This window comes from Mus caroli, unplaced genomic scaffold (genome assembly GCF_978045245.1).
Source record: "Mus caroli unplaced genomic scaffold, Mus_caroli_1 scaffold_8, whole genome shotgun sequence".
Lineage (NCBI taxonomy): Eukaryota > Metazoa > Chordata > Mammalia > Rodentia > Muridae > Mus > Mus caroli.
The window spans coordinates 2,582,103-2,643,050 of NW_028227263.1; the positions used below are offsets into that span (position 1 = coordinate 2,582,103).

The window sequence follows — 60,948 nt, forward strand, 5'->3', positions numbered from 1 at the left end:
GATTTTAGTAGGATTGCTTCCAGCTTCTCACCATTTACTTTGATGTTGGCTACTGGTTTACTGTAGATTGCTTTTATCATGTTTAGGTATGTGCCTTAAATTCCTGATCTTTCCAAGACTTTTATCATGAATGGGTGTTGGATTTTGTCAAATGCTTTTTCCGCATCTAACGAGATGATCATGTGTTTTTTGTCTTTGAGTTTGTTTATATAATGGATTACCTTGATGGATTTCCATATATTGAACCATCCCTGCATCCCTGGGATGAAACCTACTTGGTCAGGATGGATGTTTGTTTTGATGTGTTCTTGGATTTGGTTAGTGAGAACTTTATTGAGTATTTTTGCATCGATGTTCATAAGGGAAATTGGACTGAAGTTCTCTATCTTTTTTGGGTATTTTTGTGGTTTAGGTATCAGAGTAATTGTGGCTTCATAGAATGAGTTAGGTAGAGTACCTTCTACTTCTATTTTGTGGAATAGTTTGTGAAGAACTGGAATTAGATCTTCTTTGAAGATCTGATAGAACTCTGCACTAAACCCATCTGGTCCTGGGCTTTTTTTGGTTGGGAGACTATTAATGACTGCTTCTATTTCTTTAGGGGATATAGGACTGTTTAGATCATTAACCTGATCCTGATTTAACTTTGGTACCTGGTATCTGTCTAGAAATTTGTCCATTTCATCCAGGTTCTCCGGGTTTGTTGAGTATGGCCTTTTGTAGAAGGATCTGATGGTGCTTTGGATTTCTTCAGGATCTGTTGTTATGTCTCCCTTTTCATTTCTGATTTTGTTAATTAGGATGCTGGCCCTGTGCCCTTTAATGAGTCTGGCTAAGGGTTTATCTATCTTGTTGATTTTCTCAAAGAATCAGCTCCTTGTTTGATTGATTCTTTGAATAGTCCTTCTTGTTTCCACTTGGTTGATTTCGCCCCTGAGTTTGATTATTTCCTGCTGTCTACTCCTCTTGAGTGAATTTACTTCCTTTTGTTCTAGAGCTTTTAGGTGTGTTGTCAAGCTGCTAGTGTGTGCTCTCTCTAGTTTCTTTTTGGGGGCACTCAGAGCTATGAGTTTTCCTCTTAGAAATGCTTTCATTGTGTCACATAGATTTGGGTATGTTGTGGCGTCATTTTCATTAAACTCTAAAAAGTCCTTAATTTCTTTCTTTATTCCTTCCTTGACCAAGGTATCATTGAGAAGAGTGTTGTTCAGTTTCCACGTGAATGTTGGTTTTCTATTATTTATGTTGTTATTGAAGATCAGCCTTAGTCCATGGTGATCTGATAGGATGCATGGGACAATTTCAATATTTTTGTACCTATTGAGGACTGTTTTGTGACCAATTATATGGTCAATTTTGGAGAAGGTACCATAAAGTGCTGAGAAGAAGGTATATCCTTTTGTTTTAAGATAAAATGTTCTGTAGATATCTCTTAGATCCATTTGTTTCATAACTTCTGTTAGTTTCACTGTGTCCCTGTTTAGTTTCTGTTTCCATGATCTGTCCATTGATGAAAGTGGTGTGTTGAAGTCTCCCACTATTAGTGTAGGAGGTGCAATGTGTGCTTTGAGCTTTACTAAAGTTTCTTTAATGAATGTGGCTGCCCTTGTATTTGGATCATAGATATTCAGAATTGAGAGTTCCTCTTGGAAGATTTTGCCTTTGATGAGTATGTAGTGCCCCTCCTTGTCTTTTTGATGACTTTGGGTGGGAAGTCGATTTTATTATATATTAGAATGGCTACTCCAGCTTGTTTCTTCAGACCACTTGCTTGGAAAATTGTTTTCTAGCCTTTCATTCTGAGGTAGTGTCTGTCTTTTTCCCTGAGATGGGTTTCCTGTAAACAGCAGAATGTTGGGTCCTGTTTGTGTGGCCAGTCTTTTAGTCTATGTCTTTTTATTGGGGAGTTGAATCCACTGATATTAAGAGATATTAAGGAAAAGTAATTGTTGCTTCCTATTATTTTTGTTGTTACAGTTGGCATTCTGTTCTTGTGGCTGTCTTTTTTTAGGTTTGTTGAAGGATTACTTTCTTGCTTTTTCTAGGATGTGGTTTCCGTCCTTGTATTGGTTTTTTCCTGTTATTATCCTTTGAAGGGCTGTATTTGTGGAAAGATAATGTGTGAATTTGGTTTTGTCGTGGAATACTTTGGTTTCTCCTTCTATGGTAATTGAAAGTTTGGCTGGGTATAGTAGCCTGGGATGGCATTTGTATTCTCTTAGTGTCTGTATAACATCTGTCCAGGATCTTCTGGCTTTCATAGTCTCTGATGAAAAATCTGGTGTAATTCTGATAGGCCTGCCTTTATATGTTACTTGACCTTTTTCCCTTACTGCTTTTAATATTCTATCTTCATTTAGTGCATTTGTTGTTCTGATTATTATGTGTTGGGAGGAATTTCTTTTCTGGTCCAGTCTATTTGGACTTCTGTAGGCCTCTTGTATGTTCATGTGCATCTCTTTCTTTAAAGAAGTTTTCTTCTATAATTTTGTTGAAGATATTTGCTGGCCCCTTAAGTTGAAAATCTTCATTCTCATCTACTCCTATTATCCGTAGGTTTGGTCTTCTCATTGTGTCCTGGATTTCCTGGATGTTTTGAGTTAGGATCTTTTTGCATTTTGCATTTTCTTTGATTGTTGTGCCAATGTTCTCTATGAAATCTTCTGCAGCTGAGATTCTCTCTTCCATCTCTTGTATTCTGTTGCTGATGCTTGCATCTATGGTTCCAGATTTCTTTCCTAGGTTTTCTATCTCCAGCGTTGCCTCACTTTGGGTTTTCTTTATTGTATCTACTTCCCTTTTTAGGTCTAGTATGGTTTTTCTTCATTTCCATCACCTGTTTGGATGTGTTTTCCTGTTTTTCTTTAAGGACCTGTATTTCTTTAAGTGAGTTATTAAAGTCCTTCTTGATGTCCTCTGCCATCATCATGAGATATGCCTTTAAATCCAGGTCTAGCTTTTCGGGTGTGTTGGGGTGCCAAGGACTGGCTGAGGTGGGAGTGCTGGGTTCTGATGATAGTGAGTGATCTTGGTTTCTGTTAGTAAGATTCTTACGTCTGCCTTTTGCCATCTGGTAATCTCTGGAGTCAGTTGTTATAGTTGTCTCTGGTTAAAGCTTGTTCCTTTCATGATTCTGTTAGCCTCTATCAGCAGACCTGGGAGACTAGCTCTCTCCTCGTTTCAGAGGTTAGAGCACTCTCTGCAGGCAAGCTCTCCTCTTGCAGAGAAGGTGCACAGATATCTGTTGTTCAGACTTGCCTCCTTTCAGAAGATCAAAGCCTGAAACAGGGCCTGTCCCAGAAGCTGTTAGCTTCTGTAGTCCATACTATCACCTGTGCAGACTAATCTTGGCAGGATCCAGGAACGAAGATGGCTCCCACAGATGCTCCAGCAAAACCCTCCCAGGCGTGGTGGACACCTCTCCTCTGGCAGGGAAGGTGCCCAGATGTTTGGAGCCCGAAATGGGGTCTGCCACAGAAGCTCTGTGACTCATGCCTGTCCCAGAAGGTGTTAGCTTCTGTAGTCCATACTCTCACCTGTGCAGACTAGTCTTGGCAGGATCCGGGAACAAAGATGGCTCCCGCAGATGCTCTGGCAAAGCCCTCACCTATTTCCTTCTGCAAACTACCCTTACCTTCATTGTTGGGAATTAAAAGACTGTACTAATGGCATGTTTCTGTTTCACTCAGATTGTACTGGAATCCAGGGCCTGTCTGCATTCCAGCCAGATCATATAGATCCAGGTTTTTAGTTGTTATCCATCTCCAGAGCAACCATGTTGCTGGATTAAAATTCCTCTACACACTTGAGAAAGATATTAGGCAACAGTGAGACCCAGAGTAATGCCTTAGTCTCCAATAAGAACCCTGTCAAGACTTTAAGACCCAGAGGGAAAAAAAAAACAAAGAAGGCCTTAGACCCCAGTGAGAACATGGGAAGGTCATAGGACTCAATGAGTAACTGTAGGTGGTTTAATGCCCTGATGAGAACCTTAGGAAATGTAGGCACAAGTTTTTTGTAACCTACTTTTAATAGGTATTCAACCTCTCCTCTAGCCCATCACTCTGCAGAGGTAATAGAAAAGAAAAGTTATTAGGATAGGGGGAAGTGGACCTGTTCAGCAATAGTCTTTTGGGAGTGAGCTCCATCTTCTTTGGCAGCAGTTCACTCCCATATCAAACACCAAATATGACTTAGCAGCTGCAGACCAGCCTTCTAGGCAAGCAGACAACAGACACAAGCCAGCAGCTACAGTCCAGTCCTTTCAGCAAGCAGACACCAGACGGTGTAGTTCAATCCTGGAGAAATTGCCAGGCTCACCAACTGACCTAATGTATGCCCTCAGAAGCAAAAAGCTGTCACAGGAACCTCATGAGCAGTCTTGGGGGAGTTTCTCTCATTGGCAGCGTCACTACAGTTGAGTTCAACAAAAATATGTAAGGCAAATCAATACATGTGTGTCTTTAGTAAAGAATAGTGAGGCAGAGTAAACCAAACCAAAGATCAATGGTCATCTTCCACTGTCTGTGGGGTCATATTTATACTCCTTCATCAAGCATCCTTTTACATGTTTGCTATGTCCAAACATTCTTTCACCTGTGTCTGCTTCAGGAAAACAGTCTTTCATGTGATTGCTTGAGCAAGACATCTTTTCACCTGCGTGCCCCAGTAAACTATCATTTGACATAACTAACTTTCCAAAGAACTAGAAGTTTCCACTTTGCTTATATCTCCATGAGAATTGGAGAAGACCACAGTCACAGTTTGGAAGAGGCTTGGAATCCCAGTAAGAATCTGTAGAAGGTTGTAGGCTCCGTGGAGAATCTAGGGAACCAGACCTTGCAGAAGGCCTTAGATCAAAGTGAGAATCCAAAGAAGGTTTTTTAGCCCTAGAAATAACAATTAAAAAATTTAGGCCCAAGGAAGAACATGAGGAAAGCCTTCAGACCCTAAAAGCCTCAGACAACCTATGGGAACTTGAGAAAAATTTTAGGCCCAACACGACACTGGGTACTTCTAATAAGTCTCCAATGAAAAGCTGGGCAAGGCTTAAAGATTCCATGAAAACACTGAGAAAGGCCTTATATTGCAGATAGAACATGAAGAAATCCTTAAGGTTAAGTGAGAACATGCAGATGATTTTGAGCTCCAGTGAGAAGTTCTGGAAGTCCTTCAGACCCAGTGAAAACCTGTCGAAGTTCATGTAGATTGTGTGAGAACTAGTGAAAAATTTTAGGCCCCAATGTGACCCTGGGATGGTCTACAGTGAGAGCCTGGACAAGGCTTTAAGGCCAGTGAGAATGCTGGGAAAGCCTTGGACCACAGTGAGAACCTGTGGAAGACCTTAGATACCAGTGAGAAACTGGGAAGGTCTTGGGTTTCAGTGACAAACTGAAAAGGCTGTAAGCCCCAGTGATGACCTGGGAAAGCTCTTGGGCCTCAGAGAAAACTTAGGGAAGACTTATTCCTTAATAGAGCTGTGGGGAAGTCCTTAGACTGCAGTGAGAACCTGGTAAATGCCTTTCACCTCAATGGGAACCTGTAGAAAGATTTAGTCTACAGTGAAAATATTGGCAAATTATTCAGTCACAGCAAAATACTGTTGTAGAATTTATAGATCACATGAGATGTTGGAAAAAATTTGAGGCCTCAGCGAAAATCTGGGTAATGTCCTAGGTTCCAGTGAAAACTTTTTCAAGGCTTTAAAATCCAGTAACAACCAGGGAAAGCCTTATGCCCCAGGTGAGTACTAGCTGAAAGCCTTAGACAACACTAAGTCTGGGAATGACTTAGTCTCTAGCAATAAACTACAGAAAGCCTTCACAGCATCAATGAAACTTTGGGAAAGGTCTTACATCTCAGTCAGAACTTGAAGAAGGCCACAGTTGCAGTAAGAACCTATAGATAGTTTTAGACTCCTGCTTTGTTTGGTTTTTGTTTTTGTTTTTGTTTTTTTCGTTTACAAAATCTCAAGCCTTCAGTTTTACCAATAAAGTTTCAGAAGCCAGAAGCTGGGGTGAAAGACTGCTTTCTCAGAGAGGCAGAGAAAACACCTAGCTGACTTTCCTCCTCAGCTGATGTTTCAAAAGGAAAGGAAGTTCTTCTCCGGGCCATCTCAAAAAAACCCTCCAACTGGGTGTCCTGACCTTCTACTTCCTGTATGTCTTGATCCAGACTTCTGACTTCCTATTACTATCATTTTTTCCCTATGTTCACTTCCTGCCAACAGGTTGCTTGCTTTGCTTCTTAATTTATGGTTGATTTTATTTAATCATTTTTACAGTACACTGAAAGATCTTAGATTAAAGGTGTATGCTGGGGCTGAACCACACCACAATTAGAGAAATGTTTTTTTTCCAGTAAATAACACCACCTCCCAGGTTCACAGAGTGATAAAATATTTTGCAACACTTCTCCATAGTCACATTTATGCCTTAGCCTTCCCCCAATTCTTACTGTGGTCTGAAACATTCTGAAGATTTGCCTCAGAGTCTAAAGCATTACAGAGGTCTAACTGAGGCCTAAAACACTTCACAAGTTCTCAAAGGTTCTAGGAGACCTTTGATATATTTTCACTTGGTCTGAAGCCACCCACCGCCCCCATGTTCTCACTCTAACCTAAAACCTTCTGGAGGTTCTCACTAAGGCATAAGGCCTTTTCCATATTCTAACTGTGAACTAATGCCTTTCTCAAAGTCTTATTGAGGTTTAAGTCTTCCACAGGTTTTCCAGGGGGACTAAATCTTTCTACAAGTGCTAACTGGGTCCTAAACAATCCTAGGCTATCACTGATATCTAAGGCTTTCCCAGGTTCTCAATGGACCTTAAATCCTTTCCACATACAAGTACTTGGTGCAGCCTAATGCATTATTCAAGGTCTCAATGGGGCCTAAAACTTAGTTCTCACAGGTTCTATAAGGTCTTTGTCTGTTTTTTTTTTTTTCAGTATTTGAAGGATTTCCCCATGTTCTCACTGGATCCTATGCCTTCTATAGCTTCTCACTATGCTTGAAGGCCTTCTCCAGGTTCGCACTGGGATATAATACCTTCTAAAAAGTATCATAGAGGACTTGGGCTTTCCCCAGGTTCTCACCATGGCCTAAAATGTTCTACAGGTTTTCAAAGGAGACTCAGGCCATATCCAATGTCTCACTGGGGCCTCAAATTTTCTCAACTTCTCACATATTCTGTAAGATCTTCCATAGTTTTTCACGAAGTCTGACAGCTTTCTCCATGTTATCACTGGAATCTAATACCTTTTACAACAGCAGTTCTCGATCTGTGGGTAGCAACTCACAAAAGACATCTGAAAATATAGATATCTATATTATGATTCATAACAGTAGCAAAATTATAGTTATGAAGTAACAATGAAAATAATTTTATGGTTGGGTGTCACTATACCATGAAGAAGTGTATTAAAGGGTAGCAGCATTAGGAAGGTTGAGAACCACAGTTCTAGAGATACTCAGACTGAAGGCCTCCTCCACATTCACACTGGATCAAATGCCTCCTTCAAAATCTCAATGGAGCCTTAGGACTTCCCCACATTCTCACTGTGGCCTAAATCTTTCTACAGGTTCACACAGGAACTTAAGGTATTCCTCAGTGTCTCGGTAAAGGCTATGTCTTTTCCTAATTCCTTTGTGAGCCTTAAGGCTTCCTCAGTTTCTCAGTAGGACTTAAAGCCTTTCCCAGGTTATTATTGGGCAATAAGGTCTTCCCATGTTGTTAATGAGGCCTAAGTCATTGCAAAAGGTCTCACTGTTGCCTACATTTTTTCCAAAGTTTTATAAGTCTTCCAACATGTTTTCTCTGGGTCTGAAGGCCTTCCCCATACTCTCCCTTGTGTTTAATATATTTAAAAGTCTTCACCTGGACTTGTTGGCTTCCCCAGGTTCACATTGTAACATAAGACCTTTTCCAATGTCAAATCCAGGTTCCCACTGGATGTTAAGGCATTCCTTAGTGTCTCAGTGGATCCTAAGGACTTTTCCATTTCTCATTGGGTCTTAAGGACTCCTCAGTTTCCCACTGTATCATAGGACTCTTCCCAAGATATCACAGAAGCCTATGTCCATCCCAGGTTCACAGTGTGGCCTAAAACCTTCTACAGGTACTCACTGGCACCCAAGGCTATCCCAGGTTACCACTGGGTTAAAAGGCCTCCCTGATGTTTTCACTGGTTCTTAAATTCTTGTCCAGTTGCTCACTGGATCCTATGGCATTATCCAGGGTCTCACCAGCACCTAAAACTTTTCCAAAGTTCTCACAGGTTCTATAAGTCCTTTGATTATATTTTACCAGGGCCTGTAGACCTTCATCCATTTTCTCACTATAGCCTAAAACATTCAGGAGGTTCTCACTGTTAAGGCCTTTCCCAAAGTCTCATCATAGCTTAAAGGACTTCCCTGGTTCTCACTGTGTCCTAAGACCTTCCCATAATTGGTATGTCAGGCCTTCTGCAGGTTTCTCAGTTTGTCACTAGGTCATAAATCCTTGTCCAGGTGCTAAATGGAGCTTATGGAAATCCTCAGGATCTACACAAACCTTTATGTTTTCACAGGAATTATAAGGCTTTTGCCAAGCTGTTGTTGGCTCTCAGGATTTTCCCTGTGCCTTCACTGTGGCCTAGGCCACAGGTTTCTACAAGGGGCTAAAGGTCTTCTCAAGATTCTTCCTGGAATGTATGGGCTTCTCCAAACTCTCCTTTTCACTGGGTATGAAGGACTTTCCCTATGTTCTTCCTGTGGACCTAAAACGTTCTACAGCTTCACACCATTGCTTAAGATCTTCTGCAGGTTTATGCTTCAGTCAAAGCCCTTCACCCAAATCTTATTGAGGTCTAGGCCTTCCCAGTTTCTCACTTGAGCCACAACTTTCTACAGGGTTTCACTGGGGCTATAGGACTTCTCTAAGTTTTCAATAGAATCTAAGGGCATTTTCAAAGTCCCATGGATTCTTTCGGGATTTCCCAGGTTCTAAGTATGGGGCCCAGGGGTAGTACTAGGCCTCAGAGATAAGGGAAAAGGGCAGGGGGAGAGGGAGGCACTGGGTGGTCCCCATTAAGGCAAGTGTCTTTAGTTCAGTCCATGGCTGGTACACAGGAAGGCCTCTGACAGAAGGTTAGAAGTGACTCGTTAGAAGAAAGCCTATCCCATCATCCAAGCACGGTGGGCCTTGATGAACAGAGACAGTCTATGGTTTTAGTGCTTTATTGTAGAAAGGCAGGGGGAAAGAGAGAAGATAAAGAGAGAGACTGGCCATGGCCAAGAGGAGAGAAGGGGGAAGGAAAAGACAGAAATGGAGCTAGAGAGTAAGAAAGGTGAAGGCTCAGAGAGAGAGAGAGAGAGAGAGAGAGAGAGAGAGGGGTAAAAGCTTAGAGAGAGAGAGAGAGAGAGAGAGAGAGAGAGAGAGAGAGAGAGAGTAAGGAAAGTAAAAGCTTAAGAGAGTGAGGAGGGGCCAAGCAGCCCCTCTTATAGTGGGCTGTGTTATCTTGCTGTTGCTAGGTAACTGTGAGGAGGAGTCTAGCCAGAAGGCCAGAAGCTTGGGACATTGTCCAAGTGACTGCTAGCCACATGCTTCTCTTGTGGGGGCTGTGGGGGTTGTAACTTTGACAGGAGCCAGGGGTCCAGGAGACATGATCAAATGCCTACCATCCCATTTAGGTGGAAATTACCATCCATCAGGTACCACGGGGTTCAAGACCTCAGCTCGACTGGAGACCAGGCTGTCTGTGCATAGCCCATTGCCCCTCATTCTACTGGTTCTCATTGGGACTTAAGGCCTTCTCCAGATTGTAACTGTAATCTAAGGCCTTAACCAAAGACTGATTGAGGCCTACGGCCTTCCCCATTTTATTCCTGGGATCTAAGGTCAGTCCTAGGTTGTCAATGGAGCTTAAAATGCTCCCAGATCCTATCTGGTGTCTAAGTTTGTTTTGTTTTGTTGAGACAGTTTCTCTGTGTATCACTACCCTATCTATTGCTTGGGTTCTTAATGAAGGTAAGATATTACAAAAGTATTCAATTGGGCCTAAATCTTTCCCAGTTTCTCACAAATGTTGTAAGACCTTTGATATATTTTCTCTGGGTAACAAAGGCTTCCATATGTTTTTAATGTGGCCTGAATCTTTCTGCATGTTGTCCTTGGACTTTAAGACCTTCTACAGGTCCTTATTTCAATCTAAGGCCTTATCTAACTCTTCTTTAGAACTTGAGAGTTCCACAGTTTGTCACAGGGATCTGTTGCAGGATATTTGATCATATTGTGAACCCCAAGATTATTTTATTTACTGGAAAAACCTGGTTCTAGTTTTTGTGTGGCTCAGCTCTAGCACATACCTTTAATCAAAAAACTTTCTGCTTATTGTAAACAAGATTAAATAAAATCAACCAGAGGTCAAAAGGAGGAGCAAGCAACCAGTTTATAGGGGAATGAACACAGAAAAAAATTATAGAGAATAAGGGGAAGTCAGGAGGATGGATAGAGATATGCATAGGAGGTAGAAGTGAGTAATATTCAGTCTAAGTTGAGTTCTGAGTTGGAGTGGAGACAGAACTTCCTTTTCCTTTTGGGATGTTGGTCAAGGAAGGAAGTCAGCTGTGTATTTTCCTTGGCTCTCTAAGACAGCAGGCTTTCACCCAGCATCTGACCTCCAAGTCTATTGGTAATATTGAATGTTCAATATTTTGTTAAAAAAAACAGCAGAGAAGGCCTTAGATACAAGTAAGAGCCTGTGGAAAGTTTTAACCACAATGAGAACATAGGGAATATGTTAGGACTCACTGAGACTGTGGGGGAGAGCTTTAGCATGCTGTGAGAACGTGGAGAAGGTACAAGTCTCCAGTGAGAACCTGGGAAAAGCAAAAGGCCTCAGTGAGACTTGAAGTTCTTAGATCACAGTGAGAATGTGGAGATTGTCTTTACTCCAATGAGGACCTGTGATATTTTATAGGCCACAGTGAGAACATGAGGAAGCTTTTCAGACCCAGTGAAAATCTGCCGAAGGCATTATAAGCTTCATAGAAATTTGGGAGAACTTCAAGGCACTGTGAAATACTGGGAATGCCACAGATTATAGAAAGTACATGGGCAGGTGTGAGAGACCAAACCGTGGGAAACTAAGTCCCACAGTTACTCTCACCCTAAAGATCCAGCTGACCCTTTGAAGGCAATTATGTCACCCCCTCCTTCATTGTCTCTACCTGGTGCCTGAGACTGCCAGCTTCACTCCCTCCTTCACTTGGTGCCTAGAACTGCTTAGATTAAGGCAGCTTCGCCTCCTCCTCCATGTCTCTGTTTGGTGCCCGGGACTGTTTCAGGGCCAACATTCCAAGATAAGCTACAAGAAGCCTGTAATCAGCATTCTCCCCAGATGTCCATCCCTTTCTCTGTATTTTATTATGCCCCCTCGACCCCTCCCTATTTTCTCTCACTGTGTGCTTATAATCAGGCTCCTAGCCTTCATTAAACAGACCTTGACAACTCTTTGCTTGGTCTCGCTTCCCTTTCTCTGCTCATTTCTCTTTCAGGCCCTGATCCTTCTCGACCCATGGAATAACTAAGTCCTGCTGGACGGGACAGGCAAGGCTTTAAGATTGAGAGACAACCTGGGAAGGCCCACAAGTGGTAGGGGAAAAGTGTTGGGAGCCAACTCTTAGCAGAAAGTGGCTATCATCTCTGCAGCCATCTCAGGCTATTTACTTACAGGTGGTACTTTTCCACCCTGATAAGAGACTTGTTTTCCTAGCACGATGTTTTTGCAAGAAGCCCACCACAGCTGAACACACTCTGCTAACATCTTATTTTTCTCCTACAGATCCTGGACCTGTGGTTAAGTGTCTCTAGCTGCACTCCCCAGTGAGTGCATATATACCCATAGTTGCCTTCCAAATAAATGAGACTCGAAACTTGAGCAGACAGACTGTTTTGTCTCCATTCTTCAAGTCTCTTGCCCCTCAGTCCCCACATTCTCTCTTGCAGACCCCATTGACTGACCCGAGAACCAGGTCAGAAAAGAAAGGTTAATAGGAATGGGGGTTGCAAACCTGTTTAGAAATAGTTCATTGGGGGCTATTCCGATCTTTGTTGTCAGCAGTCTACTGCACTAACAAATACCAAGCATTATTCAGCAGTGGCAGTACTATCCTGAAAAATGTCTGAGAGACTTGGTGCCTAGAACTGCTTAGATTAAGGAGAACTTAATCCTCCATTCAGCCGGAGTCCTCAGAGTATTATAAAAAGTTCTCTGGGGAATTACTCTCTATACAGTCAAGACAAGGAAAGATCAGCGACATGGTACAAGGCAAACCAATTCAAGAGCTTTATAACACTGTCCATGGGTTAAATTTATATTGTTTCTATTCATCCTATCACATGTCTGCTTCAACAAAACATCCTTTCACCTGTGTTTGCTTCAGCAAAACATCACATGACATAACCGAGTCCCTATAGAAACCAGAAATTTCCACTTCAACACTGAGACATGGGGGCCTAAACCCAGTGAAAACTTATGGAACTACTTATGGAACTCTTGAGAACTTGGGAAATGTTTAGGCCTCAGTGAGAACCTGGGTCATGATTTACATTCCTGTGAAAATCTATAGGAAGTTTTAGTCCACATTCAAAACCTGGGCAATGCATGAAAACTTCACAAGACTTGAGAGAAGGCCTTTAATCACAGTGAGAATTCACTAAGATCTTAAGCCCCAGTAAGAACCTGTTGAAAGTTTTATGCTCCATTGAGGATCTGAGGAAGGCCTAAGGCCTCAATAAGACTTTGGAGAAGGGCTTAGATCTCATGAAAAACTAGAGAAAGCCTTAAGACCCATTGAGAACCTGCTGAAAGTTCTATGTCACAATAAGAACATTGCTTTAGATCTAAAGCAACCTGCCAAAAGATTTATAGAACTTGTGAGAGTTTGGCAAAATTTTCAGGCCCTTGTAGCCAGCAATGCCCTTTGTAACACCTTAGACTTCAGTGAGAACCTATTTTGGCTCAAAGACCCAGAGAAAACATGGGCAAAGCCTAAGGTCTCAGTGAGTATCTGCGGAAGGCCTTATACACCAGTGAGAATCTGGGGATTCCTTAGACCCCAGTGACAACCACAGAAGCCCTTAGACCCTAGGGATTACATGGATGAGGCCATTGGCCCCAGTGAGAACCTGGTAAAGCATTAAGACCCAGTGAGAATATGGGAAAGACCTTAGGCCACATTAAGGATCTAAGCAATGCCTTTAGCTCTACTGAAAAACTGTAAAAGGTTTTAGGCCACAGTGAGAACACAAAGAAGCTCAACAGACACACTAAAATCTGCCCATGCCTTCATAGACTCTGAGAACTTGGTTATCCTTTCAGGTCACAGACACTGGTTAATGTCTAAGGACACTGAGAACCTGAGCAAGGCTTTATGACTCAGTGAGATTATGAAGAAGGCTTAGGTCACAGGCACAATGTGGACAGGCTTTAAGACACATTGAGAAACTGTTGAAGTTTTTGTACCCTACTGAGAAACTAAGGAAGGCCTTAATCCTCAAGGAGACGTTACAGAATTCCCCTGATCTCACGGAAAAGCTAGAGAAAGCCTTATGCTTCAAACAAGACTTCAGAAATGGCCTTTGAGAAACTTTGAAAAGATTAAGCCCCAGTCAGAAACTGGAGAAAGTTACAAGATTCCATTTGTACCTGAGGAAGGCCTAAGGTCTCAACGAGTCTATGGAGAAGGCCTTAGATTCCAGTTAGAACCTGGAGAAGACTTTAGGCTCAGGTGAGCATCTCCTGAAATGTTTAAGCCACAATGAGAACATATGTAATGCCTTCAGACAGGTGGAAAACCTGTTGAATTACTCTTAGAACCTTGAGCACGTCAGAAGTTTATTGGACACCAGTGAGATTCTAGGTGATACCTTAGCCTCCATTGAGAATCTGGACAAGGCTTTAAGACCCAGCAATAATACAGGGAAAGCCTGAGGCCCCAGTGACAACCTGTGTGGACCTTATTCCTCGTAGAGGACTGTGGAAGGCCTTCCTTAAACACTAGTGAGAATCTGGAAAGGCCTTAGACCCCAGTGAAAACCTAAGTCTTTAGGGCTCAGTGAATACCTGGTGTCTTAATTAGGGTTTCTATGTTGGAATGTAATATCATGACCAAAAGCAAGTTGTTGATTAAAGTGTTTGTTTGTTTGTTTGTTTTTTAGCTTACACTTCTATATTGTTCTTCATCATCAAAGGAAGTCAGGAGAGGAACTCAAAACAGAACAGGAACTTGGAAGCAGGAGCTGAAGCAGAGGCTATAGTGAGGTTTTGTTTTCAAAACCAATTCACAATTGGTGGATTTGTACCAAATGAAGACTTAGGAGCCAGCCCTCATCCCTCCCCCAACTCCCTCACCCCCTGGTGAAAACCTCCTAGCTCAGAGAAGCAGAGCAAGCAGCCAGTTGACCTTCCCTGTCAACAGAGGTCCCAATAGGAAAAAACCCATTCATTTCTCTACACTGTCTTTTAAATCCATCCAACTGAATATATCTCCTTTCTACTTCCTCTGTGTCTCTCTATCCAGCCTCCAGACTTCCTCTCACTCTATGGTTTTGTCCTATGTTTACCCCCTGTCAACTGGTTGCTTCCTTTGCCTCTTCATCTATGGTTCATATTATTCAATCTTGTTTACAATAAACAGAAAACTCTTGGACTAAAAGCATGTGAAAGGACTGGTCCATACAACTATTAACTGAGTTTTCCAGTATACAATCTCACAGTGTGGTTAAATATCCTTCAACAGGCTGGGTTTAAAGATGTGTGCTAGGGATGAGCCACACAACAACTAGGGACGGGTTTTTTCCAGTATACAATCTCAGTGTGATCAAATATTCTAGAACAGAAGGAGCTGCTCTTTGGCTTGCTTACCTTGCATTGGTATGGAACCCATAGCACAACCTACAGTGGGCTATGCCCTCCACAGTCAATCACTAGTTAAGAAAATGCTGTATACACTTTGTCACACCCCAATCTTACGGAGATATTTTGTAAATTGAGGTTCCTTCCACCCAGATAACTTTAGCTTGTATCATGTTTACACCAAACGATCCAGCACACTTGGGTTAAATCTTCAGTTAGAACCTAGTGAAACCTTATGTCCCAGTGATAACAAAAGAAAGAACTTATTCCCCATTGAGACCATGAAAAAAAACCTTAAAGATTCAATGAGAACCTGTAGGAGGTTTTAGGCCACAGTGAGAAATGGAGAAAGTCTTCAGACCTAGGGAAAATCTGTCCCAGCCCTTATATACCCCATGAACATTCATAAAAATGTTAAGGCCCCAGTGACAACCTAGTTAATGCCTGAAGCTCCAATGTGACCTGGGACAAAGCTTGAAGACCCAGTGAGAACCTGGATCAGGCCAAAGGAATTGATCAGATTTTGGAAAAGGCCTTTGTAGGACTGTGAAAGGCAGTCTGGTTCCTATTTGAGTTAAGGCTAGAAATCCTGGTGACCCTAAAGAGATGGTAGGTGTTTCACCTGATTCCTGGAGATCCAGGCTCCTGCTACAAGGCCACAACGCTCCATACATTTGTGGCCATAGGTCACATAAGGGCAATACCCCAAACCCCTCTACAGGTAGAGGATGTGATCTGTGGTCATGTAGACACAAGACAGATCTCCATTTTAATGAGGTACTTAAAGGCCTAGAGGGCTCAGCCAATAAACTCTCCTTCCCAGACACTCTTCCCTGTAAAAGGTATTTAACCTCAGGCCCTCCCTGAGAAGTGGGGTATGGTTTTATTTACCTACTTTCTGCCACAACAATAAATGCCTTAAAACCATGGACTGTCTCTTTTCATAGGGATCTGCTCTGGGAAATCATAGACAAGGTCTTTGTCAATAGAGCCACCATCTAATCTCCTGTAGAAAGAAAGTCTCATCATTGTGGATCGAGCCAGAGCTCTCCCCTCTTTTCCTTCTCAGCTCTGGGCTAGATCCAGCCCACAGGCCTCCACTCTGTTCTCAGTTCTTCCTTGGCTCTCAGTGGTACCTGGGTGTGTCCGGCCTTCTTGCAGGTCCAGGGACCCCCAAGTCAGCTCTGGCAGTCCCCAGGACCTCAGAATGCGCTTCCCCATCCCTATCCTCAGAGCAGTGTCCCGAGGAGGCTTCCCACAGCCCGATACCCACCCAGAGACAGTGTGGGATAAGTATGGTCAAAACTCCTGTGTCCTGTCTCCCTGAGTGACAGTGCCCTGTGGTGGAGCAGACACGGGACCTACAGGCTTTATACCCCAGTGAAAACCTGAGAACTACTTAGGCCCCAGTGTGATCTTGTAGAATATTTTAGGCCCCAGGAAGAAGTTGGGGAAAGCTTTAGTTTTTTTATGAATATTTGGGAGAAGGGCTTAGATCACAGAAACTGGAGAAGACCTTCAGTGACCCGTCGAGCAGGTCCAGTTATTCGAGGGTCTCGAGGGGACCTCCTCCTAAGAACCAAATGGGGGGTAGAGAGGGACGAGGGCCTTGTGTGAATAACGACACGGAAACTGTTTTGGAATGCATCAAAGCCCCAAATGTATTAGTCAGGCCCGAGGTTTAAATGCACAAGCAAAAGGGGAAGTACAGATACTTATCAGTGGGAGGGGTAGGGCAATACAAGCAAAAGGAGAAGTACTTATGGGAGGGGGGCAATAGAAATTCTTTCTTTTGGCAGCTACATGGGGAAACAGGACTTGGTGGTATCAGGGTGTGGTCAGGACATCAGCGATGACTTAGGGCTGGAACATCCCGTGGTTGTTCTCGGAATCCATGTGTCGGTGGCCTGCTTTTGACCCTTTTTCTTCTGGGGGGGGGGAGAGGCCCAATTTAGAGATCAAGAGTTGTCTTAATAGCTCCCAACACTTCAGCTACAGTAAGAACCTGTAGAAAGTTTTAGGCCACATTGTGAGCAAGGAAAGCTTTCAAACAGAGTGAAAACAAGGAAAGATCTTATGGAACTTGAGAGAACTTGAGGAAAGCTTAAGGACCCATTAGAATCCTGGGTAATGCCTTAGGTTCCAGTATGAACCTGGGCAAAGCATAAAACTTAGTGAGGACACAGGGAAGGGTTTAAATCTCAGTGACACCCTGGAATGTCTTTAGGTCTCAGTGAGTTTGTATAGAAGGATTTAGGCCCCTGGAAGAACCTGAGGACTGTCCAGGCTAGTTGACTCTGTTGGTCTTCCTGTGGAATTCCTATCCAGTGGCAACCTGGACAGACCTTAGGCCTCAGGAATAACCAAGGGAAACAATTAAAGCTCACTGCTAACCTGAAGAACTATAGCACCAAGTGTGGATATGGAAAAGATTTTAGGTAGCATTGGAAACCCTGAGATAGGTCTTAAGGACCAGTGAAAACCTGTAGACAAGTTTAGGTACATTGAGAACCCCAAGAAGGCCTAAGGTCTTGCAAAGGCCTCTGATCACAGAACATATAGAAGCCTTAAGCCCAAGTGAGAACCTATAGAGATTTTAGGCCATAATAAGAACACAGGGAAAGCCCTCAGACTCAGTGAAACTAGTTGGAGATTCCAAAAACCTGTAAGAATATGGGAATGTGTTTTAGGACCAAATAAAATCCAAGGTTATGTCTTACATTCCAGTGAGAACTCTGGCAAGGCTTAAGACTCAGTGAGAACCAGGGGAAGGTCTTAGACCTCACTAGCAATGTGTGAAGACTTTAGGCCACATTCTGAACCTTTAGAAGAACCCCTGAGAACTAGGGAATATCTTAGGCACAGTGATTCCTGATATTGCCTTAGGCTCCAGTGAGAACCCGCATAAGAACTTAAGATACAGTGAGACCAGGGAAACTCTTACAGACCTAGGCAGGTCTTAATCCCCAGTGACAACTTGTGGAAGGCTTTAGAGACCAGAAAGAATCTTAGAAGGCCTTTGGCTTAAGTGAAACCCAGGAAGGCCTTATGCCCCAGTTAAACACTGGGAAAGGCCTTAGTCCCCAGTGAAAACCTGGGGAAGCTTTATGACAGACTGAGAACATAGGAATGACCTTAGGCCCCCCCTTCCCCAGGGAATGCCTTAAGCTCTAGTGAGTATCTGTAGAAAATATATAGTAAGAGTCAAAATCTGAGGAAGGCTTAAAGCCTCAATGTACCTTGAGAAGGACTTAGATCTAAGAGAGAATTTGGAGAAGGCCTCTAGCCCCACTGAGAACCTGTAGAATGTTTAGGACCCAGTGATAACCTGGAGAAGGCCTTATTTTCTAGAGGGAACCTGAAGAATATGTTATGCTCAAGCAAGAACATGGTGAGGGCCTGCACAATCAGTGAAAATGAAAACCTGCCAACAGCCTTACAGAATCTGTGAGACTGTGACAGAACTTTTAATGAGTCCTGGCTAATGCCTTAGGCTTCAGGGGAACCTTGTCCCAGATTTAAGACCGAATGAGAACATACATAAGGCTTTAGAACCCAATGACAATCTAGGAAGTCTATAGTCATCTAAGAAAAACTCGGAAAAATTTATGGCCAAGGTACAACCTTGGAAGTCCTTATATTCCAATTAGAACCTAAGGATACATTAAGATCCCATGAGGGGATGGAGGTACAGCTCAGAAGTTAAGAGCGCTTGACCCAGACCGCAGGTCAGTCAACAGGGTCTGCAAGGCAGAGAGTAGGGATGGAGGGGCAAGAGACTCAAAGAATGGATACAAGACAATCTGTCTGATCAAGTCTCACTTATTGAAAGGCAACTATGGGTATATAAGCACAAGCTGGGGAGTGCAGCTGGAGACACTTAACCACAAGTCCAGGATATGTCTGAGAATAACAAGATGTTATCAGAGTATGTTCAGCTGTAGTGGGCTGCTTGCAAAAACATCATGCTGGGAAAATAAGTCATCAGGGTGGAAAGTACCAACCTATAAGTAAATAGCCTGAGATGGCTGCAGAGATGATAGCCACTTTCTTCTAAGAGTCAGTTCCCGACAAGCACTGACTGCTCTTCCAGAGGTCCTGAGTTCAATTTCCAGCAACCACATGGTAGCTTATAACCATCTATAATGGGATCCAGTGCCCTCTTCTGAAATGTCTGAAGACACTGACAGTGCACTCATATAAATAAAATAAATAATTTCTTTTTAAAGTTGGGTTTAAAATGAAAATTCTGTAAGAACAAGGGAAAAATCATAGGCCCCCATTGAGACATATGTGTGCTTGCCTTAAGCTCAAGTAATAGCCTGTAGAAGCGTTTAAACCACAGTGAGAACATGGAGATGGTTTTCAACCCGGTTAAGAGATGTCAAAGGCCTTATAGAATCTTTATAACTTGGGAAAGATTTTAGACAACAGGGAGCCCTTCAGTAATGCTTTAGTCTATAATGATAATCTAGGCAAGGCTTTGAGAATCAGTGAGAACACTGTGAAGCCTTACACTCCAGTGTCACCACAGGAAAAATCTTAGGACATTGGAACCTGCAGGTGGCTTTAGACACCAGTAAGAATTTGAGAATGCTTTAGGGCCCAGGAGAACCCAGAAATGCTTTAAGACCCAGTGAGAATATGGGAAAGACCTTAGGACAAGTTAAGACTCTGAGAAATGTCTTAAGCTCCAATCAGAAGCTGTATAAGACTTTAGACATAGTAAGAATGAAGGGAAGCTCTAAGATCTAAATAAACATCTTGAGAAGGCTATTAGCTTTAAAAAAAACAAAGAACAAAAAACATTGAAAATGCTGCCTGGCCCTCCTGGTCCCCCCTTACAAAATTCCTCTCTTTATTCCCCTGCCGCCCCCACTTTGCCACTGAGTATGTGAAATTCCATGGTATTTCCCCACCCTGGTGCCTCAAGCCTCTGCAAAATTAGGCAAATCCTTTCCCACTTAAGGCAGCCCTCTGCTACATATGTACTGGAGAGACTGGACCAGCCCAGTTTACGCTTTGGTTGGTGGCTCAGTCTCTGTGAGCTCTCATGGGTCCAGGTTAGTTGACACTGTTGGTCTTCCTGGGGGGTTGCCACCCCCTTCTGGGCCTTCAATCCTTCCTCTAACTCTTCCATAAGGGTCCCATTCTATTGTTTAAATGAACTGCATTTTCTGTATCCATTCTTTGGCTGTGGGACATCTGTGGTTAGGCACAGTGAGAACCTTAGAGGTTTTATGCCCCAGTGACTTGGGGAAGACCAGTGGCTCCCTTGAGAACCTGAGGAAGTCTATAGAGCCAGTGAGAAAATGGGAAGGCCTGAGAACCCATTAAAAACATGGGGGAGGGGACCTTAGGTGCCAATGTCTAGTGAGTTGGGTTCCCAAGAGTAGAGCTGCCTTAAGCAGGACACAGTGGGCACACAGCCACAGTCAACCAATGCATACTTTCAGACTCTTTTATACAGAAAGCTGAATAAAGATTTCAAACAGTTTCTCCTTCCCACCAGGTGTTGTTTACCTTATCTTGGCTCAAGGTGACCCAAACCTCACAGACTGAGAAATCTGTCTGTGCTCCAACTCTTTGGTGTGATGTCTAATTAAACTATAAACAAAGTTACTTCTCATGAGAAAAGAAGCTTGATGGTCACTTCCTCAGGTTTGCAGTTTGCAGTATGCTTCCTCAGTCTCAGTCTGCTGGGAATAACAAAGACCCTGGGTTGCCTCACACTTACGCTCCATTGAGACTCTTCGTAAAGCGTGAGGTACCAGTGAGAACATGGGCAATGGTTTAAGACACAGTGAGTACATGGGGAAGATTTAGATTACAGTGATCTGAGAAGGCCTTCAACTCCACTGAGTAGGTTTTAGGCAATAATGAGAAATTGGGGGAGGTCTTAGGCCTCATAAATAATTTGGAAAAGAGTCCAGTAGTCAGAACCTTGACAAGTTCTTATGACCAATGAAACCTGTAAAAAATTTTAAGCTTTACTGAGAAGCAGGAGAAGGCCTAATGCCTCAAAAAGACTTTGGAGAAGACCTTATGATATAGTGAAAACTTAGTAACAGCATGAGTCAGAACTTGTACACATTTTCCTATACTGGAAACTTGTGAAATGTCTTCAGACCTAGTGAATATCCATATAAGGCTTTATAAAACCCTAGAAGTTTGGAGAAATTTTTTAGGCACCAGTAAGATCCTGACAATACCTTAGGCATGAAAGACAATGTGGGCAAGGCTATAAGATACAATGAGAACATAGCAATGTCATAGAACAAACAATGGTGATAGGCTACACTAAAGTCCCAGAAGGCCTTATGCCAACAGTGAGAATTTGAGAAGGCCTTAGATTAAAGTGAGAACTAGAAGGTTTTATTATACAGTGAGAACTTGGAGAAGTCCAAAGGCCTCAGTGAGAATTGGACAAGGCCATAGATGCCAGTGTGAACCAAGAGACAAACTTAAGACCCAGAAATAATGTAAATAGGGTTATTGGACACAGGAAGAATATGGTTTTCCATATTCTTAGACACAGTATAAAACTGAAAAAGAGTTTCTAGAATCTGTGAGGACTTGGAACATTTTTTAGGCCACAGTGAAAAGCTAGGCAATGTTTTAAGATCCAGTGAGAACATGGGGAAAGACTTGGACACTGGTGACAATCTGGTAAGTCCTTAGGACCCACTGAATCCTGTAAAAGGTTTTAGGCCTCAGTGGGAACATGGAGATGCCATAGGACTCAATGAGCGATTGGAGAAGGCGTAGGCCTTAGATTGCAGTCAGAACCTAGAGAAGGCCTAGGCCCCAGGGAGAACCTGAAGAATGTTTTAGGCCACAGTAGGATCATGAGAAAAGGCTTCAGATCCAGTGAGCAACATATAATGACCACATAAAACCTTTGAGAACAAGAGTAAATTTTTAGGCTCCACTCAAACTCTGAGTAGTTCCTGGAGTCTTTAACAATAATGTGGACAAAACTTTAAGATCTAGTGAGAACAAAGGTGTCTTAGTTTGGGTTTCTATTCCTGTGAAGAGACACTATCACCAAGAAAGCTTATCAAGGACAACATTTAATTGGGGCTGGCTTATAGGTTCAGAGGTTCAGTCCATAATCAATGTGAAAAAATGGCAGTGTCTAGGAAGGCATGGAATAGTAGAAGCCAAAAGTTGTGCATATTGATCCAAAGGCCACCAGAAGATTCTTAATCACATTAGCCAGATTTAGGCCTGTATGTGAGATTTTAAAACCCCACCTCCACAGTAACACACCTTCTCTAACAAGGTTACCCCTCAGACAATCAGGCCATGCCTCCTAATAGTGCTAATTCCCGTGGGCCAGGCATATTCAAACTACCACAAAGGGAAATTTCAGTAGTCTCTAGGCCTTTGGTTCCTGTAAGAGTCTGCTGAAGGCATACACCAGTGAAATTCTGTAAAGGTCTCAGGCTCCAGTGGCAACTAGCTTTAGTCCTCACTGAAAATCATGGAAAGACCTTATGTACCAGTAAGAACCTGCAGACTTCTTTAAGTCTCAATGATACTTTGGAGAAGAGATTAGGTCATAGTTAGAACTTGGAGCAGGTCTTAAGTCTCAGCAAGATCCTGGAGAGGGTTTTAGGCAAAGGTTAAAAGCCCAAGTGAAATGCAGGGGAAGGTCTTAGGTCCCAGTGAAATCCTAAGAAGGCCTTAGGACTGAATCAGAATATTAGGAAGGCCTTTGTAGAGCTCTGAGTACTGGGAAAGGTTCTGGGCCCAGTGAAACCCTAAAAAGATCTTAGTGAATAGTGAAAGGGTAAAGGTCTTCTGACATGGTGAGAACCTGGAAAGGCCTTAGGATCTGGTGAGTACTCAAGAAGACATTAGTCTCCAAGGAAATCCTGAGGCAAGGCTTAGACCCTAGTGAGAAACTCAAGAAACTTAGATTCAAGTTAGAATCTTAAGAAGGCCATAAGCCCCAGTGTCATGAGGAAGAAAGTTGCTATTTATACTTTTACCAAAAGGTATGTTTTGTTATACTGAGATTCTTCACCCATGAATCACACTCTTAAGTTCCTAACCACAATCCTAGTCTGCCTCTTCAAGGTTGGTCAGCTTTTGACAGTCCCAAGTTTTCATGAGGGTCTACAGCCACCCAGTGATTCTCACTGAAGCCAAACAACTTCCTAAGTATGACAATAATAATTTTTAAAAAACCTTTTAATCATAAGCTTAGTCTAGAAACTCTCTCTAGACCCAGGCTGCTCCTGATAAGCAAAACCCAGTGTCATCACTTACTAAAGATAATGAGACATGTGACTACATAAACAGACAATGACACCTGCCAACTTGACAGTGTATAAGCAGAGACCAAGAGCAATGCATATCACTTTGCCCCTTTAGGACTGCTAAAGACATGGGAGTAGACACCATGTTGATCTGATCTGTGGCTGAAGAGTCTCCCCTGGGATCCTGACCCTTGAACTTGAACCTACCATGAGAAAATGGACATGAGCTTTGGCTAAGATACCTCATGCAGGTGAGCAGCTTGGAGAGATGGGGTTAGAACCTGTTAGGAACTTGGGGTGTACACCTTATGTGAAGACACCCAGCATAAGAAAATACAACGTTTGTTATAGTAACTGGGCATACCTACCATCTAGATCACAATATGCGGTGAATAACTGGAGAAGGTATTAAGTCTCAGTGAGGTCCAGGGATAGCATGAAGCTCCAGGTAGACACAGGGAAGTTCTTAGAACCTAGTTTGAATCTATGGAAATAATTAGGCCTCAATGAGACTATGAGAGAACATGAGGTGCAAGTTGTATTCTGGGGACAACCTGATACCTCAGTGAAAACCTGAGGAAGGTACTAGACCCTTGTAAATACCCCAGGAAAGCTTAGTGCCCTAGTAAAATTGTGGAAAGGCAACAGGTCCAAGTGACACACTGGAGAAGGATTGAGCCCAAGTGAGAACCAAGGAAATCCTTAAACCTTTAGGAGGTCCTAAGGAAGACTTTAAGGCTTGGTGAGATTCTTCTATAGCCCTTACATCCCAGGGAAAATCTCTGAAAAGCCATAGACATGAGTGAGAATCAGGGGAGTGATTTATTTTTCAGTGAGAATATGGAGAAAGTGTTAGGGCCAGTGAAAAACTGGAGAAGGCCCTAAGCCACAGTGAGAATTTGGGGAAGGCCTTAGGTCTCAGTGAATAACTTTTGAAAGCCTTGGGTGCCAGTAAGAACCCAGAAAGTCTTTAGAACCCAGGGAGGTACTGGAGAAGCCTTTAAGATGCTGGGTGATCCTGGGGAAAGCCTTAGACCTGACTGGGAATGTAGGGAAAACCTTAGGATCAATGAGTACTTGGGAAAGCCCAGGATGCCCAGTGTGATCCTAGCAAATTTTTCTTCACAACTAAGATACTGGAGAAGGCCTTTAGTAAAGGCTTTATGACCAAGTCAGAACATGGGTAAATCCTTAGGTACCACTGAGAACCTGGAGAAAGCTTTGGACCCTAATGAGAACCTAGAAAAACCCTTAGGAGTTGTTGAGATACTGTAGAAAGCCATAGGCCCCTGGAGAAAGCCTTGGGTTCCAGTGAAATATTTGGGAAAGCATGGGCCTCAGTATAACCCTGGAGAAGGCCTCAGGTTACAGTGAAAACCTTAGATAGCCTTTAGACTCTATAAGGACATGAAGAAGGCCTTAGGAAACCCAGTCAGGACCAGGGTAAAATGAAGCCTTAGGACCCAGTAGTAATATGGAGGAAGGCCTTACCATACTTATGAGAATGACCTCAGACACTATTGAGAATCTGGGGAATATCTAGGCCTCATTGAGAATTTGTGGAAGGGCACAGGTCTGCAAAAATCTGAGGCTCCAATGAGATTCAGGGGAAGGGTTAGAATAGTGAGAACCAGACACAGGTCTTAGGGCCCAGTGAACACTGAGAAGGCCTTAAGACCCTGTGGTATTCTGGAGATGGTCAAGGACCCCAGTGATAATTTGGACAAAACCATAGGCCCCACTAGTATCCTGGGAAAGCCTCAGGCCCCTGAGAGAATCTGAGGAAGTCTGAGACATCAGTGAAACACAGGGAAGGCCTTAGATTCTAGTAAGTTTGAGAGGAAAGCTTCGGGTTCCAGGGAAGCCATGAGAAGCCCTTAGGATCCAGTTACATCCTGAAGACAACCTTAGAACCTACTGGGGAAGGCTTTAGGCCACTGTGGAAACCTGACAAGCCATTATGTCCTAGTGATACACTGGGGAAGGCCTTGTGCCCCAGAGAACCTGAATGGCCCCAGGTCTCAGTACAAACCTTTGCAGGCTTTAGGGCCTTTTGAGCACTAATAGCTGGTATATGGTACGAGTAAGAACCTGGAAAAGTCTGTGGCTCAGTGAGGTACTAGTGAAACCCTCAGTTCCTAGAGAACTAGGCCATAACATACAGAGAAAACTAAGGGAAGCCTTAAGACCCCAATGAGAATGTGAAGAAGCCTTAGTCTGCAGTGAGAAACTGGAGTAGGCTTATTACCCAGGTATAACCTGAAATAGCATGAAGACCCAGAAACACCTAGGGAAGGCTGTAGACTCCAGTGATACTTGGGGGATGACTTCAGACCCCAGTGAGAACCTCAGGAAGACTTTAGGTATGAGTGACAACCTTGTAAGTCCTTAGGACCCACAGAGTACAATTCATTTGGAACATGGAGATGCCATAGGACTCAATGAGCAATTAGAGAATGCATAGGCCTCAGATTGCAGTCAGAACCTAGAGGAGATCACAATGAGAACATGCAGAATATTTTCAGCCACAATAAGAACATTGGGAATGGCTTCAGCCCAAGTGAAAAACCTACCAATGACCACATAAAACATGTGAGAACATGAGAAAAATTTAAGGCTTCATTTAACTCTGAGTAGTCCCTTGAGTCTTTAATAATAATGTGGACAATGTTTTAAGACCTAATGAGAACATGGTGTCTTAGTTTGGGTTCCATTGCTTTGAAGAGACACCATGACCAAGGCAACCCTTATCAAGGAAACATTTAATTGGGGCTGGCTTACAAGTTCAGACATTAAGTCCATTATCAATGGGGAAGAATGGCAGTGTCCAAGCAGGCATAGTATGAGAGGAGTCTAATGTTACCAGGAGAATACTCTTGATCACACACATAGGCTGATTCAGGCATCTCTGCCTGAGCAAGCCTTCCTGTACTTGCTTTCCCATATCCCCCACCTGTAAACAGGACATGGGACAGCCATATTCGTGATTGGCCCACATGCTGCTGCCCTCAACCCAAAGACAGAGATGGCTCAGAAGAGCTGTTGCTGCAGATTCTTCTACTATCAGTTCCTCCCTACAAATAAAAGAATTGGAGAGTGCTGTAGTGTCTTGAATCGACCACCAGAGGGAGACAAAGACACAAGAAGTTCCAGATCAGGTAATAAGAATTAGAAATTGAAATGCTAATTTGAATGATTCAAAAGGAATGGATTCAAGTTAGGTATCTTGGTTTGCTATGTCTTCTCACAAGACAGTGCCATAAATAAAACAAATGAGACTTTAAAAGAGATTAGATTTTATACAACAAAAAATTCAGAAAAATGAAGGTTGGAGACAAGCTGAAACAGGTGCTAGAACATAAGATTCATATATCAGACTGCACAACAGAGAGAGAGCAATAAAATTTGGAAGCCTAGAAAATAATTTACTAAAGTTAGTAAATCAAAATAAGGTAGCTTCTAGATTATCAGAATTACAATTCACAGATCAGACTGAGCTACAGAGAGAAAATAATGAGGATTGGAAACAAGGCTCGGAGGAGAATCTTTTAAAATTAACCAATCAAAATAAAATAGACATCAGAATAACAGAATTAGAATAATTAAAATGTGGAAGAAGAATCTTGAACATCGAACACAGGAACTTATGGAAGAAGATATTTATAAAGAAAAAAAACAAAACAAACAAACAAAATTATGGAAACAGAGCCTAAAACAGATGATACAGGAATTTATAGGGCAAAATGAACAACAGAGAGAGAAATTTAAGACTTGGCAACAGAGCCTAGAGGAATCACAAGAACTAAAGGTACAGGAATTTATAGGTCAAGATAAACAACAAAGAGGCAAATGGAGGTTGGAGACAGAAGATGGAGAAGATGCTATAACAAAGGCTGAGACAACTAGGCTGATCTGGAACTTCTTGTGTCTTTGTCTCCCTCTGGTGGTCGATTCAAGGCACTACAGCACTCTCCAATTTTTTTATTTGTAGGGAGGGGCTAACAGTAGAAGGACCTGCATCAACTGCTCTTCTGAGCCATCTCTGTCTTTGGGTTGAGGGCATAAGAGAAAATAATGAGGATTGGAAGCAAGACTCGGAGGAGAATCTTTTAAAACTAACCAATCAAAATAAAATAGATATCAGAATAACAGAATTAGAATAATTAAAGTGTGGAAGAAGAATCGAACACAGGAACTTATGGAAGAAGATGATCAACAAAAGGAGAGAGATGAAACATGGACACAGACCTTAAGGGAAGAACTTAGAATATTGATTAGGGAAAATACTCAGGTAGAGACAGAAGATAAAATTAGAAAAAGATAACCAAAATTTGTTAGGAAACAAACTTTACTTTACCCAGTTAATATACAATGAAGACCAGCAGATGCTGATCATCCATAGAATTATCAGGAATCATAGTGGCAACCTGTGGATGTGTTAGAACTGAGAAAATTTAAGGTAAGTGTCACTAATCTTAGAATGCATTTGCTGTTTGTAAAACAAACGCTGACTTCTTGGGATTTAAAAAATAGAATAATCCCCAGAACTGGAAGGATATGACAAAAGCAATCTAGAACCTGGGTCACATTTAAAGTGGTTCTCGTGGTGGAGAGAAGATATGAAGGAGATAGAATGACGAAATAAAGTCAGAGGTATCACTATTTCTAAAGATCAGCTGTTTGGTGAGGGTGTTTTTGCTGAGGTAGAGGTGCAGGCTGAATAAGATAAAGAAACCTTATTGTGTTCCTTGGCAGCCTTAATGCCTGAAACAAGGTCGCAGAAACAGGGAAAAGACTTGAACCATTTCCTTAGGTCACCCCTTAGCCAAAGGACAATATTAGACCCCAGTGAGATAAAATGGAGAAAGCTTCCATCACAGCCTTCCTGAGAACCTAGGAATGCTTTCTTCTCAGAAATAAACTAGAAAAGGCTTTAGGTGCCAATGAGAACTTGAGAAAGTCCTTGGGCCCAAAGGAGATACAGAGGAAGTATGTAGGTTCCAGTGAGAACCTGAGAAGGCCTCAGACCCAATTACAACCCAAGGAAGGCGTCTGTAGAGCTCTGAGTACCTGGGGAAGGCCCTGGGTCCCACTGAAACCCTAAAATGACTTATGACAAAATGAGAACTTGGGGAAAGCCTTAGGCCCCAGTGTAAATCTAGGGAAAACCTTGGATGCAAGTGAGTACTTAAGAAGACATTAGACCCAAAGGAAATCCTGGGGGAAATGCTTAGACCCATGGGAGAGTCTCTCAAAATCCTTAGATTCAAGTTAAAATCTTAGGAAGGCCATAAGTCCCAGTAAATATCATAAGCAAGAAGGTAGGTACTTATATTTTTAACAAAAGTTATATTTTGTTATGCTGAGGTTCTTCACACAAGGTTCAGACTCTTAAGTTCCTAACCACAGCCCTAGGCCTACCTCTTCAAGCTTTGTGGCAGTCCAAGTTTTCACTGGGGCATACAGGCATGCACTGATTTGCACTGAAGCCAAAGGCCTGCCTTCGTATGACAAGCATAATTTTTTTAAAAAATCCCTTTTAGCAACGCTTATTCAGGAACCCCACTATATCTAAGGCTCCTCTTAATAACCAAAACCAAATGACATCATTTGCTAAAGATAAAAAGACATGTGCCTGCATGAGTAGACAATGCAACCCTCCCCATTTGACAGTGTATAAGCAGAGACCAAGAGCAATGCATATCACTTTGTCCCTTCAGGGCTGCTGAAGACATATGAGAGACAGCATGTTGATCTTCCCTGTGGCTGGAGAGTCTCCCCTGGGATGTTGACCCTTGAACTTGTGTCTACCATGAGAGACTTGACCTGAGCTTTGGCTAAGATACCTCATACAGGTGAGGAGCTTGGGGAGATAGGGCTAAAATGAGAGTTAGAATCTTGAGGTATAACTGTATGTGATGACCCTGAGCATCAGATTAGACAACTTCTGTTGTCCTAGGAATCAGTGAGTTCTTGAAAAAGTCTGAGGCACCAGTTGAGACACAAGGAAGTCCTTAGGAAATACTTTAAACCTATGAAGTTACTAGGCCCCAGCGAGACTATGAGAGGACATTAAGTACCAATTATATCCTGGGACAACCTTACACTTCAATGGGGGCCACCTTAAACCTCAGTGAGAACCTGGGAAAGGTATTAGACCCCTGTAAGTGCCTGGAGAAAACAATGGTCTCTAGTGAAATCATGGGAAGGCAACAAGACCCAGTGAGATAGTGCAGAAGTTCTTGAGCCCAAGGAAAATATTTTACCCCTGGGAGATCCTAAGCAAGAGTTTAAGACTTAGTGAGAACTGATGGAAAGCACTTAGATGCTAGGGAAACCCTCAGGAAAGCCATTGACATATGAGAGAATTTGGGGAAGGCCATAAGCTCTATGAGTATCCTGGGAAAACCTTAGGTCCCAGCAAGAACCTGGGAAGGCCAGAGACATCAGTGAAATACAGGGAAGGCCTTAGATTCCTGGGATGATTGGAAGAAAGCCTTAGGTCCCAGTGAAGCCTTGAGAAGCCCTTAGATACCAGTTACATGCTGGGGATAACCTTAGACCCTACTGAGGAGGGCTTTAGGCCTCAATGAAAACCTAGAAAGGCATTAAATCCCAGTTATGTACAGGGGAAGGCCTTGTGCCCTAGTGAACCTGAAAACGGCCCAGATCACAGTAAAAACCATGGAAGGCCTTAGGGCCATGTAAGTACTTATTGCTGGGATTCAGAAACTGGCAAAAACTTCAGGCCCTGTGAGAGCTTAGGGAAGCTCTTAGACCATAGAAAATTAGGCCTTAAGATACAAAGTGAATGCCGGGAAAAGCTTAAGACCACAGTAAGAATGTGGAGAAACCTTTGTCCCCACTGAGAAACTGGGGTAGTCCTAGAACTGCATAAGAGCCAGGGAAGACATTGGGTCTGAGACCAAAGGGAGGCCTTAGGCTCCAGTGACAAACTAGGTAAGCCCTTAGGTACTGGTGAGAACTTAGCAAAGTCCATAGGCCCAAGGGAGTCATGGGGGGAAGATCTTAGGTCCCAGTGAGAACATGGGAAAAGCATGTGGCCATATTCATGTTCTGGGGATAGCATCAGACCCCAGCGAGAACCTAAGGAAGATGTTACTCCCCAGTGAGTACTTGGGAAAATGTTAATGGTCAGTGAGTTCCTGGTGAAGCCCTTTGACCATAGATTAGATGGAAACCCCACAGTAAGAACATGTAGAAAACCATAGAGGCCAAATAGAATGTGGCAGAATCATAGACTAATGAGTCTTGGAAAGGCTTAAGTCTCGAGTGAGAATCTTGAGAATGCCTTGGGTACCAGTGAGAAGGCCAAGCAAGAAGGTACCAAGCAAAGGCCTCAGGCTCCACTGAGAACCTGAAGCAGACCTCAACTCTACTATGAAATTCAAGAAGACCTTATGCTTTGTGAGTACCTCAGAAAGGTCTTAAGCCCCATTCAGACCCTTAGACCATCGGCCCCAGTGAGACCTAGTGAAGATTTTTGCACTCAGTGTGTAACAGGGCCCCAGAGCTGAATAGTTCCACACAGCTTAGCACAACTATAGAGAGCATGTAAGTGAGGAGATCTGGACTGAGTTGGATGCTACAGCAATGAGCAACCAGCTCATGTGAGCTGTGTGGTGCAGGTAAAAATGAGGTATTAGCCGGGCGTGGTGGTGCACGCCTTTAATCCCAGCACTCGGGAGGCAGAGGCAGGCGGATTTCTGAGTTCGAGGCCAGCCTGGTCTACAAAGTGAGTGCCAGGACAGCCGGGGCTACACAGAGAAACCCTGTCTCGAAGAAAAAAAAAAAAAAAACCAAAAAAAAAAAAAAAAAAAGAATGAGGTATTGACCCATGATGTAACACTAGAGTGTGATTGGCTAGAGTGTGATTGCCCCCTTGTAGCTAATAAAAGCAGAGGCTCACATCAGGAAATGGGGGATTATCAACACTTTGAAGCCAACTGTTATTTAAGCTGCAGGAAGAGCTAAATTGCAGGGAAACCAATGAAAGACTAGTTGAAACTCCTGGCGAGAAAGGCAGATAAGTGATTGGAAAAAAATAATTAAAAAAAAAAACTTTTTAACACAGAATTTTGAAGGGCTGATTACCCTGTCTTGGCAGAGATTATCAGTTGACTGTTGTGTATAGTGTGTCCTTTTTCTGGACAGTATTTTGTCTGTAGATGAATTGAGGCAATTCTTGACTAGTGACTGTCTAGACACAACTGGAGCAACTCCATTGATGCTCAACTTCTTTGAATACAAGAAAGGGGTGCTATCAGTAGCAGACATGACTCTAATCAAATGATCTTTAATAAAGAAATGGCAATAAACATCATATTCTGTGGACTTCTTGCCTTTGAAGGCTATCTATTTACACAAATCTTTTCTGAACTGTTAAGCCTTTACTACTCTCAGCCATTTCTAATGGAAATATCTCAAAAAAAAAACACTCTTTTAATTAACTCAGAACCATGAATTTGCTATCTGACCCATAACTCATATTGCTTAATCATCTTAAAACAGTTTGTAATAGCAATTATAGAAGGACTGGATCTAAGCCTTGTATTCTTAAATGTGTAGTATAGGCACAATACTTATGTGAAAGTAACAATATTAATCCTAATTTTTCTATCAATAAAGAAATTCATTCCAATGAAAATCTTAAATTTGTATCAAATTCTGTACCAATGTAAGAGATTACAACTTCAACTTTGCATCAGTTATAAAGATTTCTACCAATGTAAGATACAGGTATACAATGTTTTGTTTAAGAGTAAATTTGGCAACCAAGCCCTATTTTTCTATTTCTCTAATTGTCAAAATCTCATTTTTCCTTTTTGTATCAATTGAGAGACCTTATTTTATACCCTAGATAATTAATAGATTCCCCTCTTTGTATTTTCTCAGGGGCAATTTGCAATCCCCAGCAAGGCAAGGTTTTGGGGTTTTTTTGTTTTTTTACTTCATCAAACATTCATTCCATGATATTTATGATATTTATATCTAGATCAGCCAATAGAATGTCATACATATACTGATAAATAATGGATTGAAGAAATTGTTTATGATCATCTCCAATGGCTGTTCTACAAAATATTGACACAAGGTAGGGCTATTCCTTGTGGCAGGATTTTCCAATGATATCTATTTATTGGGCGACCTCTATTGAAGGTAAGCACTGAGAAAGCAACCCTTTCCTTATCACTTTTATGTAGAGGAATTGTGAAAAAACAATCTTTTAGATTAATCACTATGATAGGCAACAAGGAAGGCAATGGGATTCCAGGCTCCAAGGAACCCATTAGCTGAATAATCTTATTAATCACTCCGAGATCTGTCAATATCCTCCATTTGCCAGATTTTTTTTTAATGACAAAAACTGGAAAATTCCAAGGGCCGGTAGACTCCTCTATATGATGAGCCTCCATCTGCTCCTGGACTAGCTATTCTAATGCCTGTAGCTTTTCTTTTGTCATAAACCACTGAGCAATTTAAATGGGTTGGTCAGTCAACCACCTTAGTGGTAAGGCTGTTGGTGTCTTATCAGCAGTGGCTCCTTGGGGTAGAGCTAAGTTATCAGCCTATGTTATATCTTGTTTATGGACAGCTTGAACTGTCTGTAACTGCCTTTGATAATGTTCCCTAACTAATTTAAAATGTTTATTAAGAGCCAGACTGGTTTCGTGGCCAGACACTGAAACTGAGGAGATATTAATATGTGTTTTCCTCTATTGTAATAGATCTCTTCCCCATAAGTTAATGGCTATATAAACCACATATGGCCTCGATTTTCCTACCTGACCTTCTAGTCCTGTACACTTAAGCCATCTGGTTGCTTTGCTTTATTTGGGATAAAGTACCAACTCCTTGAAATTGGATGTCTACTTCTTGAAGTGGCTAACTTGCAGGTCATGACTTTGGATAGATAATGGTGACATCTGCTCCACTGTTGACCATTCCTTCAATCTCAATATTGTTTACTAGTATTCTTAGTTTTGGTCTTTGATCCTCTATAGAAGTTTGCCAAAATATTCATCTTTGGCTTCCTTATATGTTTCTTGTATTGTCTATAAAACTTGCCTCAGCTTTGTTATCTGGTATTACAACATCTGTTTTTGAAGCAGTGATGTTTAGTTGTCCTGAGAAAGAGAAGACCCCCTGTCTGGCATTGAGACAGTCAAGAGGCCCCTCTGGGAGTTCTTTGGTAGGGTGTTGCCCCATTTGTCTGTTGTTGCTGTACATTCCCTAGTCAAATGTCAGCCTTTGCCACATCTTTGACATATTCCAGAAGGCATAGGTCCCCTATTAGGATTACTTTGGTTTTTCCTGCAATTATTTCTGAAATGATCCTACTCACCACAATTAAAACATTTGAAATCTTGGGTCCTCTATAGGTGTCTAGTTGCAGCTTCTCCTATTACAGTAATATCAGGTGAACAAGGTTTAACATCAACTGTATGTCTAATCCACTCATCTATTGATGTTGACCTTGCCCTCAGTGGTCTGATTACTTCCTTGCATTCAGCATTCACATTTTCAAAGGCTAAAGACTCGATTATTGCCTTGCTAGCTGCTGAATCTGATATACTCCTTTCCACTACTGAGGTTAGCCTTTGCCAAAAATCAGGGAAGGTTTCTTTTGTTCTGTGCATGACTTGAGTAAATGGTTCAAGTCTTTTCCCTGATACTGTGACTTTGTCAAAAGACTTTAAGGATGACAATCAACACAATGCCAGAGTTTCTTCATATACAGCCTGCACCTCTACCTCGGCAAAGCATCCTTCAACAAGCAGCTGATCTGTGGAAATCTCTCTATCCCTGACTCTATTTTGCTGTACTATCTCCCTTGCCCCATCTCTCCACCATAAGAACCATTGTAAATGTGCAGCAGGTTCTTGTATTGCTTTTTCCATATCCTTCCAGTCTTGGGGACTATTTTTAATAGTCTAAGAAGTCAGGATTTGTTTTACAAATGGCAAATGTATTCCAAAATTAGTGACACTTTCCTTAAATTTTTCAGTTGGAACACATCCACGGGTTGCCATTCGAATTCCTGATAACCCTCATCATCTGGAAGTCTTTGTTGCATATTAACTGGATACACTAAAGATTGTTTTCTGATAACCTTTGGTTGGCTTTCTCTAATTTTATTTTCTGTCTCTACCTGAGTATCTTCCTTAATTGAAAATTTTAATTCCTCCCTTAAGGTCTATATCCATGCTTCATATTTCTCCTTTTGTTGCTCCTCCTCTTCCTTGAGTTTTGGTATTCTCTTTTCAAGGTTCTGCCTCCACATTTTAATTTTTTATATTGCAATTCTGATACTCTGTTGTCCATTTTATTTTGATTGATTAATTTTAAAAGGTTATTCTCCAAGTCTTGCTTCTAATCCTCAATATCTTCTCTTTGCTGCTCAGTATGATCTGTGAGCTGTTGTATCCTTTGTTCTATCATCTTTTGCATCTCCTGTCTCCAACCTCCATTTTCATCTTTTTGTCTCTTATTCTGATGTGTATTTTCCTGTGTCTTCAATTCTAGTGTTTCCTCTAGGCCATGTTACTAAATCTTAAATTTCTCTTTCTGTTGTTCATGCCCCTCTGTAATTTCCTGTATCATCTATTCTAGGCCCTGCTTCCATAATCTTAGCTTCTCTTTATGTTGTAATTCTGATATTTCAGCATCTGCCTTATTTTGATGTACTAGCTTTAATAAATTACACTCTAGACTATGCTTCCAAATTTTAGCTCTACCTCCTTGCCATTCGGTCTGATCTGTGAATTGTTGAATCCTGTTTTATAGCATCTCTTCCAACTCATTTCTCCAATCTTTATTCTCCTCTTTCTGTTGCTTATTTTGACCAATAAAATCCCAAATCCTTAGTTCTAGTGTTCTCGATAGACTTTGTTTCCAAATTTTATCTCTATTTCCTTGCTGTTCAGTCTGATCTATGAATTGTTGAATCATTTTTGCTAGCATATCTTTGAGCTCCTATCTCCAGCCTTTATTCTTCTCTTTCTGTTGCTTATTTTGACCTATAAAATCTTGAACCTTTAGTTCTAGTGTTTTCTCTAGGCTATGTTGCTAAGTCTTAAGCTTATCTCTCTGTTGCTCAGTCTCATCTATGACTTTCTGAAGTTTCTGTTCTAGCATCTCTTCCACCTTCTGTCTCCTGCCTTTATTCTCCTCTTTCTGTGGCTTATTTTGAGTTGTAGAATCCTGTGCCTTCAGTTCTAGTGTTACCTGTAATCTCTTTTCTAAGGCAAGGAATTTTTTTTTTTTTTTATCTAGGGCCCTTACTTTTGAGAAGACATAGTAAATCAAGAAGATAAATATTTCAATACCAGTAAATGACAAGGTGTCTATTACCTTTAAATCTATCCCTATCAAAACATTCAAAATATCATCCCATAAAGCCCAAAAGGTATTTTTGTGTTTCTCATCTTTAAGTATCAAAAAATGCTATATATCTCTCTTTATTATCAATGTATGACCTGATCTGGAGCCCTTTGTACCTTTGTCTCCCTCTGCTGTTTGACTCAGAACACTGCAGTCCTCTCCAATTCTTTTATTCACAGGGAGGATCTGACTGTAGACTCATAGAAGCGGCCTCTGTGCTTCTATTTAGGTTGCAGCTGGCAGCATGTGCTTGTGTGCTGATCTCAGGCAGCCTGCAGCGCAAGCAAGCACTTGAGAGAGCCAGTCTGACTGTCCCTGTCCTGTGTAGACACCGGTGATATGGGGAAGTGAGCACAGAAAGGTCCTGATCAGGTTACCTGTGTCTGCCCGAAAAGTACCTCACAGGCAGTTGTGCTCCAGGGTCCCCGTCCCTCTCTGGGAGTCCTACATAACACTGCCCAAGTCCAGCTGTAGGCTGGGGTGCTGTCCCTGGCCTTAGCTTTCTGCCTGTGACTTGGGGAGGGAGCCTTTCTGCAGTTCTCTGTAGGCCCCTCAGACCCACTCAGCTTTCAATCTACACTGCTGCAGCCTAGATTCCTGCCCCAGCTGTGTATTCAGGAATGGAGGGAGGGGCAGTGAATTTTTATCTCAAGCTAGTTGAGTTCTAATCAATACAATGGGTGCCAATTTGTTGTAGTAAGCTCCAACCCCAATAAGCCCATGCAAGGAAAACACAACTCGATTAATATGACTACTAGCTGTGTGCCTAGATTGGGCAGATCTACCACTATACTACTATATTCCCCATCTATGAAATCCCTTGCAACTTGAAGTTTCTTAAGGCCGTGTGCTTCTGCTCCGTCTTCCTTCTACCTCCTATTCTTCAGTTCCTCTCTCTTTCCTTCCTCTCCTCTTCTCCCTCTTTCCTCTCCCTCCCTTTCTAAAACTTCCAGCTCCACCTTTCCCTTCCATGGCTCAATCACAGGCTTTAGCCATTATTTTACCAGTTAAAAATGGAGAGATGGTTCACATGAAGTCACCTGAGTACATGATTCACTCCTCATCTGAGACAGTCCCTCTGAAGGAAGTGGAATTAGCATCAAAATACAATCAGCACCAAGGCAATCCACAACATAAACCCTCATTTATGTTAAAATACCAAATTCAAGGAGAAAATGGTGAGATATCTGAAACTATTAAACCCTACTGAGGAAGGAGTAATTAAACTAACTCAAAACTTCCATTTCAACAATCAACTTTGGCCAGTTTTAAAACTAAATGGTAAATGGTGAACGATAGTAGCTCATAGGGGAATTAATGAATTGTCCCCTAATCTGTCAGGACAATTACCAGATGTAGAAGATATGTCCATGGGGATTAAGAGAGTATGATCAGGGGCTGGATAGATGGCTCAGTGGTTAAGAGCACCCACTGCTCTTCCGAAGGTCCTGAGTTCAATTCCCAGCAACCACATGGTGGCTCACAACCATCCATAACAAGATCTGACTCCCTCTTCTGGAGTGTCTAAAGACAGCTACAGTGTACTTACATAGAATAAACAAACAAACAAACAAATAAAAAAGAAAACATGATCAAAATGGCTGGCAACTATAGATATGTCAGACATGTTCTTTGGCATGCTACTGTACCCATAAAGCAAAAAACACACCACATTCACTTGGCAAGGAAGACAGTAGCAATTTTTAAGACTAACACAAGGATAAATAAATAGTCCAATCATTGCCCACATACATTCTAAGATGGTCACTGGATAAGGTCACTCCAGCACCTAATTCTGTCATATATCCAGATGTTGATGACCTTTCGATAATAGGACAAGAAAAGGAAAATATACAAAAAATAGACCAAACCATACAAGTACTGACAGATGATGGCTGGACCAACAATAAGGATAAGGCATCAGGACCAGATAGATACAAAGGTCAAGTTCTTGGGTGTAATGTGGTCTACTGCAGGACCAAGTCATAGGTAAGTTAAAACAACTTAAAGCACCAACCAATAAGACAGAGGTACAACATCTTATAGGATTAGTAGGGTTCTATTGTAAATGCTTCCCATGGTCAGAAAACAAATACTCTATCTGAGAAAACAATTTGTACAGGATAAGAGGCCTTTAAAACTTGCCAGAGAATGCTTCAAAACAAGCAAGTAATACTCAGAACCACCATCTCGATCCTAGATTGAATCAAGGCCTGACCAATCCATGGAAGGGAAAGCACTACAATGGAAGTGAAGAGCTCCTTCACTCTGGTACCCTGTCTGCAAAGAGGTCTGTGTCAAATGCATTGGAGTCAATACTTTAGACCAATTGCCCTATGACTCCACAGGGATTATCAATCATCCCAAATGCCACCCCTCCCCAGAAACAGGGACTACTAGGACATTGGGGAACAGGAGAGTACCAGCCTTCCCTGGTTAATGCCTGATTTATGGAAGGCAAGCAGTAAACAGAATATGATCTTGTGAAAAGTGGCAGCCTACAGAACAAGGACTAGAATGGTGATTACAGATCAATCATTATGACAGGCCATTCCTTAGCCAACAAGGAAGGCAATGGGATTCCAGGCTGCAGGGAACCCATTGGCTGAAAAATCTCATTAATTGCTCTGAGAACTGTCAACATCCTCCATCTTGCCAAGACCTTTTTTAAATGACAAGTAATGGGAAATTCCAAGGGCTGGTAGACTCCTCTATAGTAGACTCCTCTGAGTCTCCAGCTGTTTCTGGACTAGCTGTTCTAGTGCCTGTGGTTTTTCTTTTGTCAGAGACCGTTCATCAATCCAAATGGGTTGGTCAATTAACCACCTTAGTGATAAGGCTGTTGGTGTTTTAACAATAGTGGCTTCTTAATGTAAAGTTGAATTGTCAGCCCCTACTGCATCTTATTTATGGACAGCCTGGGCAGTCTATAACTGTCTTTGATAACATTCCTTAACTATTTTTTTTTAATTAGGAGTCTGCCTGGTTTTATGGCCAGCTTCTGAAACTGAAGGGATATTGATTTGTGTTTTACACTGTTGTAACAGATCTCTTCCTCATAAGTTTATGGCTGTACCAACCAAGTACTGTATCTGATCCTCAGGCCCTGTACAATTAAGCCATCTGGTGCTTTGCTTTATTTGGGACAAAGTGCCAGCTCCTTGAAATTAGATGTATACTTCTTGAAATGGCCAAACTGCAGGCCATGATTTTGTAGAGATAATGGTGACATCTGCTCCAGTGTTGAACATTCCTTCAATTTCGTATTGTTTACTAATATTCTAAGCTTGGGATTTTGATAGAAGTTTGCCAAAATATTTGTTTTGGGTCCCTTTTTAGGTTTTTTGAATTGTTTGTAGAATTTGCCTTGACCTTGTTATCTGGTCTCACAATTTCTGTTTTCAGAGTGGTGGTGTTAGTTATCTCGAGGAAGAGAACTCTCCCTGTCTGCCATCAGGATCTGCAAGAGTCTCTCCTGGGAGTTTTTTGATAAAGTGTTGCCCCATTTGTCTGTTGTTGTTCCACATTCACTAGTCCAGTGTCAGCCTTTGCCTTATTTTTTTTTTAACATATTCCAGAAGGCATAGGCTTCCCTTTTGGGATTAATTTAGTTTTCTCTGCAGTTTATTCTGAAATGACCCTGCTCACCACAATTAAGACACTTAAAATTTTTGGTCATCTCAAGGAGTCTAGTGGCAGCTTCTCCTATTAATGTCATATCAGGTGAGTGAGGTCTAACATCAACTGTATATTCAATCCACTCATCTCTTGATGCTGCCCTTGCCCTCAAGGGGCTGATTACTCCCTTGGATTTGGCATTCACATTTTCAAAAACTAAAGACTTAACTAGTGCTTTTCTTGTTAATGGATCTGATATACTCCTTTCTACGGAGGAAGTCAACCTTTGCAAAAAGTCAGAGAATGTTTCATTTGGACTTTGCATGACTTGAGAAGATGATTCAAGTCTTTTTCCTGTTTCTGTAACATTGTCACAGGCATTTAAGGCTGCCAGGTGGCACAAGGTCAAGGTTTCTCCATCATATGTAGCCTGCACTTCTATCTCAGCAAAACAATCTTCACCAAGCAGCTGATCATTAGAAATATCTCTACTCCTGGCTCTATTTTTGTCCTGCTTTCTCCTTCACCTCTATTCTCCACCATGAGAACTATTATAAATGCGACACAGGTTCTGATATTGCTTTTGCTATATCCTTCCAATCTTGGGGGGGGGGGGGTTACTCTATTTTTAATAGACCAAGAAGTCAGGATTTCCTTTACAAACAGTAAATGTATTCCAACATTAGTGGCACTTTACTTAAATTTTCTCAGTTCTAACACATCCATGGGTTGCCATTCAAGTTCCTGATAACCCTGTGGATGATCATCGTCTGGAGGGCTTTGTTGTATACTAACCAGATAAACTAAAGTTTGTTTTCTAACAACCTTTGGTTGGTTTTCTCTAATTTTGTCATCTTTCTCCACTTGAGTATTTTTCCTAATTGATGTTTTAAGTTCCTCCCTTGGGTTCTGTGTTCATATCTCTCCCTTTTGTTGTTCCTCCTGTTCCATAAGTTCCTGTATTCTCTCTTCAAGGTTCTGCTTCCACATTTTAATTTTTCTTTATATTGTAATTCTGATATTCTGCTGTGTATTTTGTTTTGATTGATTGATTAATTTTAAAAGGTTCTCCTCCAGTACCCCTAGAGCTCGTGTCTCTAGCTGCATATGTAGCAGAAGATGGCTTAGTCGGCCATCATTGGGAAGAGAGGCCCCTTGGTCTTGCAAACTTTATATGCCCCAGTACAGGGGAACGCCAGGGCCAAGAAGTGGGAGTGGGTGGGTAGGGGAGGGGGGTATAGGGAACTTTTGGGATAGCATTGGAAATGTAAATAAAGAAAATATCTAATAAAAAAAAGGTTCTCCTCCAAGTCTTGCCTCCCATTCTCATTATTTCTTTCTGCCACTCAGTCTGATCTGTGAGCTACTCCATCCTTTGTTCTACCATCTTTTCCAGCTCCTGTCTCCAACTTTCATTTTCTTCTCTCGATTGCTTATCATGACCTATACATTCTTTTGTGTCTTCAGTTCTAGTATCTCCTCTAGACCATGTTGCCAAGTCTTAAATTTCTCTCTGTTGTTCATGCTGCTCTCTAAGTTCCTGTATCTTCTGTTCTAGGCCCTGCTTCCATAATTTTAATTTCTCTTTTTGTTATTATTCTGATATTATAGCATCTACCTTATTTTTATTTACTAGCTTTAGTAAATTATCCTCTAGACTCTGCTTTCAAATGTTATTGCTATGTCTTTGGTGTTCAGTCTGACCTATGAATTTCTGTATCTTTTATTCTAACATCGTTTCCAGTTCCTGTCTACAACCTTCATTTTCTTTTCTCTGTCACTTATCTTGACCTATAAATTCCTGTACCTTGAGTTGCAGTGTTCCCTCTAATCCCTTCTCTCTCTCTCTCTCTCTCTCTCTCTCTCTTTCTTTTTTTCTTTCTTTTTTTTGGGGGGGGTTGGGTTTTTTGGTATTTTGGAGTTTTGTTTTTTTGGTTTTTTGAGACAGGGTTTCTCTGTATAGCCCTGGCTGTCCTGGAACTCACTTTGTAGATTAGGCTGGCCTCAAACTCAGAAATCCACCTGCCTCTGCCTCCCGAGTGCTGGATCTAAAGGCGTGCACCACAACTCCACCACTCCTGGCTCTAATCCCTTTCTAAGGCTCGTTTAAAAAAGAATCCTAGACCCCTGTCTTTTGAGGAAACATGATAAACCAAGAAAGATAGTAAATATTGTAATGATAACTGGTAACATGTCAATTTCCTTTAAATCTATCCCTGTCAAACCATTCAAAATATCATCCCATAAAACCCAAAATTGTGTTTCCCAGCTTTAAGTATCTTAAAATTATATATATTATCAGTTTATAATTCTTATTACCTGATCCAGATCTTCTTGTATCTCTGTCTCCCTCTGCTGTTCAACTTGGGACACTGCAGTTCGCTTCTGGGCTGTCCTGCCTTTGTTTGGGTCATGGTTGCTGATCTCTGGTTGTAGAGCAGATCTGGCTGTCCTGAGCCTGTTTAAACCTAGTGGGGAAGGGGGAAGCAAGCACAAGAAGGCTCTATGGTGCAGAGATGCCCAGATCAACCCACTGTGTCTGTGAGAAGGCTACCTCACAGGCTGTCACAACCCAGGGTCTCTGGTCCTTCCCAAGGCTCAGGGAATGCAAACCATGTTGGGCACCCATGCTGCCCAAGTCCTGCCTAGGGCTGGGTGCTGCCCTGGCTGCCTTTGGGAGGGAGCCTCTCAGCAGCTCTCTATAGACCTCCTCAGACCCACTCAGTGTTCAATCTACACACTGCTGCAGCCATAGATCATAGCCCCAGCCATATACACTGGGCATAGAGGACTTTTATCTCAGGTTAGTTGGATTCTAAGCCTAACATAGGGGTCTCCAATTTGTTGCAGTAATTTCCAACTCCATAAGCCCTTATAAACACACACACACACACACACACAATCCAGTTATTATATTTATAAGCTATATGCCTACATTGGGCAGATCTAGTTCTGTACTGATTCCCCAGCTATGAGACCTTTTGCTACTTGCAGTTTCTCCTGGCCACATGGTTTTTTACTCCATCTTCCTTCCTCCTCTTCCTCTGTCCTCTCTCCTTCTCTTTTTCCTCCTTTTACCTGCCCCCACTCTCCAAGAAATCTCCTCCCACCTTTTCCTTCCACTGCTCAATCACAGCTTCTAGCCTGGAGAAAGGTTCACATGAGATCACCTGAGTATGTGATTCACTACTCATGGGGGAGGTAGGGCATGTCCCTCTTAAAGAAGCAGAATTAACATCAGAATACAAATGGCATCAAGACAACCTACAACAGACTTCCATTCTCCTGTTGCTTCTCCTCCACCTCCATCAGTCTCTTAAACCTTTCAGGTAAGCTTCCCTTCTCCTACCCATCTTCCCTGCTGGCTGAGCCATCTGGTCTAAGCCAAGCATCCTGCCATCCCATGGGGACATCCATCCTTCTGCCATCTTTCTGCCCACCTTCATCAGACCTGGGTCTCCTGAACCATACAGAACTGCAGGTCTAGAACAATACAGCCCAAGAATAACTATCAAAGGCCTGCCACACCAAGACTATCCAGGTTCACCCCAACCCCCAGTAGCTTCTATGAGAACATCCAGGGACCAAAACCATCCAGATGGCTAAAAACCCTTGAAATAACACAATCAACAGGAGCTGGGGCAATATTACACCTCCAAAGAACAGCTACCCCACTACAACAAGGTATGGATACCCTAACATAACTGAAACACAAGAAAAATGACCTTAAATCCAATCTTTTGGAGACGATAGAGGCCTTTAAAGAGGAAATGAATAAATTCCTTAAACACATTCAGGAAAACACAATTCAACAGGGGAAGGAAATAAATAAAACTATGCAAGGCCTGAAAGTGGAAATAGAAGCAATAACAAAAATATAAACTGAGGAAATCCTGGAGATGAAAAGCCTAGAGAAGAGAACAGGAACAGCAAATGCAAGCATCACCAACTGAATACAGGAGATGGAAGAGGGAATCTCAGGCCTAGAAGATACAATAGAATAAATTGATACATCAGTCAAATAAAACGTTAAAGCTAAAAAGTTTCTGACACAAAACACCCAGGAAGTCTGGGATACCAGGGAAAAAATCTAACCTAAGAATAATAGGAATAAAAGAAGGTAAAGAGTCCCAGCTCCACGGCCCAGAAAATATTCTCAACAAAATTGTAGAAGAAAACTTTCCTAACTTAAAGATAAATGTGCCTACAAACACATAAGAAGCTTATAAAACACCAAGACTGGACCAGAAAGAAAATCCTCCTGGCACATAATAATCAAAACACAAAAATCTATAGAACAAAGAACGAATATTAAAAGCATTAAGGGAAAAGGGCCAGGTAACATACAAAAGAAGCCCTATCAGAATTATACCTAGCTTCTCAATAGAGACTCTAAAAACTAGAAGGGCCTGGACAAATATTCAGCAACCTCTAAAAAAACCACAGATGTCTACCTAGACTATATCCAGCAAAACTCTTAATCACCATAGAGCAAGAAAACAAGATATTTCAAAGACCCAGAAATAAAGCCATACACCTATAGACACTTCATTTTTGATAAGGAAGCCAAAAAGTACAGAATAGCCATGATACAACCCACAGATGGTAAGAAGTTTAACAAGAAGTAAGGCTCATGTGAGGATGGCTTAATCCCACTTAGAAGAGGAAACAAAATAATCACAGGAGGCAGAGGGAGGGAGGGATCTGGGTGGGAGAGGGGAGGAGGAAGGGAAAATGGGGGCAGGATCAGGTATGAAGGGAGACAGGAAATAAGCTCAAAGGGCCAGGGAAATGAATGAAAATATGCAGCTACAGAGGATGGGGTTGGGGGAACCTATAAATCCCAGAGGCATGGGGTGTGAGAGCCTCTCAGGACCCAAAGAGAATGATTTTTGATGAAACCAACAGTGGGAAGATAGTCTTCTGAAGAGATCACTTCCAGTAGATACATAGGGCCCCAATGGAGGGATGGGGTCACCAACCTTCCTTCAAATTTTTGACCCAGAATTGTTCCTGTCCAAAAGAAATGCAGAGGGGACTGGAGAGATGGCTCAGCAGTTGAGAGCACTAACCGCTCTTCCAGAGGTCCAGAGTTCAAATCCCCAAACCACATGGTGGCTCACAACCATCTGTAATGGGATCTGATGCCCTCTTCTGGTATGTCTGAAGAGAGAGACAGTATACTCACATGCAAAGACAAAAATGGAGCAGAGATTGAAGGAAAGCCTATCCAGAGACCAGCACAACTTGAGATCCATTCTGTAGGTGAACACCCAACCCTGACACTATTACTGATGCCATGTTTTGCTTGTAAACAGGAGTCTAGCATGACTGTCTTCTGAGAGGCTCTACCAGCAACTGACTAAGACAGATGCAGATACTTACAGACATCCATTGGACTGAGACCTGGGACACCTATGAAACAGTTAGGAAAAGGATTGAAGGAGCTGATGAGAATGTTGGCACCATAGGAAGACCAACACTGTCAACAAACCTGGAACCCTGGGAGCTCCCAGAGACCAAGCCACCAATCAAAGAGCATACAAGGACTGGTCCACCATCCCCGGTACACATGTAGCATAGGACTGCCTTGTCTGGCCTCAGTGGGAAAGGATGCACTTAATCCTGTAGAAACTTCATGCCCTCAGGGAAGGATGGGGTGGGTGAGTGAGGGTGTGTGTGGATGGGTTGGGGAGCACCCTCTCTGAGGCAAAGGGGAGAGGGGATGAGGTAAAGAAGTCTTGGAGGGGAGACCAGGAAAGGGGACAACATTTGGAATGTAAATAAATAAAACAATTTGTCTACATGTAGACGAATGAAAATAGACCATACTTATCACCTGCAGAAAACTCAAGTCCAGGTGAATCAAGGACATCAACATAAAACTGAATACACTAAATTTCAAAGAAGAGAAAGTGGGAAATACCCACGTCTAAGATCAACAATTGATTAAATGAGACCTCATGAAACTATAAAGCTTTTGTAAGGAAAAGGATACTGTCAGTAGGACAAATCAGCACCCCCCACAGATTAGGAGAGGATCTTACATCTGGCAGAGGGCTAATATCCAAATTTTACAAAGAACTCAGGAAGTTAGACACCAACAGCCCAAATAATACAATTTTAAAATGGGGTACAGTACTAAACAGAATTTTCAACAGAAGAATCTTGAATGACCACAAAGCACTTAAATGTTCAAAGTCCTTAGTCATCAGGGAAATGCAAGTCAAACAACTATGGGGTTCCATCTTAGACCCATCAAAATGGCTAAGATCAAAAATTTAGGAGGTAACACATGCTGGCAAGGATGTGGAGCAAGGGGAGCATGCCATCAGTGCTGTTGGGAGTGCACACTTGTACAATCACTTTGAACATCAATTTCTCAGAAAACTGGGAATATTTCTATCTCAAGACCCAGCTATACCACTCCTGGGCTTATGCCAAAAAGATGTTCCAATATCCCACAAAGTCACTTGCTCAACTATGTTCACAGCAGCTTTATTCACAATATCCAGAAACTGGAAACAACCTAGATGTTCCTCAACTGAAGAGTGGACAAAGAAAATGTGCTACATCTACACAATGGAATACTATTCAGCTATTAAAAACTAACATTGTGGCTGGAGAGATGGCTTAGTGGTTAAAAGCACTGACTGCGCTTCCAGAGGTCCTGAGTTCAATTCCCAGCAACCACATGGTGGCTCACAACCATCTGTAATTGGATCTGATGCCCTCTTCTAGTGTGTCTGAAGACAGCTACAGTGTACTCATATGCATTAAATTAATAAATAAATCTTTAAAAAGACATCATGAATTTTGCAGGCATATGGGTGGAACTTGAGAATATCATCCTGAGTGATGTAACCCAGTCTTAAAAGGATATGCATGGCATGTACTCACTTATAAGTACATATTAGCCACAAAATACAGGTACCATGTTATACTCGGACAGACCCAAAGAAGCTAAACAAGAAGGAAAACCCAGTGAGGACGCTTGACTCAGGTAGAGGCAGAAGATAAAAGCCAACCAAAGGTTATTAGAAAACAAGCTTTTGTTTATCTGTTTAGCATGCAACAACGACCTCCAGACAATGATCATCCACAGGATTATCAGGAACTCAAATGGCAACCCGTGGATGTGTTAGAACTGAGAAAATTTAAGGAAAGTGTCACAATTTGGGGATGCATTCAACATTTGTAAACAAACCGTGACTTCTTTGGATATTAAAAATAGAATAATCCAAGACTGGAAGGATATGGCAAAAGCAATCTAGTACCTGTGTCATATTTACAATGGTTCTCATGATAGAGAGAAGAGGTGAAGAAGATAGCATGACAAAATAGAACCAGTTGGTAGGGAGGGAATATAATAGTCATAAGAGGCAGATGGAGGGAGGGAACTTAGAGGGAGGGGGTATGGGGAATGGAATGGGGAATTCAGGATCAGGTGTGGGGAAGAACAAGAGAGATGGCTATATGGCCATAAAAATGAATGGAAATCTGCAACTGGTGTAAATGGGGGGGGGCAATTTTGGGGAGGAAACAGAGACCTTAGATAAGGGAAGTATCCAAGAATCAATGGGATGATCTTAGTTGGAACTCATTACATTGAGAATATGGAACCTAAAGAGGGCATCTCCTGTAGCCCTACAGGAACCCCAGTGGAGCGATAGAGACATCAACCCACCCACAAAACTTTCAACTCAAATTTTATCTTGTCTGCTCCCTTCCCCTGCCTAAATTATTTGTAGACAGGTAGGGGGCCAACCATAACCTGCCCAACTTGAGAACTGGTGCCCATCTTATTGCTTAGAACCCAACTAGTCTGAGATAAAAGTCCACTGTCTCCCCACCCCACTCCACCCCCCAAAATAAAAGGCTGAGCAGATCTAAAGCTGCAGCAGTGTGTAGATTAAAAGCTGACTGGGTCTGAGGGGTCTACAGAGAGCCACAGAGAGGCTCCCTCCCCACCCCACCCGAAGCAGACAGCTACAGCCAGGGGCAGCACCCCAGCCAATGCTGACTCCCAGAGATGGAAGGGGGACCCTGGAGCGCAATTGACTGCAAGGTAGTTTTCTGGCAGACACAGTGAGCTGATTGGGGCATCTCCTCCGTGTTCGCTCCGCCTCCTCCGGAGCCTTTCCGTGTTCGCTCCCCCGTAAGCCCCGAGTCTACACAAGATACCTGAGAGCCAGACCCGCTCTCCCGACTGCGTGTGCTGCAGGCTGCCTGAGATAAGCGCACAAGGTGCCAGCTGCAACCCCAACAAAGATATAGCCAGCTCAGAAGCACAGAAGCTGCAGGTCTTTCTACAATCAGCCCCTCCCAGCAAACAAAAGAATCCGAGAGGACTGCAGTGTTCTGAATTGAACAGCAGAGGGAGACAAAGGTACAAAGGGCTCTGGAACAGGTAATACAAATTATAAATTGGTAATAAAGATATATATATGTATATAATATAAGTATATTATATTAAAATGAGAAACACAATAAATACCACAGTTGGGATTTATGGGATGATATTTTGAATGGTTTGACAGGGATGGATTTAAAGGAAATAGACACCTTGTCATTTAACATTAGTGCAATATTTATTCTCTTGACTTACTACATCTTCTCAAAGTCTGGGCCATAGATAAAACATTACATGCCTTAGGAAAGGGATTGGAGCGGACACTAGAGAAGTTCATAGATGAAACTGAGCAACAGAGAGATAAAACTTGGCAACACAGCCTGGAGGAAAAACTAGAACTGAAGGTTCAGGATTTTATAGGTCAAGATAAGCAACAGAAAGGGGAGAAGAAAGGTTGGAGACAGGAGCTAGAAAAGATACCAGAAAAAAGATACAGAATTTCGTAGGTCAGACTGAACAGCAAGGAGATAGAGATAAAATTTGGAAGCAGAGTCAAGAGGATAGTTTACTAAGACTAGTAGATCAAAATAAGGTAGATGCTACAATATCAGAATTACAACATAAAGAAGGTTTTCAAATGTGGAAGCCGAACCTTGAACAGAGAATGCAAGAACTCAAGGAACAGGAAGAGCGACAAAAGGAGAGACATGAGCACAGACCTTAAGGGAGGAATTTAAATTTTCAATTAAGGAAAATACTCAGGTAGAGACAGGAGATAAAATTAGAGAAAGCCAACCAAAGGTTATTAGAAAACAAGCTTTTGTTTATCCAGTTAGTATGTAGCAAAGACCTCCAGACGATGATCATCCACAGGGTTATCAGGAACTCGAATGGCAATCCATGGATGTGTTAGCACTGAGAAAATTTAAGGAAAGTGTCACTGAGTTGTGTGTTTTTGCAGGAGCTTATTGGGGTTGAAGATTTACTGCAACACCCATCCCATGGGCAAGCACCAATCCCTAACACTATTAATGATACTCTGTTATGCTTGCAGACAGGAGCATGTTGTCCTCTGAGAGCCCCCCTCCACCCACAGCAGCTGACTCAGATGGATACAGACACCGACAGCCAAACAGTGGATGAAGCTTTGGGACTCTTATGGAAGAATAGGAGGAAAGATTGCAGGCACCAAAGGGGATAGGAATTCCACAGGAAGGCCAACAGAGTCAACAAACCTGGATCTTTGGGACTTTCAGAGTCTGAAACATCACAAAGAACATACCTGAGCTGGACCTAGGCCTCCCTGCTCATATGTAGCAAACCTGCAGCTTGGTCATCAACCAAGGTTGAACCTGTCTAAAGCCTTATAGATCCCATGAAAACAGAAAAGAGTTTAGTCTTCAGTGAAACACAGAATAACACCTTAGTCCCTGGTGGGAACCCGGGCGAGGCTTGAAGACACAGAGACAAATCTAAGATTATAGACACCAGTGAGTAACTGGAGAAACGTGGTTTCAGTGAGAACCTTGGCAAGTCTCTATGACCCACTGAGAACCTGGGGAAGGCTGGAAGGCCTTAGATCCCATTGACTACCTGGGAAGTTCTGAGGTGCCAGTGAGAACCTGTGATAAGAACTCTTAGATAACAGTAAAAACCACAAAAGGTCTTAGGCTCCGGTGTTAACCTGTAAAAGGCCTTAGGACTTGTTGAGTTTCTCAGGAAGGCCTTTGAAAACAGAAAATGCAAAAATCCTTAAGGCATAGTGAGAATCAGTAAAAAGCCTTTATGTTCTTAAGTTCTTTCTTCCAAAAAGAACTTAGGAAAGGCAGAAGGTCTCAATAAGACTTGAAAAAGGCATTTAGCTATTTTAAGACCATGTAGAAGGTTGTCAGGCCCAGGAAGAATATGAGGAAAGTCTTCAGACCCAGTGAAAATCTGGTGATGGCCTTCTAGACTTCATGAGAACTTAAAATGTTTAGGCCCATTTGAAACCCTGGGCATAGGCTCTAGTGAGAACCTGGGCCAAGCTTTCAGACACAGAAACAATTTTGGAAAGACTTAGGCCCCAGTGAGAACTTGGGGTAATCCTTAGACCTCAGTGAGAATATGTGAAGACCTCAGGAACCTGGGAAGGACCTAGACACCAATAATAACCTGAGAAAGGCCTTAGGCCTCAGTGATGCCTGGGGAAGCTTTAGGACTGAGTAAGAACATGGAGACATTCTTAGGCCTAACTGAGGAATTCCTTAAGCTCCAGTGAGAACTTGTAGGTTTTACAGCACAATGAGAACCTGTGGAAAACCTAAGACATCAATGTGACTAGAAAAGACTTTAGGTCCAAGTAAAAATTTGAAGTAAGAACATGGAGAGGGCCTTTAGGTCCAATAAAAATTTGTAAAATGATTTATGCCCAATGGAGAAGCTTTAGAATGTTTAAAGCCTCATTGAGAAATTTTAGAAGTTTTAGTCTCCTGGAAGAAACTGAGGAAGGTTTTAGATACCAGCATGGATCTGAAAAAGACTAAGGCCCAGTGAGAAAATAAGAAAGTCCTTAGGCATCAAAGAGCATTCATGGAAAGTCATAGATTATAGTATGCATCTAACAAAGCTCTTAAATCTTAGTCAGAACCTAAATAAAGTTATGAGCTCCAGTGAGGACCTAGGAAAGCCCTAAGGCCTCAGTGGGATGTTGGAGAACATCTATTGGAGTGAGAACCTTGGAAAGGCCTTAAACCAAATGGAAAGCCTGCAGAATGTTTTAGGTCACAGTGAGAATGTAAGGAAGGCCTTCAGACCCAATAAAACCCACTGAAGGTCTTACAGAACCTATGAGAACTTGGGAAATTTTTAGGTTCCAGCAAGACTCCAGGTAATGCATTTTAGGCTCCAGTGAAAAATTAAGACCCAGTGAGAACACAGGGAAGGCCTATGACCCCAGTGATTTCCTGGGAAGACTATTAAAAACCTGAAAAAACCCTGGGCCCTGAGGATAACTCTGGAAAAGCCTTGTACCCCAGTAACATTCTAAGGAAGCTTTGAATCTTAGTGAACATGGGAAAATCCTTAAGCCCTATTGAGACTCTGAGGAATGCCTTAAGCTCCGTGAGGTTTTGTCCAGGAATAGAAACCCTGACTAAGACAAATTGGTACCAGCATAGTGGGGAATTCCTGTGACAACCTGACCATGTTTGGGGGAGGGCTGTGGAAAGACTTTGGAACTTTGTGGGCTAGAAGATCCATTCAGTGTTAAGAGCTCTGGGATGTTGTGTAGGAGCTTGGAAGATAATGTTGAGAACAGGGCAGAAGATGGAGGCCTGGCTTGTGAAATTTCAGAGGAAAGATTAAAGACTCTGTATCAGGGCTGTTGCTATTTTGACTATGAAGATTCTGTGGTTCTGGTTAGCTGGAGCTGAAGAATCAGCTGTGATTAACAAGATACCAGGACTACTAAAGTGAAACCTTTGCATTACTGGGACTATTGATGCTGGTGGAACTAAGAAATTAGCGGTGATTAAGAAGAGATCAACATCATTGAGGTGAAATCTTCTGGGAAGTGTTTTCTGAGAGCACAGAGGCTGTATTCCAGAGATAGGGAAGGTTGTATCTTGTGCTGTGGCTGGACTTGGTAATGTGTAAGAGTCACCCAGGTGGTACTGGTTTTGAAGGCATGAAGGGGTCCTGAAGAGCAGCTGAGGCTCGGCACTGTGAGAGGCCATGGAAGGCCATTGGTAAAGGTGCAGCCTCAGTTGCAATTGATGGCCCAGGACTGAAGGATAATGCAAAAGAGTTGAGGTTTGGCACCATGAAGAAAGCCTATGAGAGGCTGTTGGTGAAGCCTAGTTACAGCTGAAGACAGCAGTGTTTTGGAGATGCCAGTACCATGAGATGACCACCAAGAACAGCAGCAGCAGTTCAGTACAGGCATCTGGAGCCTAGAAGAGAAGGTGTGTGCTACAAAGGGCAGAGCTGGAGAAGTGACCCAAGTCCTTGGAGGAATCCAGAAGATCATGAGTGGATCCCAGACATTGGATGGTTGGAGTTTGATTTTACTTTTGATTGTGACTGTGCCCTGATATGTTTCTCTCTTGAAGAAGGTATTACAGTGGAGCCCACAGTTAAGAGATTTTGAATTTTTAAAAGATATTGGATATTTTAAAAGGATTGAACTTTTAATATGTAAAGACTGTGGGACTTTTAAAGTTATTTAGGTCTTGGGGATGAATAAGAAAGTAAGGGTTGGGGCTTAATAGTGATGTGTTTGTGTGTCAAGTTGACAAGGGGTCAATTGTACTGGCTGGCTTTGTGTGTCAACTTGACACAGGCTGAAGTTATCACAGAGAAAGGAGTTTCAGTTGAGGAAATGCCTCCATGAGATCCAGCTGTAAGGCATTTTCTCAATTAGTGAACAAGGGGTTAGGGCCCATTGTGGGTGGTGCCATCCCTGGGCTGGTAGTCTTGGGTTCTATAAGAAAGCAAGCTGAGCAAGCCAGGAGAAGCAAGCCAGTAACATCCCTCCATGGCCTCTGCATCAACTCCTGCTTCCTGACCTGCTTGAGTTCTAATCCTGACTTCCTTTGGTGATGACCAGCAATGTGGAAAGTGTAAGCTGAATATAAACACTTTCCTCCCCAACTTGCTTCTTGGTCATGATGTTTTGCCCAGGAATAGGAACCGTGATTAAGACAGGCCCCATTAAGGACCTGGGGGATGCCTTGGCCTCTACCAATAAGATCTCAGGACAGGTTTTAAGACCCTCTGAGAATATAAATACAGCCTTAAATTCTACTGACAACTTGGGAAGACCTCAGGCCCCAGCGCCAACCTGCAGAAACCCTAAGACAATACTGAGAATCAGGGAATATATTAGGCTCCAGGAACAACCTTGGAAGGCCATTGATCCAGAACCTCAGGAAAGCTTAGGCCTTGAGTCTTTTAGGAATGCTTTAGATTGTGGTTGGAATGTTAAAAAAAAAAAAAAAAAGCCTTAAATGTGTTTAGTCTCTAGTAGGGACTTAGGAAAGGCAGAAGGGCCTCAATGAGACTTTAGAGAAGGCCCATTGAATATATGTTGACTATTTAGACCACAGTAAAAACATGGGTCTTCAAACCCAGTATAAATCTGATGAAGGCCTTCTAGAGCCTGTTAGAACTTGAGAAAAATTTTAGACCCAATTATTAACACTGGGTTTAGGCTCCAGTGAGAACCAAGGCAAAGGTTTAAGACCTAGTAATGTGAAAAGGCCTTAATATCCCATGAGAACATGCAGAAACTTTTAGGCCACAGTAAGAACATTGGAGAGGCCTTCAGACAAAGGAAAACCTATTGATTTGGGTTTTTTTGTTGTTTTGGTTTTTTTTTTTTTTTCTTTTCTTCCGAGACAGGGTTTCTTTGTGTAGCCTTGGCTGTCCTGGAACTCACTTTGTAGACCAGGCTAGCCTCGAACTCAGAAATCTGCCTGCCTCTGCCTCCCTAGTGCTGGGATTAAAGGCATGTGCCACCACGCCCAGCTTGGAAAAACCTATTGAAACCTTTATGAAACTCATGAGAATATGGGAAATTTTTAGGCCCCAGCTAGACCCTGTATAAGGCTTTAGACCCCAGTAATAACATGGGGGAAGGGCTTAAGTGACTATGTGGGAAGGTCTTAGGCCACAGTGGGAAACTGAGGAAGGCATTAGGCACCAGTGAGAATCTGGAAAGGTCTTAGGCTCCAGTGATAACCTTAGACCCAAGTAATAACATGGTGAAGCCCTTATATTTCAATCAAGTACCTGGAGAAAACTTCAGGCCTCAGTGAGTCTTTAGAAGAGGCCTATGTCACAGTTAGAACCTGAAGTAAACCTTAAGCTCAAGTAATAACCTGTAGAAAGCAGAAGACCTCAGGGAGAGTTTGTAGAAGGCCTTAGATCTCAGTAAGAACAGAAGGCCTTTAGCCCCAGATGAGAACCTGTTGAAAGTTTTGGGCCACAGTGAGAACATAAGGGAAGTGTTCAAACACAGGGAAAACCTGGTGGAATTTCTTCTTCTAGAGCCTATGAGAACTTGGGAAAATTATTAGACCCAACTGAAGCCCTAGGTTTAGGCTCCAATAAGAATCTGGGCAAGACGCTAATACCAAGTAACACATTGGGAAGGCCTTAGGCCCAAGTGAGAATCTATAAAAAGTTTAAGGATCCAGTGAGAACCAGGGAGAGGCCTAAGGTTTGAGTTAGACTTTAGAGAAGGTTTTCAATCACAGAGAGAACCTGGAAAAGGTTTTAAGCCTGAATGAGAACATGTAGAATATTTTTAGGTAACAATAAGAACATGAAAGAAGGACTTTCACAGTAAAAACCTATTAAAGGCCTTATAGAACCCGTGAGAACCTTAGAAATGTTTAGGACCAGTGGGAACCTTTAAGATCCGGTGAGAACATGAGGAAAGCCCTGTACAACAATGAGGATGACCTGGGAAGGTCTTTGACGCCAATAAGAATCTAGGAAGACCTTAAGTCCCAGTGAAAGAAATTGGGAAGTATTAGACAATTATAACTAGGGAAAGACTTTAGGCTCCAGTTTAAATAAAGGGAAACTTTAAGGTTCAGTGAGAACATGAGAAAGATCTTAGGCTACATTGAGACTATGGGGGAAGGCATTTAGATCAAGTGTAACCCTATTGAATTTAGGCTAGAGGAAGAACCGGAGGAAGGCCCAAGGCCTCAATGTGACTGGAGAATGCTTTAGAGCCCAATGAGAACATGGACAAAGCCATTAGGCCCAGTGAGAACCTGAAGAAAATTTTAGGCCCCAGAAGAATCTGTAGAAGATTTTAGGCCAAATGAGAAACTGGGGAAAGTTGTAGAATCCAGACGGAACCTGATCAAGGTTTTAAGATACACTGAGAATATGGGGAAGGCCTTAGCCACATGAACAACCTAAGAAGGGTTAGTCCTCAATGAAAACCTGCAGAAACCCTTAGATACCAGTGAAAATCTGGAAAAGCCTTAGGCTCCAGTGATAACATGTGGAAATGTAGGCTCTAGTGAGAAACTCAGGAAGCTCTTAGGCCTAACTCTTTCTGAAAAGAATTGGATTACAGTTAGAATCAGAAAAACTTAAGTAAGTCCAGGTGAGATCAATAGGTTTTAGATTCCAATATGAACATGGGGAAGGCAGGAGGCTTCAAAGATACTTTCAAGAAGGCCTTGTGTTCCATAGAGAACCTGAGAAGTCCTTTAGCCATGTGAGAATCTGTAGAGTTTTTCAGCCACAAAGAGAACGGGGAAATTCTTCACACCCAGTGAAAACCTGATAAAAGCTTTCTATAGACTATGAGAACTTGAAAAAATATTTAGGCCCTAGTGAGTGTTTGCTTTCTGACCTTGGGTCAAGGGACTGAGGTGCATATTTAACATACCAAAGCAGACCTGGCCTCCAGGTTCTCCCAGCATCCCTCAGTCCCTACCTGGCATACCCTGCCCCTGGGCTGCTCTTCCCTATACAATCCAGACATTTTGGTCTCTCTCCTCTCTCTGTGTGTGCCTTTTCTTTCTCTCCCTTCCCCCAATTCCCATGGCAACTCCCCTGGACTTAATTCTTGGTGCAGCTTCCCAATAAAATTGTGTTTAATATAACCTAGTCTGGTGGAAATTGGCTCATTTTACCAGCAGTGAAGAAATAACCTAGCAATGAGATCCTGGGCAAGGCTTTAAGACCCAGTGAACAAGAAGCTGGGAAGGTCTTAGACCTCAGTAAGAACCAATCGAAGGCCTTAGGCCTCAATAAGACTTTGTAGATAGCAATGAGAGCCTGAAAAAGGACCTAAGCCCAAGAAAGAAACTACAGAAAATTTTAGGTTCCTGAGAGAATTCAAAATTCAGTGAAAACAGGAGAAAGGCCATAGGCCTCATGATAACCATGGAAAGACCTCAAGCCCCAGTGACATCCTGGAGAAGTTTTTATGTTGTTTTGTTTTTTCTTTTTGAGTTTTTTGGGGTTTTTTTTGAGAAGGGTTTCTCTGTATAGCCATGGCTGTCCTGGAACACACTTTATAGACCAGGCTGGCCAGGAACTCAGAAATCTGCCTGTCTCTGCCTCCCTAGTGCTGGGATTAAAGGCATGCTCCACCATGTCCGGCCCTGGAGAAGTTTTAATGCTTGAACAGAACATGGGAAAACCCTTAGTACCATTGGAATAATGAGGAATGCTTTATACTATAAAGAGAAGTAGAGACCTTTTATGCTGTAACTGTTTTGTTTTGGTTTTTGTTGTTCTTGTTTTGTGTTTTTTTTGTTTGTTTGTTTGTTTTTTTAGGTTTAACACTAAGTAGGCCTAAGACCTCTTTATGACTAGAAAAGAACTTAGATCAAAGTTAGAAAATGGAGAATGCTCTTAGCCCTAGGGAGAAGTTGAAGGTTTAAGTCCCATTGCGGACCTGAGAAACATTTTAAGTTCCAGTAAGTGTACCTTATAGGTTCAATGTTATAGTGACTGTGCACTGTGTAAGATTATCCTTGTATAATTAAAATGCTGATTTTTCTGCCCCCATATCTAGTAGCAATCCAGAAATGACATTGTAATGCTTACTCAAGTATCTCCTGCTTCAGTGTTGTGTAAACATTACTCCCCATTTATTCTCTGATTTGTCAATAAAAGCTGATTAGCCAATGGCTGAGCAGAAGAGAAAATAGGGTTGAACTTTCGGTCCAGGCCATGGAGAAAGAGAGAGAGGGAAGAGAAAGGATTTGGCCGTGGGGAGAGGATTCAAGAGATACCTGGAGCACAAAGAACCAAAACCAATACTAAAATGCTACCTCAGGGATTTTGGCTGGGAGACGGCCAAATTAGTGCAGAGGATTAAAGTAGATTAACACTGCTCAGCTATTGTGCTATAAAGCCTTATTAAACAAGTCTTACAGTCTCTGTCTCATTTATTTGGGAGGTAGTGGGGATCAAGAAAAAAATCATCACTTTTAAACGCGCCCTAACAGTACCTAAGAAGTTTAAAGACCCAATGAGAATATAAATAATGCTTATACCCCCATTTAAATCCTGGGAATGAATTAGGCCCCAGGTCAAGGTTTTTGGACCCAGTGATAAACTAGGAAAAACTTATGCCCCAGTCAAAACCTTTTGAAAGCCATAGACAATGGTAATGATCTGGTAAAGCCCAGTGAGAACTGGGGAAAGACCTTAAACCTTAAAGAGGCTTTGGGGGAGGCCTTAGATCTCACTGTCAACCAAGAGAAGGCCTCATTCCCCAATGAGAAACTAGAAATTTTAGGCTCAGATCATCGCCTAGTAAAGTCTTAAGACCTTAATGAGATTTTAGGGGAGAACTTTGATGAAAGTGGGAATCTGGAGAAGACATTAAGCCTCAGGGAGAACCTGCAGAAAGTTTAAGGCCACAATGAGAATGTGGAGAAGGTCTTAAGACTAGTAAAAACCTATTGGATGTCTATAGAACAGTGAGAGTATGGGAAAATGGTTAGACCCCTGAAACCTGTAGAAGACTGTAGGCCCCAGATAGAACATGGGGAAAGACATTAGACCCAGAGAAACCGATCTAAGTTCTTATAGAACCTGTGAGAACTTGAGGAAACTTTTAGGACCCAGTGAAGCTCTAGGTAATACCGTAGGATCCAGTGATAACCTGTGTTGCAGGATATTTGATCACACTGTGAACCCGAGATTGTTAACTGTAAAAACCTGTTTCTAATATGGTATGGCTCAGCCTTTGATCCTAAAGCTTTCCCTTTACTGTAAACAAGTACTTGTGGTGTGGCTCAGCCCTAGCATACACACCTTTAATCCAAGAGCTAAATAAAGTCAACCCTAGGTCCAGAGGCAAAGCAAGCAACCAGAGAGTGAGGCACAGAGATTCGCTGGGAAGATGTGAACACAGATAAACAGCTACATGGCAGAATGTAGGGTAGAATAAATGAGACATTTCAAGTTAGATCTAGTCAGAGAAGAGCCTAGATATTTACAAGGTACTTGTAAATATATTTTGAGTCTGAGTCTTATTTCTGGGAGCACAGGCCTGGGAGGAAGAATCAGGGCCTAACTTCAACAAAGGGTATTTAAGACAGTGTGGAGAAGAAAGCTTTCTTCCTTCTGGAACATTGATGTACCTTTTTCCTTCTGGAACGTCAGTGAAGAAGAGAGGTCAGCTGGGTGCTTTCCCTGCCTCTCTGAGCTAGCAGGCCTTCACCCCAGGATCTGACTCCTGCAACCTTCATTTGGTAAAGTTGAACTGCTGGAACTTTTATTTTTTAAAACAACAAACCTGTGCAAACTTTTAAGACACATTAAGAACATGGGTAAGATTTTAGACACCAATGACAATCTGGAGTGTCCTTAGGCCCCAGTGAGTGCTTGTTGAAGATTTTAATAAGAATTTGGAGACGCCCTGGTCACAACCTGGAGGAGGCTTTATGACTGACCTATTGAGAATTTATAGAAGGTTTTAAGCTCAAGTGAGAAGCAGAAAGACATACCTACAATTTCAGTGAGATCCTGGAGAAGGCCTTTAACTCCAGTGAGAACTTTTAGTAAGTTTATGGCCGGAGTAAGTACATGGAGAAGACCTTCAGACCCAGTGAAAATCTGTTATAGGTTTTATAAGACCTGAGAGAACTTAGAAAAAATATTAGGCATCAGTGAGTCCCTAGGAAAGTCTTAAACCCCGTTGATAACCTGGAGAAGTCCTCGGTCCCCAAAGAGATCTGGATAATCTTTAATACCCAGCGAAGATATGAGAAAGACCTTGGGCTCATGAGATCCTAAGCATTATCTTAATCTCCAGCGAGAACCTGGCCTGGGAGAAAATATCAATGAGAATTTGGAGAAAGCCTTAGAGCACAGTGAAAATTTTCAGATGCCTTAAGCCTGAATGATAACCTATGGGAAGTTTAAAGCCACCTTGAATACATGCAAAAGGCCTTCATAAGGAGTGAAAATCTAAGGACATATAGCACCTGTGGTATTTGGGGGAAAGTTATAGCTACTTTCCATAAGTGCTGCTTTAGTCTACAGGGAGAACATGGGCAAAACTTTAAGACCCAGTAAGAACATGAGGAAGGTCTTAGGCATCAATTCCAACTTGGAAAGTACTTAGGCTCCAGTTAGAATATATAGAAGGTATTTGGTCCAAGAGACAACTTTTGGTAGGCCTTAGAACACATATAATAGAAGTTATACAAGCCAGTTGGGGACAAGCCTAAGCTAAGGCCCAAGCTTAATAAATAAGTCTCTGTGTCATTCTTGGAAGACAGCAGTTGAGTCTGGTTGTACCCTTGAGCTGAAGGGCTACACTTAGAGGAAATCAGCAAGCAGGTTTTTTTTTTTATGGAGTCCTCCTTTTTGGTAAGTCATAGATGCCCTTTTATAGTTAGCATTTTGTGATCATTTCCTGCCTGGTTTCTGGATTCTGGCTTCAGGGTATTCCATCCAATGAATGGGGAGAACCTGATGTGGTTTGTATACCCCTGTTGAGTTCACAGAGACATCCCATGGTTATTTCTGGTTAATTGGGGAGTACAAACTTGGAGTCATGTGGACCCCCTGGTAAGACTAGGACAGGCTTAACTCAACAGAATTCCAAAGCCTAGGAACTATAGGGTATTTCATGAGATTGGGAGCAAAAGCTAAAGACTTGGATAGATCCTGCATGGGATTTGGGAGCTGTGGAAGACCCAGAGTTACCCAGCCTTTGATGGGTTCCTAGCATCTGGGCTGTACAAGAAGGAATTTTTAAGTGTCGTCCCATGTTCTCTACTGTCATTTGGCTCTATGTTTTCTGTTGTTGCTTTGGCCTTATATCTGGTCTATCTTTGTGTGTTCTGACTTGGGATGGTATGGAGCCCTGCACCCATGGCTCCCGTAAGCCAGGCACCAATGGTTACCACCCCACCTCCTCTCCTGGGTCTAGCTGGAATAAGGTTGGATCATGCTAACTGCAAGCTGCTTTTGGAAAAGTCACTCCCAAAATGGGGGAGTTTGTGGGGAGTAGGAATCAGTAGTAGCAGCTCAATCCAGCCAGAATATTAGGAGACGTTTTTGGCAATTTTCTCTCTATGAAGTCACCAATTGTTATCTTTTTAAAAACCCAGAGTCCCATGGGGGGCGAGGGGGGAGCAGCCAAACCCATTACAGTACCATTGTCTCTGGGGAAATGGGATTCAGCAGCTGCAAGGAGCTCCTACGCTGAAATTCCAGCACTGGAGGTGGTAAAAACAAAACAAAAAAAAGTTTTGTTTGTTTATTATTATATGTGTATGAGTGCACAGTGGCTACTGCATGCTTGTTTGCTGACTGGCTGTCCTGAATGTATGAATGTACTGTGTTCTATGCATCTTGATTATAATTTAGCTGCTACTGTTAGCAATCCATTGCATGTCTGTTTAAGTGTGTTTAAACGTTTGTTTAAAACTTTGTGCTGTTCTGCTTTAATTAAAAAGCTGGCTCTGGAATGGGGTCATGGGCATGCTTTTAAAAAGTCTATGTCTACAGTCAGAAATTAAGAGAATTATGAAGTGGAAACTTCTGGTTTCTTTGCCAAAATATTTGTTTTCTGCTCCCCTAAGTTTTCTGTTTTAGCTACAGAAGCTGTTCTGACCTTGATCTGGACTATTAATGACTATATTAATAGCACTGCACCAGAGCAGTGCTAGTTAATGGCTGTATCCAGAGCAGTGCTAGTTAATTGTTCTGCAGATGAATTTCTCCACTGAAATGGCTGGCTTGAATTTGGTATCTGAGTCTGCAAAAGGTGTTCTAGGATGTTTCCCAACAACGGGTTACCTTGTCTGTCTCTTGTTGATCTGCATTCGCTAGTCCAATGCTAGGCTTTGCAACACCTTCAGTATATTACAGAATTAGCTTGGCTCTGCCTTCAATTCCTTTTGAAATGACCTTGCTTATCACAGTCCAAACATTTATTTGGCAGTTTGATTTTCCTTAAAACCTTTAGAAATTACTATTCTTATTAAAGTCGCATCATAAGTATGATATCCAATGGCAGTCATATTTCTAATCAATTTATCTATTGATGCTGAACTTGCCTTTAGAGACCTTTTTGTATGTAGATTTAGCATTTTCAAAAGCCAAAGATTCGATTAATACTTGACAAAGAGGCAACACCTTAGGCCTGAGTGAAGACCTGTAGAAACTCTTAGACACACGTGAGAATCTAGGAAGATCTTAGACTCCAGTGATAACCTGTCTATTCCATAGACCCCAGTGGCAAACTCAAGAGTGTTCTGGGAAGGCCTTAAATCGTAGTTAGAAAATGGAAAAATCCTGGAGTCCCAGTGACAATCTGTAGAAGGTTTTGGGTTCCAGTGTTACCTGGGGAAGATAAAACAGAGTTGGGTATAACTTATTCTGTCAAGTCTTTCTCTGATGTGTCACTTTCTCTGTCACTCATT

The 60,948-nt window shown here is 42.1% G+C and overlaps 2 pseudogenes; one reads left to right on the plus strand and one right to left on the minus strand.

Moving 5' to 3' along the window:
• Positions 1–34,138: 34,138 nt before the first annotated feature.
• Positions 34,139–36,618, minus strand: LOC147002815 (uncharacterized; annotated as a pseudogene).
• Positions 36,619–46,121: 9,503 nt separating this feature from the next.
• Positions 46,122–48,517, plus strand: LOC147002816 (uncharacterized; annotated as a pseudogene).
• Positions 48,518–60,948: the final 12,431 nt, after the last annotated feature.